General features: G+C 40.7%; 3 protein-coding genes across 11 annotated transcripts in view; 2 read left to right on the top strand and 1 right to left on the bottom strand.

Moving 5' to 3' along the window:
* CCNT2 (cyclin T2) overlaps window positions 1-331 on the top strand; it is a 36,730-nt gene extending 36,399 nt beyond the window's left edge. For 6 of the 7 annotated variants that reach the window (XR_016442110.1, XM_090045869.1, XM_090045868.1 and 3 more), the window contains one exon: window positions 47-331. Coding sequence is in view for 5 of the 7 variants with exons in the window: in XM_090045869.1 (XP_089901995.1) it covers window positions 47-131 (85 nt within the window). In the remaining 2 variants the exon portion in view is untranslated. The other variant, XM_090045870.1, reaches the window with a different exon arrangement.
* Window positions 1-23,801, bottom strand: part of MAP3K19 (mitogen-activated protein kinase kinase kinase 19) — a 24,358-nt gene extending 557 nt beyond the window's left edge. Inside the window, exons 1-11 of the mRNA XM_090045865.1 lie at window positions 23,657-23,801; window positions 19,965-20,034; window positions 17,354-17,417; window positions 16,251-16,335; window positions 14,610-14,860; window positions 10,965-11,008; window positions 6,941-9,391; window positions 6,208-6,357; window positions 5,286-5,983; window positions 4,602-4,667; window positions 1-2,418 (exon numbers count right to left, since the gene is read on the bottom strand). The exon at window positions 1-2,418 is cut by the window's left edge and continues 557 nt beyond it. Of these exons, the coding sequence (XP_089901991.1) occupies window positions 2,352-2,418; window positions 4,602-4,667; window positions 5,286-5,983; window positions 6,208-6,357; window positions 6,941-9,391; window positions 10,965-11,008; window positions 14,610-14,860; window positions 16,251-16,335; window positions 17,354-17,417; window positions 19,965-20,034; window positions 23,657-23,739 (4,029 nt within the window). The 5' untranslated portion in view covers window positions 23,740-23,801 and the 3' untranslated portion in view covers window positions 1-2,351. The remainder of the gene's footprint in view (window positions 2,419-4,601; window positions 4,668-5,285; window positions 5,984-6,207; window positions 6,358-6,940; window positions 9,392-10,964; window positions 11,009-14,609; window positions 14,861-16,250; window positions 16,336-17,353; window positions 17,418-19,964; window positions 20,035-23,656) is intronic.
* A 10,497-nt stretch (window positions 23,802-34,298) lies between these two features.
* Window positions 34,299-71,033, top strand: RAB3GAP1 (RAB3 GTPase activating protein catalytic subunit 1). Of its 3 annotated transcripts, XM_090045866.1 has the most exons (24): window positions 34,300-34,398; window positions 34,481-34,536; window positions 36,353-36,428; window positions 39,669-39,801; window positions 42,748-42,826; window positions 43,396-43,515; window positions 44,204-44,369; window positions 46,856-46,955; window positions 51,694-51,775; window positions 53,043-53,111; window positions 55,105-55,178; window positions 56,453-56,545; window positions 57,867-58,036; window positions 58,330-58,428; window positions 58,945-59,117; window positions 59,360-59,414; window positions 59,766-60,146; window positions 63,044-63,181; window positions 64,469-64,696; window positions 64,997-65,093; window positions 65,178-65,281; window positions 65,377-65,492; window positions 66,591-66,693; window positions 69,854-71,033. In XM_090045866.1, exons 1-24 carry the CDS (start codon window positions 34,381-34,383, stop codon window positions 70,094-70,096), a joined length of 2,973 nt encoding a protein of 990 aa, XP_089901992.1. In that variant the 5' UTR covers window positions 34,300-34,380; the 3' UTR covers window positions 70,097-71,033. The 3 variants fall into 3 exon arrangements, 2 of the variants coding, with proteins under 2 accessions (XP_089901992.1, XP_089901993.1); XR_016442109.1 differs by lacking the exons at window positions 66,591-66,693; window positions 69,854-71,033 and having other exon boundaries at window positions 34,299-34,398; window positions 64,997-65,080; XM_090045867.1 differs by lacking the exons at window positions 34,300-34,398; window positions 34,481-34,536; window positions 36,353-36,428; window positions 39,669-39,801 and adding an exon at window positions 39,909-40,658.
* Window positions 71,034-71,535: the final 502 nt, after the last annotated feature.

Below are 71,535 nucleotides of genomic sequence, written 5' to 3'. Positions count from 1 at the left end.
CTAGATACCATTTCATGCTAAATGAAAGCTCATCTTTACTTTGCAGCCTTTTTTGGAGAAACTGCCCTAATTTGAGGAGGCAACTAACATGCATCATTCCACGCCAGGGCTCCTACAGTTATTCTGCATAGTACTTTAATGTGAAGATACTGGAGTTCCTTTGGACTTTGGTATAAGGACCAAGCTATAGTGCATTAAAATGGGACTGATTACTTGGATTTTGAAAATTGCTGTGAAGTTAGGATTATTTTACTGGTATATGATGTTTTCAGACTGTTATCATGTGACATATCTTATGGAAAGCATTAATAAAGGATTTTGGTAGCAGAAACCATTTTCTTTTCACTTCTATGAAATCTTAGGCCAAATGAGCACATTTCTCTAAAAGGAATACTGGAAGAATACGAAATGGGGGATGGGGGGAATGGATTCTAGTCCGTCAGAAATACAAAATGCTACAAGTAACGTTATATAAAAGTAACCTTTTATATAAAAGAGGTATAAGTAAGCTTCTTATATAAACTTACATTTTTCTAACCTTGTAAAAGTTTGAACACATTTTGCTCTACCAGCTATCTGTTTTGCAATGTACAGAATACTGCTGGTGCTAAAAGCAATTCCTTAAATAACCAACACACTGAGAGGAGATGTTCCTGACACTTTTTTCTCTGTCTGGCAACACAATGAATATACAAATCTGAATTTTCAGTAGGTCGTGTATATAATCTGGTCCAATCCCACGGCATCTCAGAATGCTGAAAACCAGCTAAATAGATTATAGTTTAATTTTAACATATTTTTAAACACTAATTTTCTTTAATGAAAAAATGTGGTGCATTATTTTTGTATAAAGTTCTTATTGAATTTTTATGGTGACTACTTACATAGATGATTGCAAACTTGATGATGGGTTAAAGAAAAATACAGTTTTTATCCAACTCTACTAGAGTGGATTACTATATACTCAATGCCTGTTTGTCTATATAAACTTTCAAATCTGTTTTATTTATTGCTTTAAATTTCAGAGCCAGCATCAAATTGGTAGATAGTATGCATTGATTAAAATAACATTTCCTGATTCCTATAGGTAGTGCTTAGAGGCGCACCACCTGTCTGCTTTTGGTTAAAAAATAAAGTTGACAAGGCACATCCAGAACATGCATTTCCTCAGGGACAAGTAGCAGCAGCTGCCGGGCTTGTCTCGGGGAACACCCATGCCACGTGCTCTGGCATGTGGCAGGTTACCTCAAGGGTAACCCTGGGTCAAACCTCCCACCAGGCTGTGAAGTAGCAATGCAGGGGGTGGCTGCACGTGCAGTGTGTGGCACTGAAGACCCACATACCGCATGTCTGCAATAGTCTGGATATGCTGGCAGGGTGCATCCATCTAACTGAGAACATCCATTGGCCCTTAAGAAAGGGATGGCCTTCCCTTTCAGCATGAAAAGATTGTTTAATACTATTGTTTTAATAATAGGTTAAATGGCTCTTCTGAAAACTATCCCCATTGTATAAATTACTGTTTCTTGAGCTATGTCAATCAGTGACTACTTGACTATAATAAAGTGAACTTAAAACCAGTGGTGAAACGAGGAAGAAATTCCTGAAACCATCATAGCATTCATATTCTCAGAATAGGAAACCATCCTGAAATATGCCTTATGGGCAAGTATGTATATTCAGTGATTATCACTTGCTAATGTAACATTTAATATGAAGTCCAGCTCACATGGAGAGAGACTGCCAGCTGATGTCAATGTGTCCAACCGCGCTGTTCAGTATCAAGCTGGAATTAAAGGATCTTTCAATCTACATAAATCTTTCTCTACATGAAACACTGTTAATGCTGGTGTTGACATAAGGTAAGTTAATTCTCCAAGTGATCCTTTCAAGTGCATTTAAGTAGTCGGATAACAAATCAAGTTTGGTTATACAAAACCAGAATACCTGTGCAGTAGTTCCAGCTGCCTTAGGTGTTCTTTCTGTTGTGACTAGGTATTTTATCATTTGTATATTTGCAGGGAAATAGGATTCCAACTCTTTTGTTAAGTATTATTTAATAGCTTCTTGGATGGCCTTTTTCAAGTTTAAATGAAATCTGAGACTTGCTTTTGTTTCCAAAAGCAAATGCTTAAACACTTTAAAAAAAAAAAAAAATTCACAACAGATCCATGGTTACAAATTCACCTCTAATTTAATCTTTGCACAGCCTCACAACAGACCTCTGCCATTTCATTGATTTCTTGGCCTCTTGTAAGTTACACTCCTGTTTTGTTTGCAAGTCAAATGCAAACTTAATTTTTCTGACCAATAAAATTAGAGAGAAAAATGTAGAGTGAAGTTTGAAAAGTTCATTGTTTTCCTTTGATGAAGGGGTGCTCCAGCAACTGGAGAGCAGAAGGGCGCTCGTGTTGATCTCTGCATGAAGGGTGGGAAATCGATACATAAATCAGTTGCCAAATGTACAGTATTGTAAATTCAAAACATACTGTAAATTCAAAGTAAAATCTGAAATTGCTATTTTCATGCAACTTCCCCAGTTCATTTTTAGAACAGCCTTAGGAAAAGGCTTGAGATTCACGTGATAGTATAGTTAAATTTATAAAGTAGCATCTTACAGCCCTCTCATCTTCTTCATGCCTTCCTATTAGTTTGTTTTGCTGATTACTGTTGCCATTCATTAAAACTACTTAAGGATGATGCAGAGAACTTGTCTCTTTTTCAAGGCCTTTTTTCTTCTATCTGATTTTCAAATTAAAGCTGAGATTTTCAAATGATCTCCTAGCTCCAGGAGCAAGACTTCTATTAAATCCAACATATTGTGTTGGGAAAACTCCTGACGCAAGTGAGCGTTAAAACAGAAATTGCTGTTTTTTGGGATTCCTCCTGTCTGGGCTTTTGGAGGAGTTTTCCTTGGGCATTTGGATTACTATTTCAAATGTAAACTGAGGGACAGAAAAAGATTTATCTCCCTTGATTTCTGCGTAATTTTTAGGAACTGCTCCCAATGAAGGACTTTATACGAGCTTTATTATTGCTCTATTCAACTACTCTTTCCCATTCAGTGTGTAAAAGCCAGTCAGTGTACTAAATTTCTCTCCTCTCTCTATGCTCCCTTTTGTAAATAAGTCAAGTTCCCACTAAATCTCACTCTCTTTACATATCATCAAACAAACTGTGGTAAAATGAATTTGTTTAAAACCAAGCTGCTTATTGTGTAGGGCCCTGCTTATTTATGCCCTCATTTCACTGGGAACAGAACAATATAGAACAATTGTCAGGCTCATTCTTCCTTCATTGACAGTTTTTCATTATTGCTTTTCTTCAGTTTTCCAAAGTTTCTCTACTTGTTCTTGTTTTCAGGCTTACTGCTACAGTCAATGCTTTTTAAGCTAATGCTAAAAACTATTTAGTTGCATGTCATGGAAGCTGCCCTTTGAATCTTGAGGCTGGCACAGTACAGTAGGACCTGGATTCTCTGTGGCTTTGGACAAATAAAATTAAGCTCTGTCTTGATTCCTTCACATTTGTAGGGCTGATGCAAGACCTCTTTTTCAGGGCTATTAATGCCAGATTGATTTTAAGGGCTTGAAAAATAATGGATGGAAGAGATCTAGTAAGTGCTAAGTGTTAATTGCTGTTCTAAAAACCTTATTTTAATTTTCCTTGACATACCCACTATCAACACTTCATTCTATAGGCTGGTCTTCCCCTTGTTAATTGTTCAAGCTTGTTTTTATAACTTGGCTTTTTTATTCCCCCCTGTTCACTAATGGCTTTGTTTTTTCTCTAATATTCAGAAATCCATTTTATTCCCATTGAACACTTTGGCTGGTGTTCATATTTGCATATATTAAAATCATGCCCCATTATATTACCTCTGTGCAAACATTGACACAGTCCTTGTCCCCAAAATTCAGACTGAAACATCAATGGGACATTGGGGCAAGTGCAGTAACTTGCTAATACATTGTGCATTAAGAGTGCAGGACTACATGGACAAACCAATATGGGGGGAGGGGAAACAGGCAGAGAAAGACATAACTTGCTGCCCTGTTGTGTGAAATCAGGTAACAAAGATGGAAACAGACCCCAGTTTTCCTGACTTGGATATGCAGCTCAGTGCATAACACTCTCTGGTGACCAAACTCTACGCTCAGCTACACATAGGTGTCCATTAACTTCAGTGGGATTCCTGTGCTGGCTCCAGGGGAAAAGAACTTGTCCTTTGTGGTTTTACGAGCCAAATACAATTTTCATTTCGTATTGGGGAAGAAGAGGTAGGGGAGTAAAAGTTTGTTTAAAAATGTTTATAAAAAGTCTAAAGCTAAATTTAAAAAAGTAAATTCTGTGAAGCTTAACTCCCATTGTGGGTGGGTGCTACAGGAAAAGCAGTTACTTTTTTTCCTCCAAAACAGAATTTCCTAGACTATCATTTGCATAAGAATTTCCTCATATAAGCTTAGAATGGCATAAGATGCTTTTATTCAAGATCCAGCTCTGAAAGCTATTTTCAAGCTCTGGGTCAGATCCTGCCACCGGGGGGCGGGGGGGGTGGTTGTTAAGCAGGAGTCTCCACTGCAATTAATTTGGAGTTTTACCTAGCAATCAAAGGGATGCATGGTCCATGGAAATAGGGTGCCAAAGTATTTGTTGGGAAGGAAGATCTGAAAAATAAGAGATTAACAGCTTTTGGTAAATGCCATTGTGGCATTTGGAGCCTTCACAATTTTCTGAGCTGACTAGTAAACCAAGCCTAACTGGTTACACTGGGCACATCTACAATTCACTCTACGGCAGCATAGTGGCACACTATGGCGACATAGAGATCGTGTGGATCTCCCCGTGATTGCCAGCCATGCTGCTGTAGTGGTGTGCCCCCCACCCCCAGTATAGCATACTGCTATGGTGATGTGGCTGGGAAACGTAACCATATGCAGCTTGCACAGCACAGTAACAGCCCATAATGTGCTGTGCTTTGGTATTTCCAAAAGGAAGTACTAAAGCATGATGGATGTGTAGACATGCCCACTGCCTCCTTTAAATTAAACCCTGTCACAGCCAGTTTTCCTTATGTTAACCTAATCTTCCATTAGCAGAGAGGAGAAGCTGTAGCCTATTAAAGTTTATGGCTTTCTGAATGAGTGCCACCCTGCCTTCTACCTAGTCTTCTACTGCTAACCACCAGCTTAAAGTAATCAAGTAAACTGCACTAAAGATCATAATAGATTATTTAAAAAATGCAACTTTTCTTTTTCTTTTTTTTAAATTACAAAGCTACTTACCTGGTTAAGCACACATGCACAAAGTCTGCTGCAATTCCTGAGAAATGGTCAGGTAAAGGAGGCATCAGTCCTCTATATGCTCCAATGTAGAACATTGCTGCTATTCTGTTCATGGAAGCCAAAGGTGGTTTGCCTGTTGCCATCTCAAATACAGTACAGCCAATGCTCCAGATGTCTGATTTTCTTCCATACCCAGATTCATTGATCACTTCTGGTGCCATCCAATAAGGAGTCCCATGCACAGAGTTCAGCATTTCACTTTGTGTGCCATTCAGGCTCACCCAAGCTAAACGCTTTGCACATCCAAAGTCAATTAGCTTTATTACACCATTTGGCATTAGCATAACGTTATTGCCTTTGATATCCCTGTGCACCACACGATTTTCATGTAAATATGCAACCCCTTGTAGAATCTGTGTTGTATACTTACAAAAGACAATTTCTGGCAATGGACCAAAACGATGAATAATACTAGAAATTGAGCCACCAGGTACAAACTCCATGAAAATGCTTACAATATTATTTGCTAAACATGTTCCTAAATATGTTACAATGTTAATATGTTTTAGTGTTTTCAGCAGATCAACTTCTTCTTGCAGCTTCTGATACTCTTTTTCTGTACTGACTTGGTCTGATGTATCCAAAGCAACCTGCTTTACAGCTATTAATTGTCCCTGGCTTGTCAAACCACAGTACACCTGGAATGAAACCAGCCTTTACTAGAAGTAAGCATTATAAAGAGAGAGTCAATTTATAAGTAAGCATATAGATTTGTATTAATCATAAACGTTGATTTAGTTTTCATTTTAATAGTCAAAATATTTGTCCTACAGTAAATGGACTGTTAATAAAAGACTCATAAAAGAATGGTGTAGCTCAAAAATATGTATTATTTGCCTTCGGTATTTAGACTTAAACTTACTGTGCCATAGGCTCCCTTGCCAAGGATTTCACCTCTGGTCCAGATGATGGGATCATCATTAGCTGAGCGGCTTTCTGGTAAGTTGGTAGAGTCACTGAAGTTTAACGAGTCATTTTCCTTGCTGGATGCTAAGAAGGCTTCACTATAACACTTTAGTCAGTGGGGAAGAGCAGAAGTAAGAAAGAAAAAGGTTTAATTGTAATGTTGTTTTGATATATGAATGAACATTTGACATGACTCTTCCTTATAACATGTTGTTGAAATTATTGCATTGCAAGGCTCCTGCTCAATTTGTTGGCACAGGGGCTATGACATAGGTAAGTGCTGTTACATTAAAAGTATAAACCATTTTCTTAGTATATCTGTGCTCATTGCATTAACTTTGTTCTTCTTAGTTATCCCTGTCATCATCCCCAAGTCTGCACAGATTTATTTATTCTTAATGGTAGCTGGTAGGTGGATACCCTCCTGGAATACATGACAGGCACCGGGGCCCAGGAAATGGGACTAAACAGTTAAGTGAGTGTAGGCTAACCACATTTTTCCTCCAGTTCTCAAAGTACTCAAATAGGGAAGAGCCTACCACTAGGAGGAGGAGGACCTAGTCATTAAAATTCTGCACTTGGACTGGCTAGCCTCAACCTGACTGACATGAGGGCTCCCATTCCTTATTTTGGGTGTTGTACCACATCATGAAGAACAACATGCAAAGTTAGGAGGAACTTGTTTTTACCTGTTCTTCACTGGTTACTACTTTTCCATCTCCATTCACAATGCATCTTTCTTCTTTAGCAAACGTATTTTGTAGTTTTGAACCTTGATTTTTTGTAAGTATTCTAGAAGAATTGGTGTCTTTTTCTTTGAGCACTAGTAATCCTGCTGCCAGACAACAAAGCAACTCATCAGTCAGTTCTTTGTTTTCTGCATGAGAGAGAATGTTTTGATAAGTCTGGAAAATTGGGCTTGTGGCATTTATATTCTGCTTAGTTGGATGCTGATCTGATGCATCTGCTAAATTACTATTTTCACAGATGTGTGTCCAACTTTTATCTAATTCCCTTTGAGAAGATTCACACTCCAGTTTGTCTGGAAAAGACCATGCAACCAGCGCTTCATTTTTATCTTTGAGGTTGCAGAAGGTTTGTTTTTTTTCTAGATTCATGGCGTCATCCATATCCACTCTTCCTTGTACTACACACTTGTGCTGATCTGTCACTAGTAAATTGCTCTCCAGAGTGACACATTCTGCACAGCCTTTATCATAAAATGGTTGGTTAGTGGTAGCAAATACTGGATTATTACTTATATCTCCAGTGTCTAAAGACTGCTTCAAAGAGATCTCTTTAATAGTTGACAGGTCTGAATTTGGAAAGTATTCATTTAGTTTAGTGGATTGTGAAAACTCTTCCATAAATGAATGCTGCTGATCTTCATCTTCCTGACACAACACTGTACTCCTTGAAGTCTTTATGTGCCAGTTTGGACCAGAAATTATTACAGTATCATCCCCTTCTGTATTGCTATCATTTAACTCAGTGCTTTTCTCTTTGTGCTTTTGATTACTGCCAGTTGTGTTCTTCTTGGGTTTAGGATGTGTTCTCTTCTGGGCATTTCTCACTCGACTGCTCACTCTCTCCCTACTGCGAGCTGATTTACATCTGTTAGCAGTGCATCCCCTAAGTGGAGCAGAACACACATCCCTGTAAAACCTGCTCTCATTTCGTTCAGGTTCACGTGCTTGGGAATACACAGGAGTCCCAAACATTTCATAAATTCCTGGGCCTTTGTCATTTGAATGTATTTCCTTGAACATGTCACTGTATTTCAGATTCAAGAAATCTGAGGTAGACTGAGCTCGTGGAACATGAAGTGGAGCAACAGGTTTCCTTAAGTTGCTTGCATTTCTGCTGGTGCAGGGCAACACTTGCATTTTAGATTTATGGGCATGCTGAATGAAATTATATGTCTCCTGCCGGGGCTGCTTTTCCTGAAATTTTGACAATGTTTCAGATTCCATATGAGACGATCCTAAAAATGGGAAAATCTGGTTCTTGATGCTGGTCTTGTGTATGTGACGTTTTGTGGAATTCTTGTCAGAGACAATGACATCTTGAGATGCTTTGCTGCTTGCTTTAGTTTTTGCAACACACATACTCCTATCCATCTTGATCTTCTTGTCATTTACGTTGACAGCAAGTATGTTGAAGCTGTGACTTGCATTAGGAGGCACGCTACGGCTGATGCTCTTCTTCCTGGCAGGACGTTTAGCAATCTGTGGTGCCTTAGGTAGCTCTTGTTCAGAAAATGTAACATGGACCAGAGGTGCCAATTTTCCAAACTTTGTTTCAGTTAATTCTGAAATTGTTACTTTTTCAGCTCCAACATCTACTGGAAAAACACTGCTTCCTGATCCATTTTCAGGAGAAAAGTAAACTTCTACACTTGAAATAATTTTAGCTACAGAACTACCTTCTAGAACATGAGGACATGCTTCTATTGCTTCATTTGTGCAGCTTGCATCTAAAACATGAGGTACAAGCACAGCATTCATAGGCTCAGCATCTCTACTATAACCTGTCAAACTGGAAGCATTTACTTCCTGTAGACCAGTTCTGACAGAACTCCTTGCTAATAAATCACTGCCCCACTTGTCAGTTCCTAAATTGGAATAATCTACATTACTTGATGCAGGAGCTGCAAATATTTTACAGTTTTTCTCAGTGTTTGTAATTTCACTTGGGTTGAAATAATCGTGATTGTCATCAGAAACATTGGCGGTGGTCACAATATTTACATTCCTGCAGAGTACTGGAAGCAGACATTTTTCATATTCATTCTCTTCAGTATTACCACCTATATTTTGGTTCTTTTCAGTTTCCTGTTTGTTTGTTTCTCCAAAATAGTCGTAATAATTATCCATTCTGAATGATGGCAAGTGTCCTGTTGTGACAGAGCTATCAGAAACACATCCACGAGACTGGCCTACAGCATGTTTAGTCTGCCCTTGCTGCAGATTGCCTGACTGATGCTGCTGGAATCTACCAATAGGCTTTGTAGGACAAGGTACTGAATCCATAATACTCAGGATTTTGTTGTGGCTGGTGTTTTTGTTGATCCTATTGTTCTCTAGAGGAGCAAGTGGAACTGTTCTTAAAGGCTGAAATGTGTCTGGTGACAGGTGAAACTGCAAGTTCCAGGAAAAAAAACAACTATCAACTTCCTACACAGCATGTACCTGAATTTTAAATGCACGCTTTTGAGGTGGTAATAATTCTAAGCAAGAAAAATACAGAAGGATACTCTTTCATAAATTTGCATGTTTAACTAGGGAAAAAGAAAAACTGTTTACTTAGTAAGTTAAATGGGTGATGGTTATTTATTTCATCCACAGGTTATTTCTAAGTATTTAGCACTGGGAAAAGAATTTGCTGTGGTGCAACACCTTGAAAGACCAGTGAGTGTCTATGCACAAGCTGAAAAAATTGTGAATAGCTTGATAACTATTCAAAGGCTGATCAGTGTTTTGGTACCCCCAAATTTAAGCAAGTCTCTGTGCACTCTCATGAGTAGAACTAGTATTATGCTTAAGTGTTTTTTGTTTTGTTTGGGGGGTTTTGTAGTTCAAAAAACAAATTCTAACTAGTCTAGTTGACTACCTTATGTATAAATATTACTAATATTTTTGTTCTCCTCTGTAAATGAAACCTACTCAATCCTGTAACTGGAAGAGTTTTGAGGATTATATGAGTGTTCTTAATTCGACTACTCACATGATTATAGTAATGTGGACTTGGTCCAAAATAAATTGCAGAGCCTATATGGGTAGGATATGGGAAGAAAACATTAGCTAGAAACATGCTGGGTGGTACAGATGCAGATGCATAAATGAATGTTCCAAGTATCTTGATTCAGCAGAAACATTTAAGTAGTAATTGGCATGCTCTGTGTGCTTACATGCATGATGCTGTATAGCCAACGTTAACTTTCAGCTGGAAGTAATTTCAGAGTCGCACTAGTGTCTCTCCAATGGAGCAAATAAAAGTTTGAATGTACTACTCAGTGCAGTGAGTTCTGTGTTTTAAAAGTGTGAGGTTGGGAGGCTGTCTCTTAGTTTAATCTGTATACCTCATCTAGATGGTTTGATTTATCCCAAATGCTAAACCTCTAGATGTCAGTATAATTTAATGGAAGAAATAAAGCTGATTGTTTTGGTCTCAGCATTATTACCCTCTCAAACATCTTCCTTAATTTTAATTGCCTTTTTATCCATGTTTATTCATACCTCATGATATGACTCAATAACAGTTTAATGTCAAGGTTTCTTCATCTCTCCCAGCATTACTCAATGCTACTGGTATGATGATTACATCCATGAAAGAACTTCATTGTGAAAGGCAACACATTGAAAACTGAGAAAGGTAAATAGTTCGGATACAATGCATAGTTAATCTATGGAACTCATTGCCCCAGATATTACTATGTACTGTATCAACAATCTGTTGTATCCAGAGTATTTACTTTTGTTAGTTGTAAATGTGTTGCCTTTCAGTTTCCTCTTGTTCTTGTATTATGAGAATAATTACACATGTGCTATACTTTTCAAAGCCTTTTAGATTTTTATATTTTACACGAGATTGAGCCAACAATATGGCTGGCAATTTTATCAAACAATAAAGTAACATTTTACAAAATATGTCTGCCATTTTCAGCAAAATGGAAAGCTGAACTATTACATTTTACATAAAATAACACCTTACCTCCATCCTCCTGTTCCTGTGTTTTAGTACAGATATACTTAACCCTTCAAAATTAAAGCATATTAAATGTTACTTTAGAATTCCTTTGACTTGAATACAGTTTTCATACATAATCATTAAAAGACAAACTAAGTCTGACAAAGATTAGTTCTATGTCATTTATTCATGCAAGAACACCTCCCCACCACAGGTCATATTATGTATGTAGGTAATGGTTATAGGACAAAGCTATACATGTTATAGTACTAATCTACAATATTTCATTTTATAACTGCATATTGAAAATGCTGAAATAAACAGGAAAACACTACTGTATTTTTTTTAATTTAATACATTATCTGAGCCAAAATTGTTCAGTTGGGGAAGGGGGGAGGAAACCAACACATGTAACTAACCTGACCAATTAAAGTGGCCAATGCAATGCAAGGGAGAACCAATCTACATTAATAGGAAATTTATTATTAACCTTTAAAGCAACTTAAGGGACCCCACCCCTCCCCCAGCCCTGGTACAATCTGTGGGTAAGGCAAGAGCCCCCAAGGGGACACTTGCCTGCCTGTACACAAATGCCAGGAGCTTGGGGAATAAGCAGGAGGAGCTTGTCCTCCTGCTTAATGCAAATAATTACAACATCATAAGGATAACGGAGACCTGGTGGGACTCCACCCATGACTGAACCATGGGTGTAGATGGCTATACCTTGTACAGGAGGGATCGTGTAGATAAAAGGGGCGGGGGTGTAGCTCTCTATGTTAAGGAAAGCTACACATCCCTGCAAGCTGATGTTGGGGACCAGGGTAGGTGACTGGAGACCCTTTGGGTTAAAATCTGTGGGGAACATGGCACAGGGGACACAACGGTGGGAGTCTACTACAGACCTCCCACCCAAAGTCCTGAGCTTGACCAGGAGTTCGCCCAGGAACTGGCTGAGGCCGCATGCTCCAGGACCATGGTTGTCATAGGTGACTTCAATTACCCGGACATCTCGTGGGAGCATCACTCAGCAAAATCCGAGCAGTCACAAAGCTTCCTATCATGCGTGGATGACCTCTACTTGACTCAAGATGTCTATGGGCCAACGAGAGGCAAAGCGTTGCTTGACCTGGTATTGGCTACTGGGGATGACCTAATCGGTGACCTAGTAATCGATGGGAAGCTGGGTGACAGTACCACGACCTGATCACCTTCACCATCCGTAAAGCTAGCAAATCAGTCAGCAACACAGAAGTCTTTGACTTCAGGAAAGCTGACTTTAACAAGCTCAGGAGGTTGGTCAGTGAGGCCCTAAGGGACCACAACCCCAGGGAGAAGGGAGTTCAAGAAGAGTGGTTGCTCCTCAAGGGAACAATCCTCAATGCACAAGCTAAGTCTACTCCATCTCGGAGGAAAGGCAGCAAGAGAGCACAGCAGCCCCCCTGGCTCTCCAGGAATCTAGCAGACCTCCTGAGGCTAAAAAGAAAGGCCTACAAAGGATGGAGGATGGGATTCATCTCCAAGGAGGATGATTCCGCACTGCACCAGTCCTGCAGACAGCAAACCAGGAAAGCCAAGGCTGCAACTGAACTCCAACTAGCTTCAAGCATCAAGGACAATAAAAAGTCCTTTTTCAGGTATGTGGGGAGCCGGAGGAAAAGCAAGGGCAACAATGGACCCCTGCTGAACCAGATGGGACAACTAACAACTGACGCCCAGGAAAAAGCCAACCTATTAAATGGGTACTTTGCATCAGTTTTTCATCAGTCCCATGGGACGCTCACGCCCACCATGGGACAGGGCAGTCTGGGTGAGGGAGATCCCCTGCCCTCCGTTAATGCTGACCTTGTGAAGGAACATCTTGAGAGGCTGGACACCTTCAAGTCATCTGGCCCTGACAATCTACACCCCAGGGTACTCAAGGAGCTGGCAAGCATCATAGCCCAGCCTCTGGCACAGATCTTGGAAAACTCCTGGTGGAAGAAGGCCAATGTGGTGCCTATCTTCAAGAAAGGGAGGAAAGTGGATCCGGCTAACTATAGGCCCATCAGCCTGACTTCTATCCTGGGGAAGATATTAGAAAAGTTTATTAAAGAGGCCATCCTTAATGGACTGGTCGACACCAACATCCTGAGGGATAGCCAGCACAGGTTTGTTGCAGGTAGGTCTTGCTTGACCAATCTCATTTCCTTCTACAACCAGGTGACCTGGACAAGGAAGAAGAGATTGATGTCGTATATCTTGACTTCAAAAAAGCCTTCGATCTGGTATCCCATGATCACCTCTTGGCCAAACTGGACAATTGTGGCCTTGGGTCCACCATGATCTGCTGGCTGGGAAATTGGCTCCATGACCCCGAGAGTGGTAATTGATGGAAGTCACTCATCATATTGTCCTGTGACCAGTGGGGTCCCCCACAGCTCTGTCCTTGGACCCACATTGTTCAACATCTTCATTAATGAAGTGAACATTGGAATCCGAAGTGGACTGGCCAAGTTTGCTGATGATGCCAAACTTTGGGGCAAAGCATCCACACCAGAAGACAGGCGGGTGATCCAGCCTGACCTGGACAGGCTCAGCAAATGGGCAGATGAGAACCTGATGGTATTTAACACTGAAAAATGTAAGGTTCTCCACCTTGGGAAGAAAAACCTGCAGCAACCTTATAGGCTTGGCAGTGCTACACTGGCTAGCACTATGGAAGAAAGAGAATTGGGGGTCATTATTGGCCACAAGGTGAACATAAGCCTGCAGTGTGATGCTGCAGCTAGTAAAAAGACCAAAACGCTGGCTTGCATCCATAGCTGCTTTTCAAGCAAATCCCGGGACGTCATTCTCCCCTTGTACTTGGCCTTGGTGAGGCCGTACTGCATCCAGTTTTGGGCTCCACAATTCAAAAAGGATGTGGAGAAGCTTGAGAGAGTCCAGAGAAGAGCCACACACATGATCAGAGGTCAGGAAGACAGACCTTACAATGACAGGCTGAGAGCCATGGGGCTCTTTAGCCTGGAAAAGCGCAGGCTCAGGGGTGATCTGATGGCCACCTATAAGTTTATCAGGGGTGACAACCAGGATCTGGGGGAACGTTTGTTCACCAGAGTGCCCCAAGGGACAACGAGGTAGAACGGTCATAAACTACTACAAGACCATTTCAGGCTGGACATAAGGAAGAATTTCTTTACTGTCCAAGCCCCCAAGGTCTGGAACAGCCTGCCATTGGAGGTGGTTCAAGCGCCTACATTGAAAACCTTCAAGAGCAAATTGGATGCTAATGTTGCTGGGATCCTATGACCCCAGCTGACTTCCTGCCCTTTGGGCAGGGGGCTGGACTCGATGATCTTCCGAGGTCCCTTCCAGCCCTAATGTCTATGAAATCTATGAAATTCCAGCCAAGAATGTATTACGACTAAACCAAAAAAAAGGGAGCTGGGGGGATGCGATCATTGCTCCTTAATGTCTCTGTCAATGCCAAACATACATGCAGAGATGCACAGAGGAATGGCAGCAAAACTGAAATCTGTAGAACACGAATAAAAGGCAAGCAAATAGGGAAAGGATCACAGTTTAGATGTAAACAAAAACCTGATTTTGAGGCCTTGCCAGTTAACCATTTGTCTAGTTTATACTATAACAGTAGTTACCTGTACTGTAAAAGTTAACTGCTAAACTTACTTTGCTGAACTTGTGCATTTATCTCCTGAAGGGCATCTAGTCCTCTGAGGGGCTTTGACATGTTAGACCCAGAACAGGGTCCCTGCACCAGAAAACTGAAGTCAAAACCATGAGGATGTCTTGAGTTTCCTGTTCTTTTCAAAAAGAAAGGTAGTGAACTTTGCTGACTCATCTTGAGTTCCAGCTGTCTTTTCTTCAGAAAAGAAGCTGATTGTTCATCTGGCCATAGTCTGGGTACTGATGTGACCTGGCTGAAAGGCAAAACCAAAGTAACTCTTTAGATTGTAAACTGCTCCAAACAGGAATTTTGCTCTAGGATAAAAGCAGTGTTGCATGTTATCTGGCCTAACGAGGATAAGATACTGTTCTGTGACACAGGATGAGCCAAACAGTATGCTATAAAAGTAACAAGCCAGTCTTGGTCCTGGGATGCAGGCTGAACCAGGACTCTGGACTGTGCGCTGCAGTGGCTCTTGGAAGGGCTCCTGGGATTTCCACAGCACTGTGTTCCTGGCTAAAGCTGCTTCCCTTGCAGCTGCAGGGCTCCTGGCCTAGGGCAGGGGGAAGCCATGCCATTGCAGCTCCAGGAAAGCAGCTTCAGCTGGGAACTCAGTGCTGGTTCTGGGGCCATGGAGAATCCTTGGAGCCCTTCCTGGAGCTGCTCCAGCATGCAGTTCTGGGACTCAGATGGAGCCAAGACAGGGGAGGGACACTCTGTGCCCAGCCAACGTAGGCCAGGAATGTGGGGTGCATGCTGCTCATACTCCCTCCCCCCAGCAACTCAAGAGCCCCACTGCCCTTGCCTCTGTCCTGCATGGAGCAAACACCGGGGCCCCAAATTCATAGGGGCCCTATGCCACCATGAGCTGGGTGTTTAGAGAAACCCATGTAAGTTAGTTCAAATCCACTTCAGGCTTTTTGAATGTCTATACCTAGCCTGGAAGTGAATGCATCTTGCCTCAGTCATACAACCAACATATTGCCCCTTGATTTGTCTCATTCTCTGTATTCCCATATCACAGTTCCCATTTGTTGTGTGTACTGATGTATCCACACTTCGCTGCCTCTGCCACCACAATTTCTGCTAGCAACCAGCAGCTAGCAACAACAACCTGCTAGAACACATGCACACCATCTCCTTGGTGCTTTGCATGACTCTGCTTCACAACCCATACTGCGAGCATGTGAAATGCACTTTGTGAAATATCTAGTGACATCTGGCTGAAGGCATGGATGCCTTACTCTACTCAGCAGTGGAGTCACTGCCTGCAAAAGTGGCAGAATCTTCTTCCACTGCAGAGACTTCAGACATAGATGTGTTCAGACAGAATGAGAATGGCAAAATGAGTGTGCTGCTGGAAGCAGTCTGTAAAGCAGACTAGATCTAGCACATTTTTTTTAATTTAATGAGGATCTAGGAACACCAAATAGCAATTCATGCTTTACAGAATGTACCCTTTTCTAAAGGATCTCCCCAGAGAACATCTCTTCTATGACCTGGACAGATGTTTTTGTCATCTGGTTCCTCAAAATTAGAAAAGTAAGAATATAAAAAGATGCTTACACCAACTGATTTTGAGCTTATTGTCTAACTCTTATACATTTCAGTTATCTGACTGTACTATAAAGAAGATTACTTACTTGTTTGTTTCTAGAATTTTGTATGCATGGCTCATTTCTTTCAGTATCTTATTTGCATTTTGAAAAGGTACAAGAATTTCACACCCTGCAACAATACATTGAAATTTTAGAAAGCAGCATAAGTCAGTGACCCAAATGTAAAACAAAGACATTTATTTTTGTTCTTAAGTATAGCATTTATTTATATACCAAGTGTGAATTTACCTTTAATAAAATTACTGGGAACATATCTTTATTAGCACTTTTTTTGTGCTTAGCACATTACCCTTATATACAAATCACCTTTTAAGAATTTAAGGTTCTTATAAAACATGTATTTTTTATCTAGTTGGAAACAGTGATTTTTCTTAATTTATATAAGCCCTAAAAAATTCTAATCTCATTTTAGCCAACATAGCTTAATATTTTGTACACCAGTTATATACATTCTTTTATTATACTATTACTATAGGATTAATGCAGGTATGTTTTAAAAAGTACACTGCAGAAATGAACAATTAGTGTCACAATTTATATCATTTCAATCTGGTTTGTACTACTATTACAAACTAAACTGTTACAAATGGCTAAAACATTAGAGGGCAAATAAGCATGTCTCTCTTTCAGTTTGTTTACATCTACTGACTGTACAGGAGAACCACCATCAAATGCCCAGTTTCTCATGGGACAAACTTTTAAAATAATGGAGAAATTAATTCACCACTTCTAAGAGCTAAAATCATACAAAATTAGGGTTGGAAGGCACCTCTGGAGGTCTTCTAGTCCAACCCCCTGCTCAAAGCAGGACCATCCCCAACTAGATCATCCCAGCCAAAGCTTTGTCAAGCCAAGCCTTAAAAACCTCCAAGAATGGAGAGTCCACCACTGCTCTACGTAACCTGTTCCAGTGCTTTACCACCCTCCTAATGAGACAGTTTTTCCTAATATCCAGCCTAAACCTCCCTTGTTGCAACTTGAGATCATTGGACTCTTGGGCAGTTGCATAATTCTTGAAAGTTATATACACTTTTTATCTTATTTTTTATTAGATTTCAACTTGAAGATGTCCCTTTAGGTTCAACACACCTGAATGTAAGCCTTATCTGAATTTGGCTAGATTTTACCTGCATTGCTGCTATCCTCCTCTTGGTTATTTTCAGACATACTGTCTTCAGATTTCTTAAACACCTGAAAATAAACGCACACATTTAAATAGTTGAATGCGCTTAGGTTTCATATACACAAATAGTTTTTTGCAAGTCATCATTTCAGGATCATAACTTGAGCAACTGGAAGACTGTTGTTCAAATGTTAACAAAACTTAAAGGGTGAAATCTATATTGATTCAACTTAATACCACATGGCATAGCTCGGTAAAATAAACTGATTTTTTTCCCCAAGGTCCTTGGAACAGAATTTACTCTCCCAAACTTCAGAATCAACCTTCCAACATTCTACAGAAGACACTTTGTTGGATGAAGCATTTAAAAAGGGTCAGCATGATTACAATGTTATCCTTGTCATCCTTGGATCAGAATGTCACAGGTTTATAATCCATAAAAGAACGGTGGTTTGCACCTGTTACTGACAATTCAGGTTAGTTCTGAAAAGAATGCTATCCTTGTGATTAAATTGTTGTCCCTGCCTGTCTAGTTTTCCAGGTGCATACTAAATACAGGAATTTTTTAAAAGAGAAAGGGATAACCCTAGTGCTGGGGTCAACATGGTCTCTTAACAAAATCGGTTCTGTGTCTAAAACATTGTGAGAGATGCTGCAAAACATGCGATAAATAAGTGTCTTACAATATCACCAGTTGTTTACATTCTGATCCAAAGGACGTGGAAATTAATGCGAGTCTTGCCAATGACTTTTGTGAAGACTGAACAGGACCCTTGCTTAACTGGCTTTGTAAAGCACTTTGGGTACCTGGAATAGGGATGGCTCTAAGGAGATCAATTTATTTTTAAATAGAGGTTCAAAGTTTAATTAACCATGCTATATTACATATTGATCATGCTATATTACAGAGATATTTGCTTAAGTTAATGAATATTGGACTAGTTTCACTGGTAACAGTGTCAAAACTCTCGGGATAGGGACAGAAGTTACACACAAACTGGTTTAAGTGATCAGAAACTGGCTTAAATCCGTAACACAACAGAAGTTTAGTGCACTTAAACAACTTTCAAAATGGCTGAAACAGGTTTAAGATAAAACCTGGTTGGATGTAGTATCATACTGAACTGATTTAGGTCAAACCAGTTTATGGAACTTCTGTCCCAGACCCCTTAACCCCCCTCTCTGCCTCAGCGTGCCAGCCCAGGTCAGGGCTTGGCCATACTCCCAACTCAAGTGGGGAGCAGGAAGAAGCCTGGCATGGGGCAAATCTGTGGCATGTCTGCCAAAAGGTTGCCCCCACTGGTTTAATACACTGTAAATGTTTTAAAAAGTAATTACTCTAGTCATTGTATCATTGCCTTTTCTGTTGCAATTGGATCTTTGACCTTGGCACTCAATGCCAGACATCTGTCTAAAAACAATATGCCTGATAGTCATTAAGCAGGAACAGATGCTGTCCTTTGCCAGTCTGTTCATGGTAGTAACAGTAAACTTCTGTGTTCCACTGAATGTTTGTCTAGTTCAACCTATTAACTTGCATAAAGTCTATTCATAAAAATGCTTAATTTTGGTCTGTTGGCAGATTGTTAGAAAGCCAAAATAAATGTATTTCCACAATTTGATTTGCATTTAAAAAGAAAAAAACAAGTTAAGGTATTTGCATTTGTAGAACTGTTGTGCTACCTGAAATCTAACTATTATATTCAATATATTAACTGCATTTTCCGAAGTGCGCAGTTCCTGAGCCATATGTATAAATTTTCCTATCAGTTTTGTAGTAACTATGTATTCTGTTTTTACAAGTGAATATCATTTATGCTGTTGTGCTTGTATGAACAAAACACTGTAAAGTTACTATTAAATACTTTTCATTGCAAATTTATGTAAAAAATGTTTTTATATTTATTTCTAACCATACGCACCACTGGGACACCCTATTTTGTCTATGTACTGCAGCTTATTGAATAAAACTGACTAAAATTATTTGAATGTGAAAATATTTCCATAAGTAGATGAGATGTCTTTTATTAGACCAACTGAGTAGTTGGAAAAATGTTCTTTGCAAGCTTTTGGGCACAATCACCCTTCACCTACCCAAAGAACCTTGCCGGCCTATGTCCTTAGACCAACATGGCTATAACCACCCAGCACTATAAAATAGATACAAAACCCAGCAAAGTAAAATACTTTTAGATTTATTAAAATGCCTGCTGCAGTTAGTTCCAGATCTGATCAAACTCCTTTTCCATGAAATAACAAAATTTGTACACTGACATTCAATTTTATGAAAAAAATTCTATGAAAATGCAATTAACACATTGTTCTATTATATACCTTACTAAAGTGCTTGATAAATTAATCAAAACTTGCATTACTATTTCTTATATGAAAAATAATGTGATGACTTACTTTAAAAATGGATTTATTGTAAAAATATGTTAACTGTTTTACAAACTCTTCCTGTAATATTTTAACACATTTGTACACTGCTAATTTTAGAAAAACTTTCTGCCTTTTAATAAATTAACCTCTGAATTTAACTTTAAGAAACTTTATTTCAACTCTTCTATTTCTCAGTTCTATTGAGAGAGAGGTTATTTTGTGAAGCACCTTACCTCACAGCTTCTGATGGTCTGACAGATTGTTCTGTTTCTCGGCAGTTGCAGGTGTTTTGAATGAAAGAACCTTTGTATAACAAAAGTAAAAGAATGATTCACCTTACATTTCTGCAACAAGAAACCCAAATGAATTTTGAGTTATAAGTTATAAGACTTTAACTATCATTTGGAATGAATTACCTTAGTGAAATACCAACTGAACAAAATATGTAATCATTTTATTTTATTTTATATCACTATTACAAAATATAGAATACTCTGCCAGGTTATGTGCTATACAACTTAGGTAAAAACTAGCAAACTTCTATATAATAGAAATAGTATATTTTCCTTTGATATTGCTCCTATTTAGAGAATTGTATACAAAAAGCGAAGTACAGCATGTCAATCTAAACCTAAACGCCTGTGAATATGAAAATTGAAAATGTCATTTTGCATTTTTTTCCCTAATGGGAATTTTAGGTGCTTATGGTATAATAGCTCCAGCAAATTCTCTCTGAAGTCAATTTAACATCGACTTCAACTGATGTAGCATTGGGTACCACATACAAGGAGCACCTACACGAGATGTTTACAAAGCGGTTGTCTAATGAACTGCGTAATAAATGTCTCAGTGTCTACATGTGCACTTCTATTAGGGCACATAAAACTAATAAACTTCACAGCAGGATAGGACTAGTAAATACATGTAGGTGCTGAGATGTATTTCCAAGTCCTTCCCTGCTGCGGAGTTTTTTTGTGCTCAGCAGCGCACATGTAGACATTGAGCCAGCTGGCTGAGGCACGAGGCTGGCAGCTCAGAGCAGCCCCAGGCTGGCAGGCTGACTACCCGGGCCTCCTGCCAGCCAGAGCTACTCTGACTCAGGGCAATGAGTTGTGGTTCAGGCACATGTGTAAACCACGCACCTAGAAGCTTCCCAGGAGCAATACACTGTGGAGCAATACGGTCTACAGTTTATTGCTGCCACCTAATGGCACATGTAGATGCACACACAGTGGTTTATTCCAGAGTCCACTGAAGTTAGTGGGAGCTTTCCAGTTTCCTTTAGTGAGCTTTGGATTAGGCACTAAGTGATATTACTGCTTCTGAAAGCGAGAGTCTGTTAGCAAGGCACTGTGCAAGTTTCTTCATCCTGCTCTATTATGTTTTGATTAGGGGTGCACTGATAGAGATTTTGGGGGCCGATACCAATAGCTGATTTTTAAGGAGGCATATCATAGATTTTCATAGATTTCATAGACATCAGGGCTGGAAAGGACCTCGGGAGATCATCGAGTCCAGCCCCCTGCCCAAAGGGCAGGAAGTCAGCTGGGGTCATAGGATCCCAGCAAGATAAGCATCCAATTTACTCTTGAAGGTGTTCAATGTAGGTGCTTGAACCACCTCCGCTGGCACACTGTTCCAGACCTTGGGGGCTCGGACAGTAAAGAAATTCTTCCTTATGTCCAGCCTGAAACAGTCTTGCAGGAGTTTGTGACCGTTCAACCTCGTCATCCCTTGGGGCGCTCTGGTGAACAGATGTTCCCCCAGATCCTGGTGGTCACCCCTGATAAACTTATAGGTGGCCATCAGATCGCCCCTGAGCCTGCACTTTTCCAGGCTAAAGAGTCCCATGACTCTCAGCCTGTCATCATAAGTCTGTTTTCCTGACCTCTGATCATGCGTGTGGCTCTCCTCTGGACTCTCTCAAGCTTCTCCACATCCTTTTTGAATTGTGGAGCCCAAAACTGGACGCAGTACTCCAGCTGCGGCCTCACCAAGGCCGAGTACAATATCGGCTGATACTGATCTGATTTCCAATACAGCTGCGTCCAACCGGCAAATCTATTGTGGTGGGGAGGGGGAAGGAACAGGTATTGGGGGTGGGGGGCAGATCAACGCCCCTTGCAGTGAGGGAGGGAGTGGGGCAGGGGCTGAGGTAGGTGCTGCCTGGGCAGGACGGGGTGCGAGACAGAATCGTAGCTCATCTGGGGGGGGGGGGTGGCTCCTGCCACTGCTCGCACCCTGTGGGGACACAGGGGTGGGGGCATGTGCCCCTGGGCCTGAGTGGGGTGAGCTGTAGCTGCGGGCTGGGGCTGAAGGCTGTGCTGGCCTCTTGCTGGTGGGGGGGAGGGGGAGGCTGGGATGGGCTGAGCTGTGCTAGGGGGGCAGCAGTGGCACTGGGAGAGGGTTATCCCTGATAAAAACAAAAACCAGTTCTATCACAAGAGAACTGCATAGGTGATAATCCCTGATAAAGGTGATAACAAGGTGCAGTTCTATCACAAGATGCACCTCTGCTACTTGTCTCCAGGGAACCAAACCTTCACACATCTGGACACGCCTACTGGTTCTTCTTGATATTGACTGACAGTTGTGTGCATGAAATAATATTTTACAGCTGTATTACAATTTTAATTTTGAGAATCCCAAACAACTTTGCAGAGATGGAGAAATATCCCACTACTACAGCTAGTGTAAATGAACTATTGAGAACTAAAGTGATTTTTTTTTTTTTTTTTAAAGTCATGAGTCCATTATAGGAGCAAGGTCTTTCGAAAGGATATTCAGCCCAGAAAACATTTCAGGATACTGTATTCCCTATAGATTATAACATAGAACTCTAACTTCTGCAAATTGTAACTATTGCTGAAATGATGGAACAGCATTAGCCTGCTGTAATACTTTTATAACTCAGTTGAGTCCCTGACTTTAACTTATAGATTTCCCTGTAAAGACATGTCACCTATAGGAATCAGCCCAGAGATTGAAGCCAGGCTGATTCTTATTCAAACATTGCTAATGGTACATTTTTGTACGTTTTGCAAACTTGGGCAAGTCACTTAACCTTTCAGACTTAGGCCATGGACAAATGTTCATTTTTATGGGCATTTACAGAAATTTCTAAGAGAAATTCTTACTAGTAATAAAATAGCCTAGGTGTTGCATTTTAGCCCCCTGGATAGAGAGCTTCACAGGCAAGCTGTACAGGCACAGAGCACCAAAGGGCTACTCCCTGGACCATCCCTGCCCTTAGAAGCCCATTACTTCCTGCCTGGGAAGGGGGCAGGCTGTCAACTGACAGCTAGCAACTGCTGAAAAGCAACACTTGCCACAGACAGCCTGGGGAGGGTCCCAGCCAGGAGAATGCCCCCCATCCTGCCAATCAGCTGAATGGCAGGGTGAGGGAATTTTTCAGGACTCCCCGGCAGCTTACCCCTGGGTAGGCTATCAGGGAACCAGTGCTTTCATCCCCTGCTCCCTTGGATTGCTGCACAGTACTTGTAGAAAGTAGTTGAAAATACTAAGTATCATTTTTAGATGGACCAACACCACTGAAAAATAAAAAGGATAAGAGGGATAAAGAGGCACTGGTGGGAAAAACACTGCTTTATTTTTGCAGTATTCTGCTTGAGAAAGTCAGGAGGCAAAAAGATGTAGCAATAGCGTGAGATCTGAAAAGCAGATCTCATGAAGTACTTGAGAGGCTATTGAAAACTATCATTCATGAACTACCTAAGAGACTAAAAATACATTCTCCTTAGGGTTCCCAAATAATAGGTCTGGTTATAATCTGATATTTATGGTCAGTATTATAACCAGAAATCTTTTCATAAAAAGATGAAATCAGGCCTAAGCAATTGTTTGCATAGCAGTATAAATAAAGGCAATGTTCTTTGGTAGACTACGTCTATTTTTTAGTACTCACTTGTTGTTATTCTGCAGTTCTTCTGTAAGTTCTCCTGGTCTATATTTGGTTAACCCATCAAGACTTATCAAATAGATCCACATTTGTCACCATCAGCGCTAGAGAAGTCCGATCATGTTGGTATGAAATATTTACATCCAGGAAATGTTCAGGTGCCTTAAAAACAGAAATTTTGTGGTTGTTTTCCCCACTTGCTATGTAAATATATTTTCTATACTTTGCTTGATATTTTTATGAAAAATAACAACAAATTACTACTTGGTTGTGTAAATTGTTAGCAAAGCTTTCAGCTGCAGGGAACAAATTTCATGCAACTATTTCAATCACACCAGAAAGTACTAGAATGGCTTCTACTGCATCATAATTTGCAGCACCCCTGCATAGACGAATTCCTACTCTTGGTATTACTCTGGAACTACCCTTTTTGATCCAAAGCACATTACCAGCAGCACGGTTTTAGGAGACAGCCAGTTCATATTGGCTGCTATCACTTATATAGCTGAAGGGTAGGCAAAATTTGTAAGACATTTCCACTTGAGTTGATGCAAGTTGTGTGTATATTAGTTTACCTGTTATTTTGAACCCTGGCTATCACTATGTTGGTCAGTGACATGGGGCTTGATCCTAAAAAGTTAAGCACAAAATCTTAACTAGTTATTGGTATTGAGGACAGTGTATTCATTATTTTTTAGGTATAAAACCATCTGAGGAAGAACTGTAGTACTCAGTGGGCACATCTACTATTGACACTATGTCACCGTAGCAATGTGCTATGGCGATGTAGTGTTGGTGGGCACAAACTGTTACACTGCAGCTATGCCACTGTAGCAACACAATCCCTCAGTATAGTGTGTGGCTACAGTGACATACTGGCTAAAAATAACTGTGCGCTACCATCACGGCGCGGTATAGGCTGTTAAGGAAGTAACTAAATGATGGTAGTTACAATGGTGCCATAGGGGCATGTGTAGATGCACCCACAGGACATATTTATATGTATAGTAATGTGCCTTTTCTAATGCAGATTAAATTTAGTGCCTCCAGTGTGAGGTACTAAATTAATGAGCAGTAGCACATGCTTTTTTAATGATGCCTAATGCACAGTAGACTATTTTACTGTGCACTAGCATAATGTCATGGTTTTTTACATGACACTTCAATGCTCCTTAAAATAGTCTACTGCTCATTATGGTGCCTGTGTAGACATGCCCAGTAGGTCTACATGAGATGCTTTACTGTGCAGTAGACTAATCTACTGCACAGTAGACTAATCTACTGCACAGTAAAGCATCACTAAATAACCGTGCTAATACACTACTGCACAGTAAACTAGTCTATAGTAAACTAGTCTATAGCTACTGCACAGTAAACTATAGATACAGGTACTAAACTAACTGCGCAGTACATACTGCACAGTAGGGCTTGTGTGGACACTGACCAGGAGTAAATTTGCTCCTGGTCAGCCAAACCAGCAGGGAGTCTGGTCCTGGTGCTGCTCAGCTCCTGGCTACCCCAGGAGTCAGTCTGTACAGGGACTGGGTCCCTCTCTACCCTGGTGTCCCAGTGCTGTGGGGCTCCCCCCCAGGCTGCTAGGTGCCTTACCAGTGGGGCAGCTCCCAGCTGCCCCTGACTGGGCATGGAATCCCCACCCACCCAGCTGCTATTTCTCCACTGGTTGGACAGCTCCCGGCCACCTCCAGCTCAGCAGGGACTCTCCACCCAGCTAGGGGTTCACTGCTAGCTGCCCCACTGACAAGGTTCTTTGGGTAAGTCTGATATCTTGTATTGGACCAACTCAAATAGTTGGAAAAAATTATTTGCAAGTTTTTGGGTGTCTGTGCCTGAAAGCTTGCAAAGATTTTTTCCCAACTATTTGAGCTGGTCTAATAAAGATATCAGATTTACCTGAAGTATTGTAATAGAATTATATATTACACATTAACTTTTGAGAGAAAGGAAACTAAAATAAATATTTTGAATTATTGTTCTGTATATTTTCAATTCCACATCTTCTGCCATTATCTTTCTAACTACCAACAGCTGGTCAGACAATGGGGATTTTTACCTTTTGGGTGGAAAACTTAGAACTGAGGATTTTTGGCCAAATAAGGAAAAACTAAAGTTGAAGATGTTGTTTTTAAACCAAATATTTTTCTTTGGAAAACCCACTATGCCTAGGCTTGGCAGAATTCAATTTTTTTATTGGTAAACTTCAATAAACACTGATTTCACCTCACTCTCAGAGACTGATGAAAAAGGGATTTGCAGGCCAGAGTATAGAGACCCTGTCTTTCTAAAAAGGAAAACAGCAGGTGGCTTAATGACTCAACTAAGCAATTAGCTGCTCATTCAGAGGTGCTGGGAAGTGGGCTAGAGGGAGATAACAGGATACTTAAATCCCTACCTAAAGTAGGGAAGAGTATTTGAGTTTGGCTAGAAGGAGCAGCTCTGGAAGAAGACCTGGGAAGCAGTGGAAGGGAGTTCCTGACATCTGAGTGGGACAACTCAGCTGCAGAGAATAGGGAAGAGACTGTAAGAAAAGGTGAAGAAGCCTACTGGTAAGACTGGTATGTGAGAGAAAGACTCCAGTTAGAAAGGATAGAAGGTTTGGTGTTTTCTTGGCATTCTCAGTTTGTTTGGGGGTGTTTTGCCTTCCCAGGGATAGAAGATGTTTATGTTTGTTAATTTAATTTAAATCAACAAAAATTGAAATAAATGCTTAAAAATAAACATTGTAGTCATGAAAATTATTTAAAAAATAAACATCTAATTTTGCCAAGTCTAATATGCCTCATGGGAGTTGATGTGTGATGCATCATACCCAGTTTATCCTCTGTGATCTGGACAGATTACATCTCCCATGATGCATGATTTATGTATTTCCAGTGGTGTAAACTGTCTTAACCACTAGAGAACCAGTCACAGGGAAGGATATTTTTAGTAGGCTTATACCCACTAAGAAATGTACAATGAAATCTCTACCTAATTAACTGGCAAGTGTGGAATCAGCTGTGTATCACCTTGCCCTGATGAATGTAACACCGGCTTCAGCACAACATGAACTCCACTTATACTTGACAGGGGTATAGGTTGTAGCCATGTTGGTCTCAGGACAAAGGCAGACAAGGTTCTTTGGGTGAATCTGGTACCTTTTATTAGACCAATTTAAGTCGGGCTAATAAAAGATATCAGATTCACCCAAAGAACCTTGTCTGCCACTTACAGCTGATGGAAGGTTCTCCTGCACATGATGATTAGCCACAAAGACAGCTGTTTCATTACTTCTATTACAAGAAACTATACTGGCTTCCTTTCCTGAGAGTATTCTAACAACTGACAATGCTGTCACGGGGAAACGATTATAAAACAACACAAAGAAGTTGCAAATTATGAACCAAGCAAAGTATATTGAAGATTATTAATTCAACCTCTCGGAAGTTGTAAATGCCTTATGGGTGTCCATTTCATAGATTTCATAGACATTAGGGCTGGAAGGGACCTCAGGAGATCATCGAGTCCAGCTCCCTGCCCAAAGGGCAGGAAGTCAGCTGGGGTCATAGGATCCCAGCAAGATAAGCATCCAATTTACTCTTGAAGGTGTTCAATGTAGGTGCTTGAACCACCTCCGCTGGCACACTGTTCCAGACCTTGGGGGCTCGGACAGTAAAGAAATTCTTCCTTATGTCCAGCCTGAAACGGTCTTGCAGGAGTTTATGACCGTTCGACCTCGTCATCCCTTGGGGCGCTCTGGTGAACAAACGTTCCCCCAGATCCTGGTGGTCACCCCTAATAAACTTATAGGTGGCCATCAGATCGCCCCTGAGCCTGCGCTTTTCCAGGCTAAAGAGTCCCATGTCTCTCAGCCATTTATCAAGCTAAAATCATTTAATCAGATCATACTATATGACTTGTATTACACTTAAGTCACCCCTTCTCAGAAAAAGAGGTGATGAATGGTGCTCCTATTTACTGGCTCATCCAACAAAGGAACACACAATTAAATTGCAAGTTAAAGTGGATGAAAAGCAAAATGACTAATAGTACTAGTGAATATTAATATTATGCTTGTGTAAGCAAATACCTCAACTGGATATATACATAAGCATTATATAATTAATCTTAAGAACACATTGTAGCTAAATACTGTGTCAAATAGGCCATTACATTTCAGTTAAAGATTAAGTATAAATAGCATCTGTAACTTATTTTTAGCATCCTTTGTGAGAGAGGTGCTGTAAAAACAAGACTCAAAACAAAAACCAAATCCTGCTGGAAGAATTTATAGTCTACCTAAAGTTAAACCATGTAAAAATAAAGGAAGCTACAATGAAGAACAGAGAAGCTAAACATTTAAAAAATGCAGCTGGTTAGTTTAAAAACTGTTTGTGGACTTTCTGTTAGAAAATGCAATATTTACAGCTAGAGAGTCAATTGTTGGATTAATTAAAACTTTGCTGAGAAGAAAAACAATAGGAGGAACTGAGTTTGGGGAATGGAATAGAAGAAACCCACCACGGATGGAGCGAACGGGCGAGATCTCCATTGAGACCAGCCTGGGACATGCACAGACACAGTGCGCCCAGCTGAGTGGATAGGATGGGGCCACAGGCAGGTGGGGGTGGTGTCTGGGAGTGGGACAGGTGGATGGGACCAGAGCCTGGGCCAGGATTGCAGGGTGGTAACAGCATGGGACCAAGGCCCCAGGCAGAGCCATGATCCACTCCCCACACATACCTGCAACTGGCACTGGCTCTGGTCCCACCCACCTGTCCCACTCCCAGATACCACCCCTGCCCTGCCTACCCATCCCACTCTTGGACTCTGCTCCGCACCTGCCTGCAGTGCCATCCCATCAGTCCAGCTGACTGCACCCAGCCTGTGGGGGTCCTAGGCCGGTCTCCTTGGAGACAACACCTGCCCACCCCATCCGATGCCCCTGCTGGTGGGTGCAGGGTGGAGGGGCTGGGGTTACCTTGCAGCAGGGCTGTGTCTGGTGGTAGCAGTGCAGACACTGGCAGCAGCAGCTGGAAGGAGCCACCACTGCAGGGGCTGCTGGGAAGCCAAGTCCAGGCTGGCCATATTTTGCCTACCCCTGGATAGGACAGTTAGTTCATTCCATTAGAACAATGATGTCTAGAAAATGGTTTTTAGAGGTTTGCTTTTGGGACCTGGCTTGTAGGTAAAGTAGATCTGCATTAGAACAAAGGTTCAGGGCCATGGCAAGGGTTAATTGATTTCTAAAAGCCTCTTTGTGATAGGCCCAGTGTCTGACACAGGGAAGCAGCCAGCAGACGCATGGGCTGGAACACTGAAGATGTGTACCATGCTATTCCATAACATGAGGTAAGGTGATGTTACACCAGGTGAAGGGCACCAGGTCACAGCGCCCAATTGCAGAGCTCTTGGGAGTTCTGGCTTTGGTAGATGGACCAAATTAGGAGAAACCAGAAAGAACCAAATTAGGACACGTCCATGTGATAGGTTTGTGAAAGAAAGGAATATGCTGACAGAGCAGAACATGGACAATATGACAACCACAGGAAGGTCGATCAGTGATGCACAGGGATGAAGAGCCATTAAGATGGGGAATAATACAAAAGAGGTATTTCAAACCAGGAGAGGGTCCCTGGGAAGGGAACCTGAGGCCATCATGCACAGAGGACACACCACCAGCCTGCCTCCCACTCTCCCCCAATGGGGTGGGTGCCTCAGCCTCTGACGTCCAGGCTGCTGATATCTGACATTCAAGAGAGAACCTTAGAGTGAAGCTTGCCTATAGGCCAGATGCACCTTGACTCGGTGAACCCTGGGACTGGTAGATATAGAATTGTTTGCATTATTTTTATCTGCTATTACTGTGTATCGATAAATTTTACCTATTACTGAACTGAGAGGTCGTGGTTGGCCTAAGGGTTTGGGTCCTCCCGGAACAAGGCATCTGGGTCGTAAATCCACTGCCAACAGATAGTTCTTGTGCAATTCCTAAATGTGCAAGTCTCTTTAAAAGTTTTTCGCATAGGCCTCTGACTATGTACATCACATAAAGTGAGTTTCTTTGTCCGTCTTTAATTTCTTACTATAACGAAGCCTGAATATGGAGGTCATAGAATCAATGAGTCGGAAGGGACCTAGACAGATCATTGAGTCTGACCCCCTGCCATGGGCAGGAAGGAGCACTGGGGGTGGGAGGGGTCATAAGACCCCAGCCAGGTGCCTGTCCAGTCTCCTCTTGAAGATTTCCAGGGAAGGTGAGAGCACCACCCCTCTGGGAAGCCTATTCCAGGCTCTGGCCACCCTTACAGTGAAGTAGTTCTTCCTAATATCTAACCTAAGGTGGGCATGTATTAATTATTATTAGCCTTATTATTGTTTGTATGTTCTACGCATCATAAAATGTAAGAATACTCCCTGCTCTGAGGGGTTTATACTGGAAAAGACTTCCTGTGACCGTCGTCTTCTGTTTTTCTATGACCTGTCTAGCTGCTCCTTTAGCAAGTCTTTCAGAAGAACCTCCTCATCCTCTCCATCTTTCTGGGTAGATTACCTAGAGCTGTCTACTTTATCTCTGAGTAACCATAAAATTTAAACATTTAAATAATTTTAAAATAATTTAAGATATTCCTTAATTACTAAATTCAATACTTTCTATATAAATATTGTCAGTAATTCACAGAATATAATGTCCTGTTACCAAAAGTTGGCTATTATAGATATTTTAGAAATCCATCATAGATAATTATGCAATAACATAATCATAAAGGAGTTTTCCTACCAGACAATCTGAAACATGAGAGTTTTTATATACGTTTATCCAACTAGTATTACTACTGATGGTATTGGTATCTGTACAATATAAATGTCTGATTCTGTCTTGGATTCTCCTGAGCTCTCTGTCTTATTTATATAATGTGGCAATTAGTCATGAAGTCACTTTTTTTTTTATGTAAGAAAAAATATTTTTAGGAGCATTTTACAAAGTAGGCTTCCTCTTCTTGCATTCTCTTCTTCAGGTTAGTCTTCCCTAATAAGTTTCTATGCAAAGTGATAGAGACTTTGTATGAGTGAAGAATTTAAATTAAACCATTTTAAATTAACTTTTCTTACAGGCTGGGAAAAGAGACAGAAATATTGTTTGAGGCCATACAAGTTTCTGGATAGGTAGAACTATGAGGGGGTAAACAGGAACATCTAGCTGATATTCCTTATTGATTTTTAAGAGGGTTTTGGATCAGTGCTGTTAATTACTTAACAGAACTCCATAGCATTATTCATCTCCAAAAGAAAAAACTGAGAGTTAGTATTCTGCTTTGTGCCAGTTGGAATGTATATACATTAATTTGGTTGTGTGTTTTGTTTTTTTTTTTTGTTTTTTTTGTTTTTCCTTTTCAGCTGAGCTCAGAACATTGGTATGCTAGCACAATTGACAGGAATAGAGTAACATGAGAAAGGATAGGGCCCAATCTGTTTCCCTCAAATTGAATCATAATTTTTCTTCTCTCTTCTACTAACTAAACATAAAAGGATTAGGGATTTATTACATGAACTAAAAGGAAAGTGTAATCCTTTAACACGTACTACAGCTTCCTCTAAAGACTTGACCATATTTCCCCCCTTGAGTATCTCCTAGATTCATTGGAAGTGGAAGTTCTATAGTACCTTCCATATACGATATCTAATAAACACTTTCTTCTGTGTACTGTTAGGATGTTGCTTAATAAACAACAACTGAAAATAGAGTTTCTAGGAAACATGCTGAAATATTTAAGTTCTCTTACCTAGAACTTGATTGAGCACGTTTGAAAGAGGCACCAATCTGAAGAGTAGCGGAAGACCGTATTTAGGTAAGAGTTGTCCTTCTTCACTGGACATTCATCACTTCACACAGTAATTCCATGTACTTCGCCTGTTCCTATTATTAGGTTCTTCTAGTGCAAAACCCTTTAAGCAGCCACTGCTACAACAAGACTGTTTAGTTTACAGGCTGTTGCTAAGGCAACTGTCCACTGGGCATTTTGTAATTCAGACAGACTCAGCTGTCTATGAAAGCCAAACGTAGTTTAACTACACAGTAACATTTTTACACCAACACCCAAAACAACTTCTTTCTTTCCCCCTTAATCACTTACAGGTTCATTGCTTGACTATTTTTCTGGCCCTTTTTTCTGGTGAAGTCTCACTATCCTCTTGATAATACATTGTTTAAATCCCAATAACATTTAATAAACATTTCCTTACCCCTTTTTGAGATGGTATTAAAGTGCATAAGATATGTCCATAGGCAGAGCTAGGATTTTGAAAGGGGAGTGCTGCGCATCATCATATATATATCACAACATACATTTTTCCTCCGAGTGAAAAGAAACTAGAAGCTTTATGATATGCTACGGGCCTAGGGTTATATTATTCATTATTCATTTTAACATAAAAGCAAAAAACAAATGTAACTCTGCTGCACCATATTAATGTATAAAAACCCAACAAACTAGGCAAGAAACAATCAAAGGATGTTCCTTCTTTAGTCCTGTTGTCATTTAAGGTAGATTTCTTTCAGATGCTTAAAAAGGCTAGATTGCATTTTATGTATCTTGACAGTGCACCTAATACCTCACTGAAAATTATTTCTAGTTCTGCATTGGTGTTCACCTGAGTTAATGTTTTCAGCTAAAGTTAAAAACAACCTGCAGGACTGTGAAGTAGGAATTGCATTAAGCGGAGCAGCTAATTAACAGCAGAATAGCTGAAGAAAGAAGAGCTGGATTAGAGAACATGCTTGAAACCATTAAAAAAGTGGCTCATTGACACCTGTGGAATTGTTGCACAAATAATCAATTGCTTAAATGACAAGTGACACCTTATGAGGGGATAAGGTAAAGTGCTGTATTTATTGATTTTAAGGGCTTAGTACACACACGCACTCAACATTTATACCTCTATTTCTGTTCTATGCTGGTATATGTGACCAGTCTCACTGGTACTCAAGTCAATTTAGGGGCCAGCTAAGTTGATCATGAGTAGGAGCCGTGCCTCTGGTGGTCTGTCTCATCAGGTGAACTGATGCTCCAGGATGATATACAGAACAAGACCCAAAATTTACATGTTTTGCCCCATCTTTTCTAGCCTTGTCAATTCATCCAGTCTTTTGAGCATCTGCTATGTTATCACTGTGTTCCTTCTTGAAGGTTGAATGATGTTATTCTCTTGCTGTTCTGGGGCAGATTCTTCTTGTTTTGGTCTTTTATCTGTCTTCATTCTTCAAACCAGCTGGTGTTTTCCTTTTCCACAAATGCACTCGCAACTGTACCCTCACATATGCAGCATACAACAAAGTGAAAGGTTAAGCGCTTATGTCAAGCTACTGAGCAGTACAAAACGGAGTTTCTTAAGGCAATGCAAAACCCAAGAAAATACGTAAGATTAAAGCAATAGGCAAAAGTCTGTTCCCTTGTTCTTTACCTAACATAAAACTCGTATTTATATCACTTGTGTAACAGAATGAGGAGGTTAAAAAGAATTAGGTGAATTATAAGGAGCCATGGAGCCAGCTGCCACCTTTTACTGCTGTCTGAACAGAAATGCTGCTGCTGTCACTGCGGTGTGTCTACACAAGATGCTTTACTGTGTTAGAAATGGAGTATTGTTAGAAATGCACAGCTTGCATCTTGCACCCGATAAGAAAGAAACCCTGCCAAGGACTTTTTTTCCTTTCCCAGCCTTGCCACAGCTTTTCTTATGCTAAATTGCAGACTCTCCCCCAGCTTCTCCCTAGCCTTTCTCATGCAGATTACAGAAGCTGGAATTCAACTGACTGTGTCCTTGAAATGGGGGGGTTTGAACTCTTGGTGACCTATAGTAGTCTCTGAGCATGCTTAATTAGCTGATGCATATTTACCTCTCCGCCCTGCATACTTAAGTAGTTAATTATACTATACATGCAATCTATGTAGTGATGTAACCACATGTATGCTTGTATGAAACGGAAGTGAGCTGTAAGAGTTCCTGTTTCTGCACACATGCCCAGGAGGGAAAAGATAAATACAGCCTGCAAAATTCCTTGGTGGGTTCGGAGTAATCTGAGTTCTTGACTCTGCTCTGACCCTATTTGCAAATACACCTTTTGTGCCATCTAATGAGTGTGTGTTTGTGATTTTTGTGCCCTCCAGAGAAACGAACCGCTTTATGCATCAACTGTGCAGGGGAGCAGTTTACTGCACAGTAACCTTGTGTGTCTACACATGCACACGCTTACGGCTGGGCAGCAGGCAGTGGGAGGTTTCTCCCTGCCCTTGGGAGCTGCCTGCTGCCAGGGTGGGCTCCACCACAACCCCGGGCAGAGACTACGTCCCCCTGCCCTGGCAGCTCCGAGCTGCCATTTTAACTGGGGAGCGGGGGGCTGGGAGACCCTTATCTCCCAGCGCCATAGTCCCGGGCCGGTGCTGGGAGACCCTCCTCTCCCAGCCCTCAGGCCCGTCGCGCAGCGGGGGCTGAGGAGCCTCTTCCTTGCCCAGCTCTGCGCCCGCGCAGCTGGTTGCGGAACAGGCTGGAGAGGCTGTTAGAAGGTGGACAGCCCTGATTTAACACAATAGCAAGCTGAAAGTAAACCGCAGCAACTTCATTTGTCGGGTTGTTTCTGCCACAGCCCGCCCCTACCGGCGCCTTCCGGGCGGGCCTGCGCCCGTTGGCGGTGCCCGCCGGCTCCCGGCAGCCTTTGCGCGCCGCTGCGCAAGATGGCGGCGGACAGTGAGGTGAGTCCCGGTCCAGGCCGTCTCCCCCCCACCCCTGCCCCAAGGTCCCGCCGCCCCGCGCTCACCCGCGCTCTCTCCGCAGCCCGAGTCCGACGTGTTCGAGATCACGGACTTCACCACCGCCTCCGAGTGGGAGAGGTACGTGCCCGCCGGCCCCTTCTCCCCCCGCGGCGGGCTGGGCCTGGGAAGGGGCGAGGGGGCCGTCCGGCCCGGCTCGGTCCCCTGCGCTGTGGGGTCCAGAGCAGGGCGAGGAGGATCGTTGGAGCTGGGGCCTGTAGAAGAGGGGACTTGAGAGTGGGGTTGACAGCAGCCTGGGTGTCGGTGGTGGCGGGTGACCGAACAAGGAGCAGCTGTGTAGGCTGGCATCAAGGGAGGTTTTACTTGGGGATTTAGGGAGAGTGTTTTTCACGAGGAGAGCAGAGGTGCTGAATCTCCATCCTCGGAGGTTTTCAAAACTCAGCTGGACAAAGCTTGAGCTGGGATGGTGAAGTTGGGGATGGGTCCTGCTTGTAGCCCACGGTGGGGACAGACTAGATGCGACCTCCCTTCAGTCCTCGTTTTCTACGAGTCTGTGACTGATCCCATGGATAGGAAGCATCCCTGGAAGTTGTACGGGGGGATTTGTGTTACTGGTGGATTCATTATGCCATTGCTAGAGAAACCGGGCATTGTAAAGAATAATCTTTCATGACAGTTTTTTGGTGTTGCTTTAAAAAAAAGAAAAAAAAAGAAAAAAAGGCTTTTTCTATTGCTAGTTTCCACACAAGAAAGAAGACCTCCTTTTTGGAGTTTTATCTGAGCTGTGTTTTGGTGCCATTTGGGTAACCCGTGGCACTGAACTTTGTGTCCACGAAGTCTGTATTTCTGATGGATTCATAATATTTTCTGAGGGCTTCTAGCTAGTACAGTCAAGTGAAAAGTCAGACGGCTCAGATCCTGGTATGTATTTTTTTTCATGTTTTCGTATTTCCAAGAAGCGGTAGTTTCAAATGAGTCACATGAGTTGGTGTGTTTGCCCTTCCTCCAGGCTCCCCTCTATGTCTTTAGAGAAAGGCAGAATACTGTTCTTGCTGGTGCTAATACAGCATCATTTACATTTGATGGTTTGATTGTTTTGATTTCTGGTCATTTGATATCTGCTTCAGGGAAGTGTTCAGAACTGCGTATAATAAATTTTTTTAGCTAACCCTGACCTACCAATGTGACTGTTATGGTGGTTATGTACATGCTGCAAAACAGAAAAGCTCCAGAATCATTCTAAACTAAGAACAAGTTTCCAGAGACTTACAGCTGCCACCAGAACCCTGCAGAAGAAATCTCATTGTGTTTCTTTTTTGCTTGCAATTTTGAGTGAGGGTTGGTGGGGAGGAGGGAAGAGAAGGGAAGCTGGGAGAGATGGATAGCTCTGCCTGCTTGTTCTGTGTTGCGTTCTATTTTCTCAGCTCGAAATGAACTACAGATTATAGCTTATTTTTAAAATGAACTTTCAAAGTGTATAATTTCTTTGCTGTTCATTGAAATGGACAGAATCATAGATGTGTACAAAGTGAGGTATTCAGTAAATAATATTTGAGGATCCACCCTTTCAAATGCTGCTCTCTGCTGGTTAGAACATAGATTTTGCAGCCTATGGATTCAGGTTTCACTTTATTCACTCTTGTTAAGTGAAACTAGTCCGATGAGTAACAACTTGGGTGCTCACTACTGTGAATAAGGGTCCCACAATCTGGTACAATGAGAGTAAGATGGTATAAATGAATAGGAAAGAAGGAAAAAGACAGCCATGTGTAAAAACAAACAAAAACCAAAACCAAAAAAAACCTTCTCAAATATTAGGAGAGGGAATCCCTGAAAAGTGAACAATTATATTACATATTTTCCTCATTTTTAAGAACCTGAGCTCTAACATGCACACAGTGTTTAGGAAATATTAACACTCTTTCTTTTCTACTAGATTTATTTCAAAAATTGAAGAAGTTTTGAATGACTGGAAACTTATTGGAACCTTTTCAGGCAAGCCTCTAGAAAAGGTCAGTTGCTGCTTCTGAATTACCTCTGAATTTTTGATTTACTATATAATATATAGCTTATTTAGAGTTACGCATCCAGTTGTTTGGCATTTGGCAGGCTAACATTTAGTTATTTGTAGCAGAAAACAATTTTCCTGGGAGAACTTTATTGTGGAAATGAATTCTTGGGTGAAAATAACTCTGGAGTGATTGAGAGAATTTTCATTAACACTGGTGTTATGATAAGTGAACATTGGATGTTCTCCAAAGTCCTTGTTCCTAAATTCACCGTGACAAAGGATCCATCTCTATGCCTGCTAAAATCCTTAGGGGTAGCTTCCCCCTTCCCCTTTCTGTCACTGAGACTTTATGCCACACATCACTCCCTTATAGTAGTGGGTTGCACAGTAGTCTCTTAGATTGAATCAGCATTAGTCAGTATTTGATTATATAGCACATTGTTGTGACCAAGGCTGTAGACACATGTTTGTCTCCACCTGAAAAAAGAATGTGAAGGCATCCCAACTTTTTTTGTTTTTTTGGGGGGTTTTTTTTGCAGAAGAGAATGGTCTCTTCTGTGGAAAAAATGGAGTACTTCCAACTGTGCAAAAAGGATGTAGTAGAACTAGAAAAAGTACAGAGGAAGGTAACCAAGATGATCAGGAGCAGCTGCCATACTAGAAGAGGCTAAAGAGGGTAGGATTCTTCCATTTGGAAAGGAGAAGGCTGGGGGTGAGCGGGATATGATAGGTCTATAAAATCACAAAGGGTGTAGACAATTAATAGGGAGCTGTTATTCACCAAGTCCCAGAATACTCAAGCTACAGTAAAGGGCACCCACTGAAATTAGCAGAAGCAGGTTAAAAATACCAGAAAAAGTACTTTTTATGCAGTGCATGATTAACTTGTGGAATTTATTACCAGAGGAGGCTGTAGAAGCAGGTAGTATGGCTAGGTTCAAAAAGGAACTATGCAAATTCATGGAGAGAGCGATTAATAGATATTAAAAGTAACAGTCAGGGGCTCTGGCACTTCTAAACCAATGATGGTTTATGATAGGCAGGGTGGATTTGATTTAAATTTAAAGATTTAAATCAAATCGAGTTAAATCATTGTTTAAATCACTAGTCGGGAAGCCTCGATTTAATAATCCATTTCCACAAAAAGTGCATTCTTGTTGTTTGATATCCTTTATTCATTTAACTTCTTGAAACTCTGCACTTTTAGAGAGAGGTAAGGGCTTGACTCTGGGTACACAAACTTGCAGAAAGACGACAGGGTAGTCAAGTCTGTTATTTCTCCTCTCCATGTACTGCTGTTAACAAGGATGTTATCTCTGGAGACACAAATCCACAGTTTGAGAACTGAAACTACGCATCCCAGTGATGCTTATTGGGTTCTTCTAGACTGAGCACTGAGTCCTGTTAGGTTGAGTGGTTTTCTTTAATCTTTACTAAACTGTAGAGGAGCCTCTGGGAACCTCATAAAATTGGGCCCCTACTACAGTCCATTGCCTGTTGTGACCTATTTATAAAACATTTCTAAAAACATGACATGAATATGTTCATCTCAAGTAGTATATAATTAGAAGTTATAATTCCTATTCCCTGATATCTTTGAACTTTAACATATCTTAAATTAAAACTATATAGTTGGGGGGGTTTAAGTATCTTAAAAAATACAAGTAAGTTTAAAAAAAAAAAAAAGGCCTTAAATTTTTAAAAATCCAATTTTATTTATTTATTTTAAATCATTGATTGTTATCCATGCTGATGACAGGGAGGAGGGAGCACTCTAGATATATTCTGTTCATATACTTTCCCTCTAAAGCATCCATTCCTCCATTGTCAGAGATAGGATAGTGGGCTAGATGGACTTTTGGTTTGACCCAATATGGCACTTCGTATATTAACCAAGAAGATCTCTTTCTCATGCAAGTGTGAATGGCTGTATGCTTCTCTTGATACTGGGATACATGCAATATCCCACAGTTCTCTCCTCCCCACCTCCCCTCACCTTGCCCAAGCCAGAGGGAGAAGGAGCCAGAGACCTACAAGGATCCTGATGCAGCTTGAATATGGACTGCTTAGGCAGCAGCACCAATACCATCCTGCCTTCTGTGCCTCTGAGCATACCCAGACAGTTTGATCTGTGTAAGGAGTAGGAGGACATTCCCATGTGGCTTTTTGTTCTGGTTGTCCCTGGGACAGGTCAAGCTGATCGGCTGATTGGGAGGGCAAGTGACATTCACCCATGGTTTAAACGGTCCCAGGGCTCTGAGGTGGTTTCAGCCATGGTGCGTCTGCCTCTCCCGATGCGCAGCTTTGGGTTGTCTTGGAGCTAGGCACAGAGCAGGTAGCATTCTCCCACAGCTTTGGACAGTTCCAGCCATAGGCGCACTTGCCTCCCACCTGAGTAAGAGATGAGGGTGTTTCCACGCAGCTGGATCCATCCCATGACTGGGACAGGTCAGACTGCCACTGCTTTTTCTCTGCTGGGCAGATGAGCTGCTATATTTTTATGTGATTCTGCGTTTTCTTACTCTTCTATATTTGATGGTCCAAGCATTATATTTTCAGGCTTAAAATGATTATGTAATGAAACATTTTTGCCTTAACAGTTGAAATGTTCTACATGTCCCTTGAGTTTGGCCCTCTGATGTCTTTGATGTCCAGTAGTAAGAACCAGTGGTGCAAATTGAGGGAATTATCTACATTTTGTTTTAGTATTACTGTGTAGAATTTTCCAGTTTTTAATTGTACAGGTATAGTAATGCATAGTGACTTTTCAATCAATGTTACAGGTGTCTTTTCTGCAGTACACTAGCTACTTTTTCTTTATGAAATTTGATTTAGTATTTTTAGAGCATGGATTTATTTACTGTTGTATGGAGGATAGCTGTGTAGTTCCTTGTTGACAAGGTCACATTCAAGGTCAATATTGTAGTAGAGAAGTATTTCAAACCAAATAACGCAGATAAGCAGTATGCTTTGCTCCTGCGAAGGGAGTTTTTGTCTTTGAGCACAACTTGCATGAGCACTCTTGGATTCCATTTTTTGCAAGAGAGATGTATGTATGAGATATATACATGAAGAAGAGTTCCAAAATACTTATAACATGGACCCTGTGTATAAAACAGCTTTGGTATCCATACAGGATGACTCCTCTAGGTGATACTTGCACTACATTACTTATTGTTCATGAAGGTTAACCTAAACATGGACACTCAAATAATCTATTTTGCCTCTTTTCATTATGCAGGGTATTTATACGAGTGGAGTATGGGAAGAGAAAACAGATGAAATTTCATTTGCTGATTTCAAGTTCTCAATTACTCATCACTATCTTGTACAAGAATCTAGCGACAAAGATGGGAAAGAAGAATTGGTAGAAGGTGGATCATTAGCTTTACTACGTATCGTAAATATGAATAGGCTGAGGGTAATTTCTGAATGCTGTCCTGTTAATGTGAAAATTATGACAAGATAACTTGACTTACCTAGAAACTTGCAGAGTCCCTTATGCAATTAAGTTTATTTCTTAAAGTATTTTGGAAGTTATAGTTTCTATGTAGTAATTTAAATGGGGTGTGAAAACAACTTGAACTTTTATTTTTTTAAATTTGATAATTAAGAATTGGTTCACTAAACTTGTATATAAATCTAAAGGCTCTTAATTCAGCTGCCTGACTGTACAAAAAGCAAAAATAAGTCATTGGTATATGGACTTGTAGAAACTTGTAAGTTTGTGTGATACTTGAGTGTAAAAAAGTTTTACCTTGTTTTTCCTCTTCTGTTTTTGTTATTTTTTTAAAGATCTCTAATAATTTCTGGAAAACCAGAATTTTTTATGTATCGTAGCTACATAAAAATGTTACTCTTAAAGGGATACTTGTAATACTGGACAGGGTACTTATTTGTCCATCCCTAACTTTTCTCTCTCTAAACTTTTTCCCTTTGTTCTGGAGATAAATCTCTTGTGCACAGAATGGCAAAAAAGGTCAATTGATTTTTCTGAACAGCTCTCCATATCCAATAAGTACATGGCTCTTTATTTGCTAGCCTATTCTACAGCCCTATCAGCACAACAGGGTTCTTGTAAAAATGAGTGTCTTGATTTTTTTTTTTTTTAAACAGGAAAATAGTCACAGTATTTCTATACATGATCTCAAACAAAGCTGAAAGCTCTGATTTTAAGTTTACCAGTGATGATGATATAGACTATACTGTTCCAGTTTAGCCTACCCCACATGTAAGTTAACCCTCCATTTTCAGGTTCAAATTTAGGAAAAAAAGCTTTGTCCCTTTAACTATGACAGTGCTCTACACTATTATGTTTGGCTTAGCCTGACTGCCAGGAGCCCAGTTTGTAGGTCAGTCCTCTAGTGCAGTCTATATGGTTCTTTGAGGAGGGGGAAGGAGAGAAGGATAACTTTGTATTTGGAATAGTATGGTAAATGTTTCCATTAATAATGAGAACATCCTTATGAATAGTAATACCTGCATTTATATTGAGTCTTTAAATATTCCTTGATATGGATATTTGCTCCCCTTTTTCACCCCAAAGATAAATCTCATACAAAGAGGTTTATGGTGTAAGCTCCAACTGCCTCAGCTGCAGTTGAGGGTGGCTAGTTTCTCTGAAAATTAGACCTTTAAAAGTTCAGGCAGTGTAACAGCTGAGATTAGAGCGTAAAAATCTTGGCTCCAACCTAACCTCTAGTTAAACATCATTTTTTGTTGTCTTCAATTTTGGTATAACCCATAAGTTCAGTTATTCTTTTTAAAGTAAATTTTTCTGAAACCTGGGGTTGACTATAACAGTGGTTTTGTATTTTCCTGTGATTGTTGATCATATGGTCTAGCTAATGCCATTGGGTAAGAACTTGAATCTTGTCAGGTTAACTTTTTTTTTTTTATGTGATGCAAATATTGAATGTTAGCATTGCATATTAGTCGCATGTTGTGGCAGGGATCAAAGAACTTATTTACTATACCAAATATATGAAGACTTATAAAAGTATATGGTACTTTGTTTATAGCTTGTTCTTTTTTTAACACTTAAAGAATGCAGCAGAATCTAATGCTGATGAACTCACTTTCTTCAATGAAAATTATATGAAATTGTGTAATTGCAGTATTTTAAGTCTCATTCTATAAAGTGTTTTGACCTCTGGGACTCTTCAAGTGCAGAAAAACAAAAAATCTCCTTATTCAACTAACATGTTTTAAGGGATGGGCTTCAGAATTGGAAAACTTCAAAAACACAGGAAGAAAATATGAGTTTGTTCTTTTAAGAAGTCCATTTTCATCTTCCATTCACATTTTAAGTTTGTTACTCTGACCTCTTTCACCAGCACTGAACTGCTGTAAAGGCTACATTCTCTAGCAGCAGTCCAGGAACATATAACTACTGAATAGAAATGTCTTCATAGCAACCATTCCTTGGAAAAAAGCAGCACAGTAGATCAGCTAATGTTCTCTCTTCTCTCAGTGGAGTGCAAGTTGGGATCGTGGATTTATGGTGGGGAAGATTGTGCATTAGAAAGCTTATTTCTGGTTTTGTGACACTAGCGTTGCTCTGCAGAAGTCAGTGGCAAAATTCTTATTGACTTCAGTAGGTATATGATTAGCATTTTTAGATACAAATTTAATGTGTTCCTGAATGGAGGCTTGGTGGTGGTTGTGTTGGGTGTTTTCTGATGGAAAACTGCCTAGAGATGCTCTGCTGTGATTGGAACTCTGTTGTGCTGGGCACTTCGTGTGCATAATAAAATGATAACATCTTCCCGAAATAGTTTATAGTAAAAGTAAATATATACTAATCATTTTTGGGCACCAATTACGATTTGAGCTGGTGAAGGCAATGTTGTAGTTAAGCTTGAGAAGCCCTGCCATTCCTTTTTCAGTATCCTCTGCCTCGCTTCTCTGTTCTGAGGAATCAGGTAAGATTTGAGAATGGCTTTACTTTGACCAGTATTCTGCAGTTTGTGTAGGAGACATTCAGAGACATAAATATAAGCTGAAAACTTAATGACCACTGGTACTTTTGAAAAGAGGGTAGGAGGAATACACACAGGGATGACACCAACCTCTTTCTACTATCATACCACAAAATAGATCTGAAGTATGAATGAACACCGAGGTTAGCATTGAGTTGACTAAAGGAATTATTTTTTATTTGGGAAAAAAATAGTTTTTCTACTACAGTGGGCCTCATCAAAGGATTATTTTTTTTTAAAAGCAGTTAAAGAGCACATTCTTCTTTTCAAGCTTCCTCTAACTTACTAACTAAAAAAAAAATACTAATGCTTTTTCATCATTATGAAATGGTTTTACAGATGCCCTTCCACTACCTATGCAGGATTTGCTGTGTATGAACAATGATTTTCCTCCTAGAGCTCATTGTCTAGTAAGATGGTACGTAAAGTCTCTTTTCTTCTATATTGCAAGTAACTGTGGTGCATTCATACAGTTTTAATTAAAGATTTTCAGTTACTACTGACAGAGTTCATGAGTACTTGTTAAGTTACAAGTCCTAAAAAGCTAAGCATGATTCTGTACCTGAAATATTTGGCAAATTTAAAGTAGGTGCTGATGTAAATTTGAACCCAAAGTGAAAGTATTTAAATATTTTTGCAGGTTTAATTTCAGATTGAGTGTCTTGCTGCTTACCCTATGGAGAATGTAGTTGTTAATTGTTTCTGATAAGTATCTCTTTGCAATATAAGTAATAAACATGTGCTGTCCTAGATACTCTGTTAGTGCACTATTGTAAATGTAGATATTTAAAGGGACAGCATTTAATAACTGGCTTTCAGAGTGTGTGGTATTTGTGCATCATTTTATCTATCAGAAAAACTAATTGAAATCTAAAATACATTCGATATTTTAGGAAATTGATGATGGTTTAATTTCAAACTACGTAGGATAGAATCAAGAATATGCAACTACTTTTTCTTGTGTAACTTATTACAATTTTTTTAAAGGTATGGCTTGCGTGAATTTGTAGTTATTGCCCCAGCAGCAAATAGCGATGCAGTTCTTAGTGAGTCCAAATGTAACCTCCTTCTGAGCTCAATTTCTATTGGTTTGGGGAACACTGGCTGGTAAGTGGAATTTTAAAACCTTTTCTTATCCAGATAATGGTAAAATGATTTTATGATGAGCAAGAAGTACGTTAATAGCAACAGAAGATATTACAGGTTTAGGAAATTTACAACTTCAGATTTAATCAGAAAGATGCATTAAAATTATATCTTGCAATGGAAGCTTGGCCTAGTTTCAGTATTTTGACAGACATATGCAGAGTTTTTTAACATGTTGGTGTACTGAATCTACATCTGTAACTTCTGTTCAGTAGATTTCTTGAAAATGGGGAACTTTTGTTTTAAAATATCAAAAACTGTCAGAGCAACATGTTTACAAATCAGTATTTATGTAAACTAGGTCAGTTTGTTTACAAGTTTTATGGCATAAAGATTCTGGTGTTCCTGCCAGTATTCAGACCCACTATTAAATTCTGATTTTTGTCCATTTTATGATGAAATGGTTGGTATAACTCTGTGGCTTTGCACATGTTCCACTTTACCTAACAGGCATAATATATAACTTTGTTATTAAATATGTTTTACTTGGCAATTTTCATTAGAACTCCAGCGCCACTAGATGGTGATGTTTGCTTACTCTGTTATGGAGAAATGTCTTTTATTTGTTTTGTATATAATAATATTAAATAATCTGACGATTACAGAGTACTCTAAACTATTTTGTAAACTAAAACATCATATCTTTCAGTCAGGTACCATTATTTGTGCAAATACATCATAAATGGAGAAGAATGTATGTTGGAGAATGTCAGGGCCCTGGAGTTCGCACGGACTTTGAAATGGTTCATCTTCGTAAAGTGCCAAATCAGTATACTCACTTATCGGGGCTATTGGACATCTTCAAATCCAAGATTGTAAGTATTTTTGCTGGAAACTGTTTTTATAACCAGTGTGTGACATGGTTATCTTCTTTCACGAGCAGTTTTTTAAATATCTAGGTGACCAAATTAAAGATTGGGCTCGATATTCTGCATCAATAGCATCCTTTTTTCCTTCGTAGTCTGATTTTAAAGTTCACTTTATAATGGTATGCCATTCCTTTTCCAGCCTCACAACAATTTTATTTTCTTAAAAGAGGGGATGGAGGACAAAAAAGCTGCCTGCATTTATTTTCTGATATTCTGTTCTCCATTTATTAATATATGTCTTAATAGCAAGCAGAATCCAATAGATGAAATATGGATAGCCCTGAGAAGATATTGTAGCATAGTAAAGCTGCCTATAGGGCTGATCCTGCCTCGGGCAGAAGATTGGATTAGATGACCTCTCCAGGTCCCCTCCAGCCCTACGTCTCTGTGATTCTGTGACTACTTATTCGTAACACTGTTTGTATTGGGACTCTCTTCCTTGATGGAAGTGTGTCCATTTTTGAACGGAAGTCAACTACATCCTGGTTATTCTTAGACAGCTTTCACAATAACTACTTATTTTTCCAAGTAGTCTATTTAAAATAAAATTTAGGCAGAAATTTGCCATGCTTGTCCTCAGGTGACGCAAACTTTTAGTAATTTATTTATTAAATGACCAGACTATATTGGGCAATTCCCTAAGACATGACCTGTGTCTTTTTTCAGAAGATACAATCTACATCTGATATGACATAAGTAAAGGCTGCCCATTGGAAAAAAAAATGGAGATGAAGGGCACAATGACAAGCATAAGATATGCATTTTGGTAGATTTGTAGTACTTTCTGACTCTTGCATCTCACTGGGCATTATTGAGTGACTTAATATTGGGAAAGAATTTTCTTTCCATTTGTGTGTAGTAGTATACAAAGAACTGAGGTGTGACAGTTTATATATTTGGGGGCTAGATAAAAAAAAAATATATGAACTTAATGATTAGCATTGCTGGCTTGGATTGATTTGGTGGTGAAATACAGGACCATAAAGCCTGTTATCAGTTTTCCTCTAACTTAATATACATTCTATGTATTCATGGATTCAAAATACTTTCTGCCTTATTTTTGCATCCAAAGCAGTTACATCTTTGCCATTTCAAAAACTAACCTTTTGGCTGTGTGCCGGGGGTGAATCCTATTCAAATTTGCTGATGACACTAAGATATGGGGGGGATGTTGGCACACTAGAAGGAAGCATCAGGCTTCAGTCAGACCTAGACAGGCTACAAAGGTGGGCGGATGTGAATAGGATGGGATTCAACACACACAAGTGCAAGGTGATGTACCTGGGGAGGAACAACTGGCACCATACCTACTGGTTGGGGAACTCCCCTCTTGTCAGCACGGAGGCGGAAAAGGATCTTGGAGTTATCATTGACTCCAAGATGAACATGGGCCAGCAGTGAGGGGAGGCAGTCAGGAAGGCCAGCCGTACCTTGTCATGCATCCACAGATGCATCTCAAGCAGGTCCAAGGAGGTGACCCTCCCCCTCTATGCGGCACTGGTCAGGCCGCAGCTGGAGTACTGCATCCAGTTCTGGGTGCCGCACTTCAAGAGGGATGTGGACAGCATGGAGAGGGTCTAGAGGAGGCCCACTCGCATGATCAGGGGACAGCAGGGCAGGCCCTATGAGGAGAGGCTGTGGGACCTGAACCTGTTCAGCCTCCACAAGAGAAAGCTGAGGGGGGATCTAGTGGCCTGTTATAAATTAGTCAGGGGGGATCAGCAGGCATGGGGGGAGTCACTGTTCCCCTGTGCACTGCCAGGAGTGACCAGGAATAATGGTCACAAGCTGGCAGAGGGCAGGTTTAGGCTAGATATCAGGAAGCGCTACTTCACGGTCAGGGCGGCTAGGATCTGGAACCAACTTCCAAGAGAAGTGGTGCAGGCTCCTACCCTGGGGGTTTTTAAGAGGAGGTTGGATGAACATCTTGGTGGGGTCGTTTGACTCCAGTATTATTTCCTGCCATGGCAGGGGGTCGGACTAGATGATCTACTCAGGTCTCTTCCGACCCTAGAAACTATGAATCCCACTGAAATCAGTGGATTTGCTGACCTGCTTATTGTGGGCACGTTTTGTACCACATTCTTACTTAGAGTTTATATAGGACATCTAATTTGGTTTACTTCTAGTTGTGACTAGATACCATCTGGTCTGATGTTCTTACACCATATATTATTTTTTCCTCCTGTACATTGTAAGGAAAAAGTCATCTTAAAAAGTGGCCTAATTTTAAAACCAGGCTACTAAGATGTTTAGTGTAATAAATGACCTGCTTGGTCTTGAAAATGTAGAAGAGATTTGTGTTTCAATTATATTGAAAACCTATTTTTCACTTGTTTTACTTCTATTTTCTTAAAGTGAAATATAAGAGTAGTATTGCAACTCTAGTTTAGTTTGTTACTTCAATTCATTTATACTCTTTTATTTCCTAGGGGTGCCCTTTAACTCCATTGCCTCCAGTTAGCATTGCTATTCGACTTACATATGTTCTTCAGGATTGGTTGCAGTATTTCTGGCCTCAGCAACCACCAGGTAGAAGATTGGTGTTTTTAAAGTGTTTTTAAGTTTGTTTGTGTTTAAGGAAAAGGAGTGTTTTTGTATCTAGCTTAAACAGTGTCTGGGGACTCTGGTGTTAACTCAGGCTGAAGTAAAAGATGAGCTCCAAACCATTCATTGTGATGGCCTGGCTACCCCAATCTTAAAGCCCTATTTAATTAAAAAGTGGGTATGTGGATGGGGTAGTGTTAGGACCTAGCATGACAGTATGAAATGAAGACTTAGTAAAAATTACAAGACTGGTATCCCTTCAGAGTTAGAAGAGTTAAGTATCTGTAGTCTTGTAAACAAAGTTATTCAAATACAGTAAGGAGAGACTTGTTAGGTTTCTGTTTTGTGATAAGTGAACAAATTTATGTGGAAATGACTGTTCATGTAATACAGGACTTTTTCACTGCAAGTTAAATCAGCTTGATCTGCCAGGGTATTTTTAGATCTGTATATGTGTGATGCAGCACCAGGTGCTGTATCACGTGCATTTGTCTAAACATGAAATGTGCAACGGTGTCAAGAAAATGGCACCAGTTGTTTTTGAACTAAAACACATCAAAGGTGTTTTAGTTCAAAAGGGCACTGCTGCCACTTCCCCAGCACTGACGCTCATTTCATCATGTATACAAATGCATGTGACAAAATGCCAGGCATCTTAGCTCACATGTGGAGCAGACTCAATTACTTGAGTCTGCTTTGACTCACTGGATCTCCTTTTCATGCTGTGACATGGTGGTATGTGTATAAATGCCCCCAGTGTTCTCCCTTCTGAGCCAAAGCAATTTTCTACCCTTTTGCCTCTGAACATTTTCTAGCTGTTGCTAGATTCAAGGATAAAGTTATTGGGCTTATTTGGAATTATCTTTTTGCATTGACATCTTGTTGTTTGATTTTTATAAAGATATTTAATAATTTTGATTCTAAAACTTCTCTCTTTACTTGTATTTAATTATTTTGACCTAAGGAATTTCAGATGTAGAAAATAAAGGGACATTGGGCAAATCTAGATGTGCAGCTAGTATGTCTCATTAAACTCTGGCTCAGTTTGCGCCTGACTCAGCTGTTCTGAGGCCCAGCATCTTCACATGCACTTGGGACCACAGCAATTTGAGCCAGGGCAGAGCAGCCCTGGCCTGGCAGCAGAGGGGCTGGCTGGGTTATGAGTGCCCAAATTGTGTAGCTGACCCCCCAAACCTCCTGCAAGCCTGGGGCTGTTCTGTCCTGGCTCAAACTGCTGTGTACCCAGTCATGGTCCACACGTACTTTCTGTGCAGTAAATGACTCTGCCATAAGACAGTATTGCCCACAACAATACGGTCATACAGCAGAGTTAATGTACTGGATCCTAATGTAGACATGCTTTACTGTGGAGTTAATTAGTCAACTGCAGTAAAATGTTAGTGTAGATGTACCCCACGTAAACTTGAACTCTAGTACTAACTTTAAAAAAATGCATTGAAATTAGTTTTAGGTGCTACATCAGTGCTGTTGTACTACTCTCAGTTTTGCGGTTGTATAATCCCACTTTCAAACTCTTAATTGAGTTCTCTCTCCTGTTGCTATGTAGAAAACTGAAGATTGTTTTACATATTTCCATATATAATGTGCAGTGAGAGAAACCTAACTGTAGGTGTATACTACAGACCAGCAGACCAGGGGGAGGAGCTCAATCTGGTGTTTATTTGAGAATCAGCAGAGGCCACGTATGCATGGGACATAGTCGTCATGGGTGACTTCAATTGCTCAGACATCTCTTGAGTGGAACACTTGGCTAAGTCAGATCGGTTATGTTGCTTCCTGACCTGTATTGAAGAGCTCTCTACCTGACTCAGGAAGTGCATGGGCCAATCAGAGGTCGCGCTGTCCTAGACTTGATCTTGGCCAAAGGAGATGATCTGGTAGGTGACGAGAATATAGAGGGGAAAGGTGTGCATGAAGAGTGGTCGTTCTGCAAGGACACTACTCTCAAAGCACAAAAGAAGTCTATTCCCATGAGTAGGAAAGATAGCTGAAGGACTGGTAAGCCCTCTTGACTTAATAGGGACATCACAGTCCTCTTGAAAAAGAAGAAAGGAAGTTTGGGACAGTCCCCAAGGAGGACTATACAACAATGGCCCACACTTGTTGGGAGCAGATTAGAAAGGCTAAGGGGGCAACTGAATTTAAACTAGCAACAGAAATCAAGGACAATAAGAAGTCCTTCTTTAGGTATGTAGGGAACAGGAGGAAAACAAATGAAGCATGAGGCCATTGCTTAACTCAGGACAGCTGGTTACCGACACTCAGGAGAAAACTGAACTCCTGAATGACTACTTTGGTTTGGTATTTCATCAGACTAAGGGGAAAATTATACTAGATAAGGCTCAGAATAGGCTGTTGACCTTGAGCTGGTGTGTGTTCAGTTAGAAAAGTTAGACATTTATAACTCAGGAGGACTGGATGAACTTCACCTGAGAGTGCTGGAAGAGCTGGCTGAAGTCATTGGGGGACCTCTGGCAAAACTCTTCTAAAATTCGTGGCACATGGGGAAGGTCCCTGAAGACTGGAAGAGGGCCAGTGTTGTGCCCATCTTCAAGAAGGGGAGGAGAGAGGACCCTAACAACTAGAGGCCAATTAGCTTAACTTCTATTCCAGGAAAAATCATGGAAAATGTCATCAGCGAGTCTATGTGCAGTACGCTTGCAGAAGGTAGGATTTTAAATGACAGCCAGCATGGCTTTGTTGCGGGCAGGTCTTGTCGTAACAATCTCATCTCCTTCTATGACCAGGTAACTTGCCACCTGGATAAGACATTGGTCGACATTGTACACCTAGACTTCCGAAAGGCCTTTGATCTGGTATCCCATGCTGTTCTCTCAGGAAAATTAGAGGATTGCAGGCTTAACTGCTTGACAGTTAAGTGGGTAGGAAGCTGGCTGTGGGGTAGGACCCAGAGAGTCCTAATGATCAGATCTGTGTCATCCTGGCAGAGTGGCCAGTGGTGGTCCCTCAGGGGTCTATGCTTGGTCCAGTGCTTTTCAACATCTCTATCAATGATTTGGATGTGGGGATGAAGAGTTCACTGTCCAAGTTTGTGGATGACATCAAGTTACGGGGGAGCATGGTCACGCTTGAAAATAGGTTACGGATACAGGCAGACCTAGACAGGCTGGCAAGTTGAGTGGATTGGAACCAGATGAAGTTCAACATTGAGAAGTGTAAAGTGCTCCATCTGGGGATGAACAATCCCCAACATACAGGCTTGGTGGCACCAAACTGACTAGCACCACGACTGAAAGGGACCTAGAGGTAATAATAGACCATAGCATGAACATGAGCCGTCGGTGTGATGCTGTAGCCAGCAGGGCAAACAATATTCTGGCGTGCATCAACCGGTTCATCTCAAGTAAAACCAAGGAAATGATTCTCCCGCTTTACTCAGCATTGGTGAGACTGCAGCTGGAGTACTGCATCTAGTTCTGGGTACCACACTTCAACAAGGACGTGGAAACGCTTGAGAGAATCCAGAGAAGAGCCACCCATATGATCAGAGACTTGCATGGCAAGCCATATGAGGAAAGTCTGAGGGACTTGGGTCTCTTCATCCTAAAAAACAGAAAGCTGAGAGGGGCCTAGTGCAGGGGAACTGGACCCGATGATCTTGCGAGTTCCCTTCCAGCCCCTTACAATTTATGAATCTATGATGCAGGGTTGATAATCGGAAGGCTTAGGTTCTATTCCTGCCTTTGCTGTAGATGTGCATATCAAGGTGGTTAGTGCCTTTTAAAAAAGTCAGACAGATTGAGAGATCTTTGACCCAATGCTTAAATTTTGACGTTTTCCTTGTTTTAAAAATATTTTGGTAATAAATTAATATGTGGGTGAAATAATGTTGTTTTTGAGCTGGTAGCTATAAAACTGAGAGAAAATCTATTTCAAACCCAGACCATTACAGCTGTGATGGGTATGAATGGGAGACAGGTAATTGACTAGCAATGAATCATCTGAAACTTCATGTTACTAATAAAAAGGGTGTTTTGAGAAGAGATCTCTAGCTGTAGGTAGTGCCATTGATTTTTTTTTTAATATATATATATATATATATTATTATCATTATTTTATTTTAATTTTTTTTTGATAGTTTGAACAGTTGAAAATGTCTCAGACTCCAGATGCACACATTATAGGGGACTGACTTCATGGTCTATTATAATCTACTTGATTCCTTCTAAATTCTTCATTGCACATATGTTAATGACTGTCTCTCCCTTTTAATGGTCTTGATGTTCCACCAGTCAGGCTAGCCTTTCTTCTGCAATTCTGCTGCTGCTTAGTTGCTCCTGGTAATGTAGCTCCAATTTAAGGCCTTGCAAACTGTTTTTATTTAATCCTAATAAAGTTATACTTCTTTTTGCATCAGTCAAACTGAATAATAGGCCCTAAGCCCCTAGTATATTAGTACAGCTTACATTTTTCTTCCGGTAAAAAGAAACTGGATGTCCTATTTGTTATAATGCACCTCACCACATGCTTTGGCTCTTCAAAATCCTGGATCTGCCCATGATCCTACCCATTGCTGTATAGGGTCAGACAAAGGACGACTGCTTTCTTCAAGGTGATTGTTTAGATTCATTGCAGCAGAAAAATGCATTGTGGGCATTATCTTTACTAGGCAGCAACCTATTTATTGTTCTAGTAAACTAACCACTTTTATATCAAGAAAAACATGTTGATCTCTCTTCAGATATAGATGCTCTAGTTGGCGGAGAAGTTGGAGGCCTGGAATTTGGGAAGCTGCCATTTGGTGCCTGTGAGGATCCAATAAGGTAATACTGTGTACAGGAAATTGTGCAGGTTATAATGTAGGCTGGAGGTGCTCAAGAGGGAAAATGAAAGTTATTTTATAACTAATTTTATATGGAGTTGGGCTGGCCAGCACCTTGCTGTGTCACAATATACTGAAGATAAAAGGCCTCACAGTTTAAATACTGAACAGAAACAATATAGTGTATCGTAAGGATTTACAAATACCTGATATTGGACCATTTACAGTAAAACTATTTTCATTTCTAATTTTTTATGACAATCCCATAACACATGGACATTTTGATGCAACATAATGTCCTATAAACATTTTTACAGCTTTATATTTATCAGTCAAGTCTTAACATCATCACTTTTGTGCCAAACCATACTATAGCTGCAGATGATTAAGTTTTTAAAGATGATGTGACCATATGCAAAGAATCAGACATAGGCCCCTGCTACACATTACATATATTACACAATTAACTCGTTAATCATGCAATAAATTCAGACTGGACAGACATATGAAGTAAGACTGGCCACTGCTCCTGGGAGAGCAGCAACTGTTCCAGGAGAAACTGAATATCAGGAGCACGGTAACTTGATTTCTCTGTCTTGCCCTTTGATGAAATTCTGCCGAGGGTCTGTTGCAGTCCCCCCCGCCCCCCGCTTTAGTTGATGGAAAAAGTTTCCATTCATCTTTTTTTCTGACCACATTCTGGTTTACCTTCCCAGTAAGTTGGACACTAAGATTTTCACACATATTAAAGGAATCCCACAATATTCCCTGAGTGTAAAGGAAGTGGGAAAGAACTATGTATGCCTTATAATAGTTATAATACTTAGTACATTCAAGAAGGGCGTGTAAATACCACAGTAATGAACATACACCTAGGAATCAAAAGAACAGTTATACTTTGTGGAATATATCATCTTATTTGAGTTAAAAATGCATCTTAATTTTTTTCCTTCCTTGAAGTAAATTAATTGCTAATGTATAGTTAAATAACATAATAAAAAACCTCAAATTGGATTGCCTCATTAGTCTTGTATAAAAATGTTGATCATCTCTTGCATCATATTTGGTGTTTTTATTGGGCTAAGCCCTAGAGGGTGATTTTTCAGAAACATAAATCAAAAGCAGTCAGGGATGTAACATCCCTTGAATTTCAGTAAAAGGTAAGTACCCACCAACACTTATGTCTTTTGAAAATATCTGAAGGCTCTTAGAACACCTTTTTAATATAATTTATCCCAGATTTTTAAATCTTGTTTTGTTGTTTTCAGTGAGCTCCATTTAGCAACCACATGGCCTCATCTAACAGAAGGTATCATTGTGGATAATGATGTTTATTCGTAAGTATGTCTCTTTTGTAAGTATGTAAATTCATAAATGTTTAGATGTCTTCTTTCTTCATCCATTAACAACTTACATCATCATAATGGCATCAAGAGCTTAACAGTCTAATGGATTTTGTTCAGGTTTTTTTTTTTTTGTGTTTTAATCCCCTAGATAAATGCATAACTCAGCTGTGAGCACCTGCATTTAAAAGAAAAAGTTATGAAAAAATTGTAAATGCTTATTGGGAAAGCCCATTGTATATTGGTCACAGCACACTAGTGCATGTATTTCTATCTGCGAAGACTTGTTTTTAAGGTTTTCATTCGATTCTTTTATTTTTCATAAACTTTGGATATGATGGCAGCCTAGTCTTGAGAGGAAGGGATATACATTAATGTGAAGTTAGGAAGTAAAAGGAGATATTTTATTCTGTAGTGTCAGCTCTGCTTCTGCTGCACCTAAGAGACATGGGTCACCACTATGTACTCATTTCTCTTACAAAAGAATACTAAGCATGTTAACAAGTAATTGTATTAATGGACCTGTAGCAATTGGTTCCACATCTTGGAAAACTAAGGGTGAAAATATGTATAGAGAATTGAATTTCTTCAACAACACTTAAAGAAAAACATTCTAGAGATTCTAGATTTACATAATACTTATTTCTTTTCTGACTTTTAATAGACAAATGCACAAAAACAAGAAAACAGCCTTTCATCTGTTAAGTTTTTTTCACGCCTGAATTCACAAAGTTCTTTTTATGTCACTTTCTTCCTTGTAGCAACCAATTCTGAGGTCCAAAACAGAAGCTATATAAATGACTTCTGTAATTTAGGTTGGCTGATGTTGTTGCTGTCTTTAGATGTGCTTTTGTAGTGCTACAAATGTTGCTGCATTTTGAAGTGTTACACAAACTTAGCATTATATGGGGTGGGCAGATTTGTAGATCCCCTGGAGAAAGAGTGCCGCAAAATTGCCACAGCGACATTCAGTTTTCTCCAGCTAGGAGCCGACAGTGCCATGGGGTGAACAAACCCCTGCTACTCCTTCCCTTTCTTCCCCACCACACACCTGTGGCATGTAGGGGTGGGTGAGGAGAGCTGCAGAGAATAGGGTTAGCAATAAGCTTTGATACCTCTGGCCGTTGCAGCAGCTCTCCTCATGCCTCCTCCCACCCACCTTTGCAGAGGTACGGGGGCTGGCATTGACTGTGCTGTCCTTCACACTCTCCCTCCTTCCACACTTGTTGCAGGGATGGAAGGGGAGACCAGGGCGCTGGGATGGTGGGGGGGGGGACAAGGGGACTGAGAACCCCCCTGTAATACTACAGTGTGCTGTATGTTACATGTGGCACTGAAAAACAGGGAAGTTGAAGTCCCCCATGATGACCGTGCATTGGGAGCATGTGGCCTCAACCAGTTCCCTGTTGAATTCCCAATCTAGTTCTTCCTTTTGGTGGGGAGGTCTACTCCTACAAGTGTCACCCTCCCCATGTTCTCCTCGTATCTTGACCCAGAGGGCCTCAAGACACCTTTCCTGAAATGACTGGCAAGCTGCTGCGTGGGATAAGTAAACACAGCAGCAGCCACCTGAAGCCTTATAACTCTGGGAAGTAGCGTTATGTGGTCAGGGCCAGAGTGACTGGACAGATTTCAGAGGGGCAGGAATTGGGGCCAAAGCAGTGTGGGATGCCTGGAAACCTGACTGGTCCACCTGCCCCATGAGAATATTGTGGGACCTACTATATCAGTATCTGTTGTGATAATGCAGGACAAACTGCTAGTAGGTCTTGTGCAAAAATTTCTGGGGATTTATCTCATGATGATGAGTGGTGTCATCCCTGCCCCTCCCACCCCCGAGATGTCTTGTGTAGTACACATGCCACAGTTTGGGAACCCTTGCCCTAGATCATACCTTTAAGTAACACAAAAGAATTTGATTACTTGTAGTATACATCCTGCCCTGATACTGGTGGTGACGAAATGAAACACAATTTTTGTTTTTTAGTGATTTGGATCCTATTCAAGCACCACAGTGGTCTGTGAGGGTCAGAAAAGCAGATAATCCTCAGTGTTTGTTGGGTAAGACACCAGGATTCTTTACCACCTTCTGCATTGAGGCTGTTGTGATGAAATCAAAGTTAAAGAGAGAAGTCTCTCCTAATCCCTTGTGATTCTGAATGTTTCTTGATTTTTTTTTTTTTTGATTTTTTTTTTTAACACTTCAGCATAGTCCAGCTAGCTTCTGAATAGACTTCATGTTAGGTTGTCTTTCAAGCCCTGCATTCATCCAAAAAAAAGTTTCTTTAGTAGTCATGTCGTCATTACCAGACTTCATCAGTTTTTGGCTAAAGTTCATGACCTGGTTTTGTTTTGTAATGTGCTACATTGTATACAGCAGGACTGGGCAGCCTGCAGGGCCTGGAGCTCCCCACAGGTCCAGAAATTTGGCAGCTGAGGAGCAGTGTCACTGCTCCCCTGCTGCCAGATTTCCAGGTATGTTGTCAGGGGCCATATTGGGTCTGTGGGCCAGGGGTTGAGTACCCATGCTCTAAGAGATGGCCTCTTCTGGTGCCATCCTCAGATTGAGATAGAGGAGCTCATCTACTTGATAGCCCCTTTGGTTTCTAAACCAAGGTGGCATGGTGTTCTTTGTGCGTGGTTTTTAACTTGGGAACTCACTTTGAAAGCTGACTCTGTGTCTGAGCTTTGGGCTATGATAGAAAATTTGAGATCCATTAAATGGAATACGGCTGACTGATCTCTAGTTGGCTTTGGGTAACTCTTATTACATTTTAACATACAGTTTTAGAACACGTGCTTTAAGAATTTGAAACACAAATTTTTGCTTTTTCCCCAAGGAAGCATCCGGGGACAATAGGGCAGACCCTACAATGAAAGACTGCAGGGACCTAAACCTGTTCAGCCTTCACAAGAGAAGGCTGAGGGGGGACCTGATGACTGTCTATAAACTCACTAGGGGGGACCAGAAGGGTCTGGGGGAGACTCTGTTTCCCCTAGCGCCCCCTGGCATAACAAGGAATAATGGACACAAATTATTGGAGAGTAGGTTTAGATTAGACATCTGCAAGAACTACTTCACAGTTAGGGCAGCTAGGAGCTGGAACCAACTTCCAAGGGAAGTGGTGCTGGCTCCTACCCTGGGGGTCTTTAAGAGGAGGCTTGATGCCTACCTGGCTGGATTCATTTGAGCCCAGTTTTTCTCCTGCCCAGGCGGGGGTCCGGACTTGAAGATCTACAAGGTCCCTTCCGACCCGACTTCTATGATTCTACGATAACTGTTTTTCTTGAAATGACTAGCAGTGACTAAAGACATTTTTCCACAATGTTTGTAGGTGACTTTCTTACTGAATTTTTCAAACTTTGTCGTCGGAAAGAGTCAACCGATGAAATTCTTGGAAGATCTGCATTTGAAGAAGATGGAAAAGGTAGAAAATAAAATCTCCTAATTTTTGAATAACAAGGCTTATTTGTGTTAGTTGTATCACTTTTCCATTCTGCTATTTTATGTGTTCCTGACTTCAGCTTCATCACTGGTTTATAAGTCTGAGCAGGTTGTGTTGAGTTGAACAAGTAGCAGTTAATGATCTATGCTAGCATTTTCTCAGAAACCCCAGAGCTCCCTTGCTTCACAGCCAGTAATTTGGGAAACAAAATCTTTTAGTGTTTGGGTCTCATCATTCTATTTCCCTTTTGTGTCTGGATCAAGGGTTATTTTTATTTGAAGTTGGACACGTGGTACTTTTTCATTGGCAAAATGTTCCTGTTTGTTCAGTCTGATTTTTCACCTTCTCTGCTTCTCATACTAGTTCACTTCTGTTTTTTAATTTCTTGTTTTGAGAGCAAGACATTGTCTCCTTAATTTGTATATCTTGGGCCAGCATTTTCCAACCGGTATGCTGCAGCATGTCTAGGTATGCCACGCCCCCTGCTGGCTGGAGCCACGCCCCTCGTCTGTTGCTGCCACAGATACACAGACAAATGGTGGGCATGGCTCCAGTGATTTGCATCTACGCACTGCGGACAGCTGTGCCATCACCCCTCTGCTCGCTTCCCTCCCCCCTGCTCCACATTCGTCCAGTGTGCTGTGGGATGGGAGAGACGTGGTAATTGTGCTGCTGGGACCAAAAGGTTGGGAAATGCTGTATTGGGCACTACAATAACTTGGGAATTAGGCAGAAAGGGCAGCTGTACATGAGCAGTGAGGGTGCCCTGACATGCTATAAATACAGTGCATCAGAGCAGACTCGATTAATTGAGTCTGCTGGAGCATTCCAGTAGACTCCAATGTCTCATGTATCAGTGTCCTCACACTTAAAAATGGCGATGGGGGTGCTTTAACTAAAGCTGATGGAACAAACTTTAGTTAAAGCGACCCTGCCACCATTTTGAAGTGCAGGGACATTGATACATGAGATGCTCCGGGCACTTTAATTAAAGTGGCTCTCAGATCCACTCTAATTAAAGTGCCCCTCCAACTCCCAGAGCACATATGTATAGACACCCTAAGTGGCAAGATGTTAGAAGCACAGTCAACCCAGCTTCATCTTCAATCTGGAAAAAGCAAGGACGCCTTCTAGGTAGTTTCTGCTTTGTAGTTGACTCTGCCTTTTAATTTTGTTGGTTCCACATCTGAAACTGTAGCATTATACAGGTTACCAGGTTGATTAGATTTCAGATACAAAATAAAAAATACAGATATTGAAAATAAGTCTGAACTTGTTCTCTAATGTTTTATTAATTCTGTAGAGGCTGCTGATATCAGCCATGCTTTGTCAAAGCTCACAGAACCAGCCCCAGTCCCAATCCATAAATTATCAGTCACAAACATGGTTCACAGTGCAAAGAAAAAAATTCGCAAACACCGTGGTATAGATGAATCGCCATTAAATAACGAAGTCCTCAATGCTATTCTGCTGGTAAGCAAGCTGTTCATGTGTATTATTGTATACATTTGTTTTTCTTCCCCCTGTTTGGGACTTACAAAACTATTAAAGTAATAGTTTATCACGAGAGAAATAATGACGTAATGCCATTTGACTGTAGAAGTCTGTTTGTTTAAAAACAGAATGAAGTAGCCTCCACACTATAATTACACTTTTGTAATTTGAGAAGTTGACAGTAGCATTTTACTGTAACTATACCAAGAAAATAGATGTGGGGAGAAATGGGAAAAACGCACAAAATCAACATGGTATTTTTCCCCCCTAAGTTCTTATTCCCTGATGCTGCTGACAAACTAACAGATGGATCTGAAACCAGGCCTACTTCTTCAGCAGGAAGCAATCCTCCTCCAGAGTGTGAAGAATATGTAAGTTTAACAGAAGTTCATAGTTGCAGTATCAAAAGTGAGGGTAATTTTTGTTGGGGGGTGGATTAGAAATCTCTTAACATGCTTTAAGATTGTTTAAGATTTAGCCTTATGCATTTTTCTTTTCCATAACAGTTTTTGTAAGAGATGTTTTTCAGACTGAGCTCTTTGTCAGTTTGCATTGTTTAATATTGAAAGCTTAAAAGCCCAGTTATATTCCTGACTGGCCAGCAGAGTTTTCTACTCATTGTCTTCTCCAAAACTGTTGACAGTTTGTCTTTTTTTAATGATTTGAGAATATTTAGAATAGGTTTTATTTAATAAGAATTCTTTAGAATCTTGATCTCTGTATGTCCCACACTAATTTCACAATAACTTCAATTTCTGCAGACTTGAGAGGTCAGCAGTACCCTCATGGGGACCATGTAAATACTGTGATAGTTTCGTGATGTCAAATGTCAGTGCTTCCTAATTTTTCTTATTTATTTCTTTGTGTGTTTATTTCTTTTTATGTAGAATCTTTTCAGTCAGTTCAAATCGGCTCCTTCAGATAGTCTGACCTACAAGCTAGCTTTATGTCTTTGTATGATTAACTTCTACCATGGAGGGGTAAAAGGAGTGGTCCATCTCTGGCAAGAATTTGTGCTAGAAATGCGCTACAGATGGGAGAACAACTACCTTATTCCGGGGTAAGAGATTCCATTGGCCCATGATCAGAAATGTTCATAGTTGGGATAAACCTGTTTAAAATATGCTTTGAGTTTCCCGTCTCTGTCTCCTGATTGCAAAAGCGATTTTAGCTATACTTTCTGAATTATTGCCCTTTTACTGCTTTTCTTCCTCTTATCTTCAAGGGAAGAAACATAGGGGATGAGGAGAGGAAGGGTCTCTCTACTACAAAACAAAAATGCAAATATTAATCTTTTGTTAGGTTGGCTAGTGGCCCTCCAGATCTGAGATGCTGTCTGCTGCACCAGAAGCTTCAGGTTAGTATTGGGAAGAACTATGTTTGTTTCTTTCCTCAAAATAGAGTAACATGTTTAACCAGTAATTTTTTTAACACACACAGTTCAGTATGTGGTTTCCCCCAACACACATTGTTAGTTTTCCACATTATTTTGCTTGTGGTTAGTGGTCACTTTATCCTAAGAGCTGGTAAAATAGGAATGTTTTTCCATATTAATTGTACTGCAGTTTTTACCTGTTAGAGCTGAGATAATATTTTTGCTGCTTTTATAGCACATAGTGCAGCTTAAAAGGCATTGTTCTCATTACAGAAGCCATTAGTGGACAGCTGCTATTGCACTAGAAATTAATTGTTAATTTTAACTTTCTAGATGTTAAATTGTTGTATCGAAAGGAAAAAAGCAAGGGATGAGGGAAAAAAGGCAAATATTGCTGACCGTTCCCCTGGTGGTTCTTCTGGTGATATTGGAAAAGCAGCAGACCACTCTGGCGGAGACTATCAGAAGGAGACTGATAAGGAAAAAGAAGTTGGGAAATCTTGGGAATCGTGGAGTGACAGTGAAGAAGAGTTTTTTGAATGCCTCAGTGACACAGATGATCTGAAAGGAAATGGGCAGGAGAATGGAAAGAAAGGGGGATCAAAAGAAGGTGGCAAAGAATTCACCAACTTTAAACCAGAAGGTCGTCTACATCAACATGGAAAACTGACCCTGCTGCATCCTGGAGAACCGCTCTACATTCCAGTAACCCAGGTTAGAAAGTTGTAGTGCGTGTGTGCGAGAGTGAGAAACCACTTGTTTTCTGTAAATACTTCCCTGTCGTTGGGGCTGACTGCATCACTTCCCATTTAACACTGCCCGGGATTCAGTTATAGAAGGGGTGTCCAACCTTGTTGTATGTGGAGCCGGATCATGAACTTTTTATCACTCAGTGGGCCGGCAGGAGCAGGCGCTCGCATAGCCTGTCCAGTCCGGCCGCAGCTTGGGGGCGCAAGGGTCAAGGGGTGCTGCCTGACCCTGCCGTGTCCTCCCTGCTACCTGGGCGGCCTTGAGGATGCTCCCACACCTGTGCACCTGGGCTCAGCAGCCAGGGGGACATGTGGGGACTCTACAGGGGGGTGCGGGATGTGCAGAGACACCCCCCTGCTCCTTCTCCCTCAGGGCAGACCGAGCCCAAGTGGCACGGGGCTCTCCCTACCCGGGGCCTGCGACTCACCACCCCCAGCGCGATGTCTGTGGGTGTGGGGGGATGCAGGGAGGCGGGAGCGGTGCTGGCTTCCCACCCCGACAGCCACACAGCAGCTGCGGTAGCAGCATCTCCCGTGGGCCCAGCCACAGCATCCCTCTGTGCCGGCAGCCGCGCCCCCTGTGCCCACCCGCCTGCCCACTGCACTGTGACCTGCTCCAGCCCACGCGGCTGGCAGGGACCGGCATAGGGTGGGGCCGGCATGCAAATGGAGAAGGGATGGGCAGGGCTAGGAACAGAAACCCTGCAATGTGGGAGAGGGGAGGAGCTGGCATGCAAATGAGGAAGGGACACTGTGAAATGAGGGGGTAGGGGAGAAGCTGACACAGTGCGTGTGGAAACCTTGTCCCTTCCTCAGCTCTTCAGCAGCCATTAGGAAGCTGCCGAGGGGTTGGGGGAGGGACAAGGGGTTCCTGTCGCAGCACTGCAGGCCATGGAAAATGGGTCGGCGGGCAGCATGGCAGACAAGCCTGTATTATAGTCTATTATAAGGCCCTATTTTCAACTTAATATTTTTGTTACAAGTTGTCCTACAAGCAGCAGCATTTTCTTACACAGTCCTGATCCTTTTCTACAGAATTCTGATTCTTCCTCCAAACGTGTACCTTCAGTGTGCTGAAGGGAGCAATGTTCTCCTATATGATAAAAATACACACGTAACTGAAATGTTTTGTAAGTTGCCTGGGTATTGCGCATTAATTCTCTTTACTGTTTTGAAGGGCAGTCATCATAATGTCTTGGGAGAACTGCTTTTTATTTTCATAATCATGCACTTTTACAATCTGTATGACCATGATTGGTGGTTTGGCTCAGTTAATGGTTTCTTTGTGTTGACAGGACTTAGTGTAGGCAACACACGAGTAACTAAAATTTAACTTTGCAGTGAAAACAGCCCTGAAATCTAAAAAATATCCAAAAATCTGCAATTTATTCAAATTTTGCTCAAAATCAGAATGGGAGGTGTATATTTAAAAGAAAGAACACTTGGCACGGTCTTCCTATTAAACTTATGGTTTTCTATATTGAAGTAACCTGTTGTCTCCAGATTTGTCTAACGTAACAGAGCAATATTCCTGTTAGCCCACGGTTTATCATGTTGCAGATCTCTTTTTCTGGTTGCATTATCTATATTACATTACCATATCCATTAGTCCACTTGTATGTTTGCTGTCAAGATCTAATAATGCCTGTGAGACGATCACAAGTGGAAATGAATGTCATCTCATCTCTCTGTCTGTAGGAGAGGCCCAGAATGAGAGAGAGTGGTATGTGCTGGCTTTGCCGTAATTTGCCTTTCCTTGCAGTATATATCAACAAAAGTTTTGAGAGAGAGATGTTCTGGGTTGCGTTGTTCCAAGACTGCCAGTGAAGGGGCTCATTAGGACCACGGACTTAATGTACTTCTGAACACACTGTCCATTTTCAGAAGTGATTTAAATCTTGGGGACTTTGATAACATTAAAAAATGTTCAAATTCATGATCTGAAGCCTGCTTGTACCTTCCACATCTATTCACATGTTTATTTGAAATGAAAATGTTTTCTTTAAATAAATATTCTGCCTAACGTCACGGTGAGTTAAAAATGCTCAAATGTTGCCTTCAATGTAGTTTTCATTCAGAAAACCTATAATCTTTTGCTACATTATGCCTACTTCTTCAGATAGTCCTAGCACATTTCTTATTAATAACATTAAATAAGAATTTATGACCAAAATATTGGGTCAGCTTTCCCTCCTGTCTTCATTTCCCAGCTTCTGACACCAGTTTCAGGGAGTAGGTGTCCTAGACCCTCTCCTTTCAAAGTGCAGTTAGCAGCAAGTGAGAGTGCATGAAATTCCATGTCAAGTGATGATTAGGGAGGAGTGAAATGAGAAGCAGGGGTGCTGTGGAGTAAGGAAGAGTAGTGTAAGAAGGCAGTAGCTGAAGTCAGACGTGACTGAGATACAGACTAGCTTTTCTTTGGTTCTTGATGAACTGTAGCGAAACAATAATTTATTACTTAGTACCACGTTGCTACAAGTGATTGCACCCGTACAGTGTCATCAGTTAATCTTATGCTAATTGCATCGACTGAAAAAGCCTCTACCCACAAACTAATTTAAACTGTCCTTTCATGGATGTGCTCTACTGCTTGGTAATAAGTATGCATAAGTATACAAGTCACTTGGTGTTTAGCCATAAAATTCAGTTTGTTTGACCATTGTTGTGTTTCTAAGCTACTTTTGTTAAACGATAAGCTTTGACTTCCTCTTCTCTGAATTCTTTTATAAACAGTGGATCTTATAATTGCTGAACACATAAGCTAACAGCTTATCTACCCTTTGTGGTGCTTTCTTTCTTTCCTTTTGAATCAGAAGTGTCCAGGAGAGACTGACTGTAAATGTTTGTTATCTTCTGTTGCAGGAACCAGCACCCATGACAGAAGATCTGCTAGAAGAGCAGTCTGAAGTACTAGCTAAACTGGGGACATCAGCAGAAGGAGCTCACCTTCGGGCACGGATGCAGAGTGCTTGCTTGCTGTCGGATATGGAGTCTTTTAAGGTATGTGCTGTTTGCAGATTCTCTGGGATCATTTTGACATGGGCAAGCTGAGTTGATCAAGATGAGCAGTTTGAAGGATCTCCTGATAGCCAGTGGGAGAAAACACCTAACGTTTTTCCCCTTGAATAACATTATTCAGATATTTCAAAATATAAAAAGCTTTTAGGTGTTAAGGTCTTAAAATTGAAATTTAAAATAAAAATATTAAAATATAAAACGTGCAGCACTTTACACCCAAGAAACTTAAAATATAAACAGACCAGCTTTTATATAAAGCATCTGGAATTTTTCTGAGACATGTTACCTGTCTTTTTTTTCTAGAAGAAGAAACTAAAGTGATTCATTTCAGGGTTTCTGCATGCTCATGCTCTACCAATAGAAGATCGTAATAATGGGTCCAAAGTCTGTCCTGGCAGCTTTTTCTCAGTTTTACTGAAGTCTGTCTTTCCCTATAAGAGAGAAAAATAACAAAGCAGTTATTTAACTTTGTTCAGGTTTTCCTGAGTACACCTTTTAACTTTGTCTGGAGTTTTCTGATCAGATGGAAATGGGAAATCTTTTACCTGATTACTGGAATACTTAAAAATTATAAGTAGAAAAGGGGAAGATTGTGGATTTGTGTGGGTTCATAAGAAACAGCTTTCTTTAGCAAGTAGAAGAAGGTATTAAGGGTTAGATTTTGTTTACTATTCTGCCACTGACTTGCTATGATATGTATAAATCACCTAATTCCTTTGCCTCAGTTTCCCATTTGAAAGGAACACTGTATAAGTTCTGGACATTAGTGTTCAAGAACGTATTACACTATCATTATCAGAATACAGTTGTACCAGTATAGGGGAATGATAACCAGCATGTGGTAGGTGTCTGTAACACTTCATGGATCACTTCTGTAGTACAGGCAGTTTCAAAACCTAAAGTAGGAATGTAAAATTAATGACTCAGAGGAAGCATGGGGCACATTTTATTTTGCCAAGGTTTCTTGCATAAACAACTCTGCTTCCTTCTTTGTTAGATTACTGACAGTGCAAATTGTAGAAAATAAAAGGAGCAGAAAGAAATTGTGCCATATAATCCATGAGGTTTTTTATTTTTGGGGGATGGTTCTGGCTTGTAAAAGAAGTAGACCCACAAATGGGTGATTGACTAGAACTATAGTGTGTCTTATTCCTAGTTCTGTGCTTTGTCCATGAAACTGCATTGCCTTGCTAATTAGTCTGTACTTGGGGGAGATGGGGGTAGGGAATTACTGTAATAAATACATTTTACATTTTTCTTCCATTCTAGGCAGCTAATCCTGGCTGTTGGCTGGAGGATTTTGTGAGGTGGTATTCTCCCCGAGATTATATTGAAGAGGAAGTGGTTGATGAAAAGGGGAATGTGGTAATTAAGGGTGAGCTGAGTGCTCGTATGAAGATTCCTAGCAACATGTGGGTAGAGGCTTGGGAGACAGCAAAGCCAGTTCCAGCCCGGAGGCAGAAGCGACTTTTTGATGACACTAGAGAGGCAGAGAAGGTAAAAACCTGCTTTTTAGCGATACCTGGTTTGTGATGCCTGTTACCAGTCGTGTCACTGTTTGTGTTACAGAACAGATAGATAGTTCTCATTACATGTCTGTATTACTATTTAAAAACCACAGTGGCTGTTAAACTGTTACTTGAATGCCTTAGCCTACTGAAGATAACATCATAGCATAATAGAGGTCGGTCAGTATAATGGCATCATAAAAGAATGTCTTTCTGGAAGTTGAAAGACAATAGCTGCTTTCTAAAAGCTGAACAGTAATGTATCATATTATTTTTTGACATGCTGTAGGTGCTTCACTATTTTGCTGTTCAGAAACCAGCTGACCTTGCAAGGCATCTTTTGCCTTGTGTCATTCATGCAGCTGTACTCAAGGTAAAGGAGGAAGGTAAATAAAGTTTAATAAGTAGTTAAAATGTTTTAGAAGCAAAGATGATATCATGACTGACTCTTTCCTTCTTTTTTGTAACAGAAACTCTGGAAGATATCTCTTCAGTGAAGAAGATTATTAAGCAGATAATATCTCATTCCAGTAAAATTTTACGATTTCCAAACCCAGAGGACAAAAAATTAGAAGTAAGCCTCTCATGTTGGCCAAGGAGGAACTTGGTAGTACTGTTTGTAGGAGTGATTAACTGTTTTTGGGTTGTTTTTTTTTTAACCTCTGACAGGAGATCATTGCTCAGATTATGAGTGTGGAAGCTATCATTGCTAGGGCAAGGTCGCTGAAAGCAAAATTTGGGATAGAGAAATGTGAACAGGAGGAGGAAAAAGAAGATCTACAAAGGTGATTGGTACTTTACTAACTTATTCTCCTGGGTATTTTTTATTTCATGGCTTAGATTGTAATAGTGAAAATGCTGATTCCCTCTATACCACCTCACACCACATGAGGGAAACGGAGAATAAAATTCCATAGGAAGAACCATTTCTAGAGGTTAGCTGTATTGGGCATTTGGGATGTTGGTATCTATATGTACTTTAATTTCTGGTACAGAGTATTTTAATGCAAGCAACATAATAAGAGGATCCAAATAACCCTACTCCAAGTCATTCATTTGTTGAACTTGAAGTTTGAGATCTGCTAATGAAAAGTACAGTAATGGTAACTTCTCTACGCAGTGAAGAATGAAATGTCCAAAAGAATGCTTTCCCACTTACTTTCCTTACTAATATGAAGTATCATTGTGTAAGAAAACTAATGAATTAATTAGCCTGTGAATTTGGGTTTTTTCCCCCCGTTGCTCTACCATACACTCTCTGATTACTTATTCTCAGGTTGACTAAACAAAGACTGCTTAAATTTTGGAGCTGACTAACTGGTTACAGCTGAGGAGGTAGCTGTACTCAGAGAGGAATAAGAACTCTTTGCTGGAGCCTTTTGCCCAGTTTACTCTTGCTGCTAGAAAAATCCTCTCACTTTCTGCCTAGAGCTCTTAATGTGTTCATTTCCTCTGCAGCTGATTTCTAACTTTTTGGGAAGTTAAGAGGCACTTGAGGGTAGTGACTTAATAGGTCCGCTAAAAGCTGAATGGGAGGAATGAAGGAATAACTTACTTGATGCCTGTTAGGTTGGAGGGAGTGGACAGAGGTACTGGAGGCGTAAGCTTATTCTTTGGGCACTAGGAGTTAAGGTATTTCAAAACAATATCTTGTGAAGTACTGAAAAGATGGTAAGCTTCTAAACTGGATGATCAGATTTTTGAATATGCATCTTCCAAATGCTGCTCTGGCATTTCCATTCTTATATTCAGGCTAGATGGGGAGCTTTTGTAGTTCCTCTGGTAATGGCTTTTGGGCTTAATGTCAATAAAATGAGAAGAATGGATATAGCTAAGAACTGGGATACTCACATGCTCTCCCTTTCATTACCTTGTGCCACCAGGTTTGTAAATTGTCTTTTGGAGCAGCCAGAAGTGTCAGTTGTTGGCGCAGGAAGAGGACCTGCTGGTAGTATCATTCACAAGCTGTTTGTGAATGCCCAGAGGGTAAGCTGGGTTCTCACTTACTACTTTGTTGCTTAATCTAACAGACACCTGAGTGACCTTCAAGTGCAATGTATCTTGAAATGTGACTGTAATGCCATGGTGAGATTCTGCATTTTTATCCATCTTTTTCAGACCCAAGTCTTCAGTTTTTTTCAGGTTTCAGTTTCCAGCCTTGCATACGCTTGAGCTTTAAGTTCAAATGGGTTTATTTTTATGTATTACCATGTTTACCCGAATTCAGGATGACTCAGAATTTTTAAAATGATGTCCAAGTAATTCAATTCTACACGTGGAAAATGTATAAATTTGTTTTAAATTTCCATGGATAGATAGAATCTAATTATTGGTGGGTCATCTTTTAAAATTATACCTTCCCCTCTCCCCAGCTGCTGCAGTAGGGCAAGCGGCCTGCTTCTTGGCCTGCCTTCTGCCCCCACTCATCGTCCCATCCCCCACTTCGTCCCATCTAGCTGGCCATGCAGTGCACCAGCAGTTGAAGTGGCAGCAGCCAAGGCTGCTGTGTGGCCAGGCTGGAGCTACCTTGTGCTGCGTGCAGCAAGCTGACACTGAGCTATACCTGATGGTTAGCAGCTTGGAGCAGGTGGCTGCTGTGGCTCCGTCTGTGAGCCTGAACCCAGGTCAGGGCTGAAGTCAGAGCCACAGCAGCTGTCTGTCCCCCTCCTCTGCCTTGAACTTGAATCCAAGACCAGGGGCTTTTTTTCCCAGGTTGAATTGTGGGGGAAGAAATCCTGGTTTGGATTTGAGTAAATATATATCAGCATTTCATGAAATCTCTGTAGCTCTCATGTCTCAGTGGATTTCCTCAGGTGTTTGTGATTTGAAATTTTAGGCAGTGCAGAACCAGCTCCATACCTTCTCTTGTGCTGTGCTGGGTTTGTTTGCTTTGCTGGAGTAAAGCAGTCAGAAGTTACTTCAGTTGCTGAAAGTGGGTATCATTCAGTAATGCAAAAGGAAGAGTTCCTAGGGGTAAGGTGTTACTTTTGCGTTCGCGTCTCCTGGTAGAGCTGTGCTTTGTGCCTGTACCTGTGCACTCTGATTTGTGACTACAGCACAGATTTTTAAAAAGCCATGCCCGGGTGTCCTTCAGTGACCGTTTGTTTGATCTTGTTCTTTGTGATATACAAGAGAGGGAAGAACACGCATGAGTTTATCCCGTTCCCTTTCATACCTATGAAGTGTTGTCTCTTTTCTAGGAAATCCTTTAGTTCTGACACTCACTCAATTCTTCCTTCTTAAATTAGCATAGGAATGACTTTTAAAACGTGACTACTTCTTGAGAACTTGCCTTGTTACTGCAGGATCTCTGGTGATGCCGTTTTCTGTCTGAAGAACAATTTTGCAGAATTTAGAGCAAATGAAATTGTATAATTTAGCATAGTGTGGAAATGATGTGCCATTGAAGTGAGTGGATTTTCAACTATAAAGGAACACTAGTTCTTTTATATTGGGAAGTTTGAGTCTGCTTATCTCTGCCCAGCTGGATTTTTTTTACTGGCTGGGCAGCAGGTAGAAGTGCAGGATTAAAACTTGGACAGTCATAGGCCTCATGTTATATACAATAAAGTGTTTTCTTCTTCAGCAGCCGCTAACTTCCTATGGAACTTGGATACTAACTCTCTTTCAGTCTCATATATAATGTTCATATAACAGTTCTCAGTCTTTAACCTCCTTAAAGCAGACTTAATCAAAGCAAGTTCTTCCACCTGTATCTGAGCATCACAAAGTGGAATTTATCATTGGGTAGATGCACAAAGATTATTTTATATTATAGCAACCTTTATCTAAAATTGTTTCAGTAGCAATTTTTCAGTAAACAAGCTGAATTTGACAGACGTGTTCATTAACTCCTGTATAACCTGCAACTGTGTTCCATGTTGTATTGTGTTTTCAGATTGTTCATTATAATAGGTCTCCTGATAAACGTGTTCTTGAATCGGTGCATGCTGGCTTTTTTCTTTTAAACAAACGAGCCTAAAATTTCTGTCTAGCCCATTGTAAGTCATTTCTGACTTGCCTTTGTTTCTATAATTCATTGCTGGTTCTCTTTTCATCCCTTTTCAAGCTGACTGAATCTTCTGATGAGGTAACTAGCTTTTGTCCCTCATTTCCCACTCATCTTCCTAACTTCATATAAATGCGTAGATTAACCTTTTTGCAGCTATATTGCAATAGCCCAACTTTGACATCTACTGTTCACAAATATTAGGCATAACAATTTCAAACTCTTTTTTTTTTTTTAAAAAAATTGGTTTCTGGCTCATCCACTGACTTCAGAAGCTCAGAAGGTGAAAGAAGGGAGACTTTTAAAAAAAGATAGTAATTAAATATTATAACTGAAGGTTAAATATGAGAAGATAATTCTTAAATGCACAGAGCCGAGGTTTTGCACAATATGCTCCATTATATACACAGTGTATTGCTCTTGTGTTAACCGTAGATATTTTTCCTACTCGCTGGTATTGAGAATCGGCAGACATAATCATGATGCTGGCTGTCACGCAGTTCATTTGCTGTGCTGTTGGATGTTAGGAATCCTTCTGGGCTTGTGTATTGCACATTACAGAGCCACCTTAGTCCAGGAGAGGAAGCCAGTTTCTGCCATAGAAGACCTGACCTAGTTTGTGGCACTTTCCTTTCCCTTTTCTTGTGACTCAGGTATTTAGCAGAATTTGCAAATTTGTTGGGATCTGACAGGACTGCACCATGCATGCTTCTTGCTATGGCTTCCAACTTACGACCTCTGGGCTGTTAACCACGTGCTTTAGCACACACCTCACCCCATTAGTGGTACTATTAATACATCAAGCAGAGACTGTTTTTATTTAGGCTTCTGAAGCCCCAGAGAGGACAGGGAGTCCATTGAGCCCTAGACACTGAGATGGCATTTTTATTCCTTGATCCAAGCGGTAAAGGAAGGGTAAAACTGGAGATCCTATACCATTCACACATGGCAGGTTCTTGCATTTGATTGTGTGTAGTATGTTTCTTAACCATCCCAGAGTGTCCTGCTCTGCGTGTTCATGTAGCCTTTCACCGTATTCCCATCCTAATAATAATTTTTTTTTCCCTTTCCAAAATATTTTCTGAACATATGTGTTGAGAATAAGCTGTCCTAATGAAGCTTCTTGCTTTGTTTTAGGTTGCCACAATGACTCCACTCGATGAAGAGCTGAAGAGGTCAGGTTCAGCAGACGAGCGGAGACTGAATTCGGGAGCAGTTGCAGATTTCCCACCACCTGCTGGTCGTGAGGTTATTTTACGTACAACTGTACCCCGACCAGCACCTTACTCTAAGCCACTACCACAGCGTATGTACAGCGTGCTCACTAAAGAAGATTTTCGACTTGCTGGTGCCTTTTCAGCTGATACAACATTCTTCTGACTTTGCAAATTTTAGGTACCTTGTGTGTCTTCGCAAGTGGAACACCATTCATTTCCTTCAAGGAAAATAAACCTTATGGATTGTGCCAGTCAGTCTTTGGAGAATGAGGGGAGAACTTTGTAGTTAGCGATCAAGAATAGCGTTTTTCCCCCAAGGAGAGAGTTGAACTGGTACCCAAGGAAGATGCCAGCACTAAGCCCTACTTCCATGGATTGGAATAGTGCCACAAGGATTTCTGCCCATTTCTCCAGGTGTCTGATTAGAAAATTCCCCTCTTTCTAAAGAAATGTATGTTTTGCGTTAGACATTTTTATGGGCCCTGTGCAAATACTTTAACTGTAATACAGTGTGTGCTGCTTTTCAGTCCTACTCTGCCTAAACATCATTTTATTAGGACTAGTCTGTTTAAAGTTTAATGTGTAAACATTGAATAGATGTATTTTATTATCTGATTCCAAATTCTGGATATTCTGGTGAGTTTCTCACTGAAGTCCAGTGACTGGTTAAAAACTACTTATTGCTTAAATGATATAGTGGAGATTATTGTGATAAAACTCTTTTAACATGCAGCATTTGTCGGAAAAGCTCTTGTGTATATGATGTGTTTTTTTTTCTCCTAAACACCGAATATTTTTGGCTATAACAAGATAATCCTAAAATGCAGATAGCCTTAAACATATCATTCACCATTTTGGATATTCATGTACCTCACTTAATGTGAAGACCAAGGCTGTATGTAAACTACGTGGAAGTAGACGTTTTAAGCAACATCCTGCTGTTTGTAGAAACATCTTTGCCACGTACTGTACAACATGCATCTGTGTTCTTGTTGATCTGCTAATGACAGCACACTGAAACAAATACAAATCACATGCTGTAAACTATCATTTTAATGTATGTGCTGATGTAACAAGTAAAGGATTATTTTAAAGCAACAGCTGAATTTGTGAATAGGAACGGATCATAGCTGCATTACAAATTGAGCTATGAAAATGGTTGTGAAACCAGTTATCATAGTGGAGTAGCTTGAACTTGTAGTTTTCCTTGGAGACAACAATCCTTTACAATTGGCCAGGAACAGGATAACATTTTCAAAATGTTACAGTAATATTTAAACCAGACATGTCTGGTACAGTGATTTGAATGGGGAGCTGATGTTCTCATTTCAAGAATGGCATGTGTTCCACGATAGATGGTGTTGCCCAGTAAAAGATGTATCACTTACATTCCAAACATACTGCTAAATTGGCTCTCCAAAATTGGGGTGAGTGGTAAGCAGAGAAGCTCCCCCTTCCTTCCCCTCCCCCCACAAATTAAAAGCATGGAGATGCTGTAAAATGGCTTCTGCTTCTTTTCCTTCTCTCCCTCTTCTGGACGGAGGGGCAGAGCCTAGGCTTTAGCAGCAGCTAGTTTTTAACCTTTTCCTAGCTGAATTGGAA

This window comes from Crocodylus siamensis, chromosome 4 (assembly GCF_052110815.1).
Source record: "Crocodylus siamensis isolate JL-2025a chromosome 4, ASM5211081v1, whole genome shotgun sequence".
NCBI lineage: Eukaryota > Metazoa > Chordata > Crocodylia > Crocodylidae > Crocodylus > Crocodylus siamensis.
This window is presented reverse-complemented; position numbering and strand designations above follow the sequence as displayed.

What these genes read in the sequence shown, in the direction of transcription:
- RAB3GAP1 (XM_090045866.1), top strand. An exon ending in TAATCCTCAGTGTTTGTTGG is followed by an intron (nt 55,179 to 56,452) that starts GTAAGACACCAG and finishes CAATGTTTGTAG; the next exon opens with GTGACTTTCTTACTGAATTT. An exon ending in AACAACTACCTTATTCCGGG is followed by an intron (nt 59,118 to 59,359) that starts GTAAGAGATTCC and finishes ATCTTTTGTTAG; the next exon opens with GTTGGCTAGTGGCCCTCCAG.